The 66,927-nt window shown below is 51.2% G+C and overlaps 6 protein-coding genes and 1 pseudogene across 15 annotated transcripts in view; 2 read left to right on the top strand and 5 right to left on the bottom strand.

Moving 5' to 3' along the window:
- The window catches only part of Fut2 (fucosyltransferase 2), a 9,368-nt gene extending 217 nt beyond the window's left edge, over window positions 1-9,151 (top strand). The window contains exons 1-3 of one of the 4 annotated variants that reach the window (XM_059276849.1): window positions 601-920; window positions 3,693-3,793; window positions 7,499-9,151. In XM_059276849.1, the coding sequence (XP_059132832.1) occupies window positions 7,501-8,523 (1,023 nt within the window). In that variant the 5' untranslated portion in view covers window positions 601-920; window positions 3,693-3,793; window positions 7,499-7,500 and the 3' untranslated portion in view covers window positions 8,524-9,151. Of the gene's footprint in view, window positions 1-599; window positions 921-3,692; window positions 3,794-7,498 lie in introns of those variants that run through there. The other 3 variants (XM_059276842.1, XM_059276824.1, XM_059276833.1) reach the window with 3 other exon arrangements.
- Window positions 2,032-2,518, bottom strand: LOC131922156 (heme-binding protein 2-like; annotated as a pseudogene).
- Window positions 9,152-21,431: 12,280 nt separating the features above from the next.
- Window positions 21,432-27,130, bottom strand: Mamstr (MEF2 activating motif and SAP domain containing transcriptional regulator). Of its 2 annotated transcripts, XM_059276812.1 has the most exons (11): window positions 27,022-27,130; window positions 26,671-26,764; window positions 26,169-26,247; window positions 25,185-25,223; window positions 24,531-24,664; window positions 24,078-24,262; window positions 23,672-23,759; window positions 23,320-23,514; window positions 22,470-22,811; window positions 22,324-22,378; window positions 21,432-22,198 (listed from the first exon to the last, which is right to left on the bottom strand). In XM_059276812.1, the coding sequence occupies exons 2-11, from the start codon at window positions 26,689-26,691 to the stop codon at window positions 21,915-21,917; spliced, it is 1,422 nt and encodes a 473-aa protein (XP_059132795.1). In that variant the 5' UTR covers window positions 26,692-26,764; window positions 27,022-27,130; the 3' UTR covers window positions 21,432-21,914. The 2 variants fall into 2 exon arrangements, with proteins under 2 accessions (XP_059132795.1, XP_059132788.1); XM_059276805.1 differs by having other exon boundaries at window positions 26,671-27,130.
- An 828-nt stretch (window positions 27,131-27,958) lies between these two features.
- On the bottom strand, window positions 27,959-40,393 carry Rasip1 (Ras interacting protein 1). Of its 3 annotated transcripts, none has more exons than XM_059276762.1 (12): window positions 40,066-40,393; window positions 39,772-39,912; window positions 38,540-39,204; window positions 36,965-37,320; window positions 33,959-34,612; window positions 32,366-32,403; window positions 32,033-32,184; window positions 31,820-31,935; window positions 30,540-30,783; window positions 30,210-30,382; window positions 28,912-29,059; window positions 27,959-28,361 (listed from the first exon to the last, which is right to left on the bottom strand). In XM_059276762.1, exons 2-12 carry the CDS (start codon window positions 39,906-39,908, stop codon window positions 28,162-28,164), a joined length of 2,883 nt encoding a protein of 960 aa, XP_059132745.1. In that variant the 5' UTR covers window positions 39,909-39,912; window positions 40,066-40,393; the 3' UTR covers window positions 27,959-28,161. The 3 variants fall into 3 exon arrangements, with proteins under 3 accessions (XP_059132745.1, XP_059132756.1, XP_059132750.1); XM_059276773.1 differs by having other exon boundaries at window positions 31,820-31,923; XM_059276767.1 differs by having other exon boundaries at window positions 39,772-40,393.
- A 4-nt stretch (window positions 40,394-40,397) lies between these two features.
- On the bottom strand, window positions 40,398-46,063 carry Izumo1 (izumo sperm-oocyte fusion 1). Of its 2 annotated transcripts, XM_059276775.1 has the most exons (10): window positions 45,764-46,063; window positions 44,808-45,114; window positions 44,259-44,333; window positions 43,186-43,272; window positions 42,703-42,723; window positions 42,358-42,438; window positions 42,147-42,247; window positions 41,659-41,812; window positions 41,144-41,351; window positions 40,398-40,622 (listed from the first exon to the last, which is right to left on the bottom strand). In XM_059276775.1, the coding sequence occupies exons 2-10, from the start codon at window positions 45,040-45,042 to the stop codon at window positions 40,421-40,423; spliced, it is 1,164 nt and encodes a 387-aa protein (XP_059132758.1). In that variant the 5' UTR covers window positions 45,043-45,114; window positions 45,764-46,063; the 3' UTR covers window positions 40,398-40,420. The 2 variants fall into 2 exon arrangements, with proteins under 2 accessions (XP_059132758.1, XP_059132759.1); XM_059276776.1 differs by lacking the exon at window positions 42,703-42,723.
- Window positions 46,064-46,101: 38 nt separating this feature from the next.
- On the top strand, window positions 46,102-53,580 carry Fgf21 (fibroblast growth factor 21). 3 transcript variants are annotated; one of them, XM_059276779.1, is made up of 5 exons: window positions 46,102-46,574; window positions 51,066-51,223; window positions 52,096-52,503; window positions 52,582-52,685; window positions 53,188-53,580. In XM_059276779.1, the coding sequence occupies exons 3-5, from the start codon at window positions 52,269-52,271 to the stop codon at window positions 53,476-53,478; spliced, it is 630 nt and encodes a 209-aa protein (XP_059132762.1). In that variant the 5' UTR covers window positions 46,102-46,574; window positions 51,066-51,223; window positions 52,096-52,268; the 3' UTR covers window positions 53,479-53,580. The 3 variants fall into 3 exon arrangements, with proteins under 3 accessions (XP_059132762.1, XP_059132769.1, XP_059132779.1); XM_059276786.1 differs by lacking the exon at window positions 46,102-46,574 and having other exon boundaries at window positions 50,419-51,223; XM_059276796.1 differs by lacking the exons at window positions 46,102-46,574; window positions 51,066-51,223 and having other exon boundaries at window positions 51,753-52,503.
- Window positions 47,139-49,341, bottom strand: Fut1 (fucosyltransferase 1 (H blood group)). Its single transcript, XM_059276778.1, has one exon. It carries the CDS (start codon window positions 49,227-49,229, stop codon window positions 48,096-48,098), a length of 1,134 nt encoding a protein of 377 aa, XP_059132761.1. The 5' UTR covers window positions 49,230-49,341; the 3' UTR covers window positions 47,139-48,095.
- Window positions 53,581-66,927: the final 13,347 nt, after the last annotated feature.

Below are 66,927 nucleotides of genomic sequence, written 5' to 3'. Positions count from 1 at the left end.
AAGTGGACAGGTTGGTCTCTGATCCACCCCAGGGCTCTGGGAGGAGATGCTATCGCTGGCAAACAGGATCCAGAACCTGGTTGCCCCAGACTCTGGGTTCCCAGCCTGAGTACTCAGCCTCAAGTCCTCAGCTAGTTCCTTCAGGCCCTGAGCCTTCCAAATCCTGAGTTCCCAGACCTTGTTTTTTTCCAATCCCTAGGTCCCCAGCCCCTAATCTCCCAGCGCCTGGTCCCCCAGCCCCTGATCCCCCAGCCCCTGGTCCTCCAGCCCCTGGTCCTCCAGCTCCTGGTCCCCCAGCCCCTGATCCCCCAGCCCCTGATCCCCCAGCCCCTGGTCCCCCAGCCCCTGGTCCTCCAGCCCCTGGTCCTCCAGCCCCTGGTCCCCCAGCCCCTGATCCCCCAGCCCCTGGTCCTCCAGCCCCTGGTCCTCCAGCTCCTGATCCCCCAGCCCCTGATCCCCCAGCCCCTGATCCCCCAGCCCCTGGTCCTCCAGCCCCTGGTCCCCCAGCTCCTGATCTCCCAGCCCCTGGTCCCCCAGCTCCTGGTCCCCCAGCTCCTGTAGCACCCCATAGTCTGACTTCCTGTACTCCCATCTGCCATCCCTCTCTGCCGGTTGGTTTCCCAGCCCCAGTTTCCCTTGTCCCCTCAGGTCCCTCCCTGCTGACTCCAGGAACAAATGTAGATGGAGGGCAGAGCCAGGCTGAATGCAACCGGATTTTCCTGTTCCCGTATCCATGGCTTCTACATCAGTCCAGGGGCCCTCAGAAACCTGGAGTTGCCCCTGCCATGGGGGGAGAGTAGATCCCGGTTCAGTCCATCACAACACTCTGTCCCTCTGTTTGAGATTTCAGTGTGACAGCTCTCTCATAAGCTGCCCTGAGATTCATAATGCCAACGTTCCTCGGCACAGGGACGGAACAGGTGAGGGCAGTGCCAGTCACGGGAATGGCACTGATGGGGTGGGGTCAGGGGTGGGGCTGGGTCCTATCTATGGGTTGGTTGATATGGAAGGGGGTTGGGGGCAGGGCACTGTGTTGTTGGAAAAGGGCAAACAGAGGAGGCTGAGCCAAAGGCTGAGAGAAAGGTGGAACGGCTCGTGCTTGTCGTACTAGTACTCAAGAAGCTGAGGCAGGGGGATTGCTGTAAATTAGGTGTCAGCCTGGACTACATCAAAAATCCCTGGCGAGGAAGGGAGTGAGGGAGAGAGGGAAGGAAGGTTTCTAGGGAAGTGGAGAAGGGTCCCTCCTTGCTAGCTGGGACCTCTTTCTGGCATACTGTACCCCTCCACCGGAAGTTCCTAGAGACCCAGGTGGAAGAAGAGGCAAACCTGAACTCAATTCTTTCCTTTAAACCCTGTGACCCCCAGAGGTGTGGAAGCAGCTGTAGAAACTGAGGCTGGGCAAGTGAACTTCCTGACCACAGAGAACAAAGGGGAAATCTAGGCTTTACCCACTGCCAGCAGCGCCTCTGGCTGGAGCCAAACTTCTGCTGCTCTTCGGTCTCCTGGGGCCTCAACAAACATGCTCCCACTTCCCTCCATGGCCCCCGGGCTTCTCCCACTCACCAAGCTCCTCTCTTGTCTGCCTATCTATCTATCTATCTATCTATCTATCTATCTATCTATCTATCTATTACTTCTACACAGGACAAATCTTGAACATTTTTATTGCTATTATATGGAAGGTAGAGCATTCAAATGTCTAAGTCCAAGCAGAAGAAGGCAACTTGATGGTGATAGCCAGGATAAGAGGGAAATGGCATGGCATTGCCTGGATTCTCACAGAAACAATGGCCATCTCACTTAGGACCCATTTATATAGATTTGTCTTGGTACCTGGACCTAAATAAAACGTCTCAAAAAGGCACACTGGAAATAAGCGTGATTCGGGATGGTGTCTAGGGTAAGACACCCTAGAACAGCAGTTCTCAAGTTGTGGGTTGTGGCCCCTGTGGGGGGGGTCACATATCAGATATCCTGCATATCAGGAATTTACATTATGAAGACACTAGGTGCTTCACTTATGGCGCTGTTGATGTCTATATTCAACAGGAGTTCTGCCCCTGGCAGTGAGCTTCATTTTCTTACTCGTTTTCTTTGGAGGGCTCATTTGTCTGAATCAGCCACACTTCGTTATTTCTATCAAGAATGGAAAAGGACTACCGTAGCTGGCAGTATAAAAGACCCTTTCGTTGAAAACTTTTCCTTCTTCCCTCACAATGTTTGGTAATGTTAAAAGTTGTTCTTGATTCCTTTGGCCACTGCAGAATCCGTCAAAAGACCTTTCTCGTTTTTTGCCTTGAATGTAGCCATTCGGTTTTGTGAAGCCAGTCTGGATGGCTGAATCCCAGTCCATAGACTCCACACAAGTGCTGACCCCCTCGGCTGGTCCGTAGTGTCAGATCTCATAGCTTCCAGGCTGGGGGTCTGTGTCCTCCGGAGCCTTCCAGCTCGGCATCTCCACCACTGGCTCCACTGCGTCCTCGGCCACCTCGAGGTCTGGCTCTGGCTCCTCCGCCATGGTCAGGGACAGTTCCCGAGGGGCACGTGCCTGGGTGGTCTGTCCTGTCTACGTGCACTAATCATAATGGTTCCTGGCGCCTCTCGGCTCCCTTTACTATAGACAGGCATGAAGTCACCTGTGATAACGTGAGTTGGTGACACCTGAGCAGCTCTGGGGGTTTACCAGTCAGTACTTCCCCAGTCAACAAACTGCTGTCGGAAGCGGCAGTCAAGGACCACACAGCTCTGGCCACAACCCACATTTTTTCCCCAAAGCCAGATGTGAGGTTTCACAGCAGGCTCCGGGCCTTCGGTCCCCCCTGCAGCCTCCACACCGTCACTTCCCTTCCTGAGGAATGGGAACCAGCACAGACGCAGCCCGAAAACCCATTCCAAATCATCCGACTTTCCTTTCTCTCACAAGCCAGACAAGCCTTATTCTGTTCCTGTTTGCAGCAGGAGAAACAGCCCTCGGCTCAAAAGCTGGAGATAATGGCTTGATTTGGAAGTGTGTTTTTCCATTATTTTTCTCCCACACAATTGGTGCCAAGATGAGTTTAGTAGGGGAGGCCTGACATGCCAGATGCTACAGAGGCAAAAGTTCAAGGCCAGGCTAGGTAACAGCATAAATTCATCCTGGGCAGCTTAGAGAGACTCTGTCTTAAGAGTATAAATTGAGGACATGACTGCTCCAAGGTATGGTTGAGGGGAAGGTTTTTATTGTACACATGAAAGAGAGAACAGTCACAGGCACCTGGAAGTGTTCTGACTGAACCAGGCTAGCAGACTAGACTGGGCCATGAGAAGAAAAGGGGGGCGGGAGGAGAGAGGGCAAACGGATGAGGAGAGGTCCAGGAGGGGAGCCAAGAGAGCACACAGCCCAAATGGCTGGTTATACAGGAATCAGAGAAGCTTCGGGGAGAGAAGGAAGCTCAGGCAGGGGCTGGAGAGGTTGAGGGTAGGGGGCGGGGTTTGCCTGCCGGCCAGATGACTTTCTGAGAGGTGTTTGCAATGCTGAGAGCCTGCTGGCCAGCATCCGCTTTGCTATGTTAAATAGGCACCTCCGTCAGCCATTTGTCCCAGGTTTCAGACCTACCACCAGGGACACCACTTACTCCAGATAACCAGACACACAACCCATGATGCCTCCTGTAAGGAGAGAACCAAGAGTGCGTTGCTTTTCACATCTTCAGGACTGCTAGAGGCCTGGCGACACCATCTTGATCTGCCCTGTGGCTGACCCTAGAACCGTGAGAGGCTGGACCCAAACTTTTGGCTAAAACACGTCACACAGGTGAGCAGCCTTGGGGACATAGGCTTAGGACTGTAGTTAGGGACTTAGAGTGTGAATTTTGTGTGATGAACCTCTGCATAATAAAGTATAATGTTTGTTGTACCTACTATGCGTACCTACCTTCTTGCTCACAAGGACCAAGAAAGCTATGGATGAAATGGTAGAATTATATGGGAATGAGGAGCTGGGCGAAGGGGAACTCACGAGCTGGAGAAGTTTAGGGTGGGAAGCTGACAGAGAAGAGCTGAGAAGAGCCCCAGGTCCTGAGTGAGCCTAGAACCAGCATGTGCTTGGGTATGCTGAAAGACACCACAGACAGCCACTTGTCCCTTCTGACGGTGATGAGGAATGGTTCCTTTGGCAGAGGGAAAAGGGGGCACCAGAATTTGGGAGAGTGGAGTTTCCTCTGGGTCTGGCAAAAAGGAAAAGGGCTGGAAATGTTGGTTCCATCCACGACCTCTAACCGCAGCGCTCAACGGTTAGTCAGGGCCAGCCTGGACAACTTAGTGAATATCGTCTGCAAGTTAAAGCAACAGCAAAACAAGGCTGGGGATGTAACTCAGGTAGAGTCCCTGCCTAGAGTCCCCCAGGGAGGCGCTGGGGGGCGTGGCTCAGTAGGAAAGGGATTGCTGGGCATGCTGGCCATCCTGAGTTCCAAATCCAGTACCAGAGAAGGAAAAAGGAAAAAGAGCAAACCGGCAAGGAGAGAGTGGGAAGGATGAAGTCATCTCTACTTGTCCCTCCACCCCTGCTCTGTCCTCTCTAGTGTGACCTGTCTCTGGTAGTCTTTTTCGTGAGTGTGTGTGTGTGTGTGTGTGTGTGTGTGTGTGTGTGTGTGTGTGTTTTGGGGAGGGGGGTTGAGACAGGGTTTCTCTGTGTAACAGCTCTGGCTGTCCTGGAATTCACTCTGTAGACCAGGTTAGCCTCAAACTCAAACGGAGATCTACTTGCCTCTGCCTCCTGAGTGCTGGGGTTAAAGGTGTGTGCCACCAAGCCTGGCTTCCTGTGTGTGTTTTACTGAAGACAAAGTCTCACGTTGTGGCCCTGGCTTGTGTGCAACTTGGATGATCCTCTTGCCTCAGCTTCCTGAGTGCTAGGATTACAGAACCGCCACCCTTGCTCCAGGCTGCCTTCTTTCCGCCTCTGTAGCTATTAGCATTTTCAGTATGCACACCTCCTGAGGTTGGGGTGGTAGCCTTCCTTTCCTGTGGCTCACACTTGAAAGTGGCTCCTAGCACTTGGGAGTCTGAAACAGGGGGATTGCTACGAGTTTAGGGCCAGTCTTGGCACCGTAGTGAGTTACAAAGCCAGTCTAGGTTACAGAGTGAGACCCAGTCTCATAAAGCAAATATGAGGAAATAAATGAAATCTCATGAGTGTAGCTGAGCTGGGAAGTTGACACAGCCCAGCAGGTCCTTTCAGTAGTCACAGGGGACCGGAGAGGCTCCTCCCAACAAACCCACACTCTGGATTTGTGCAGTTCACACCCAGGCATTGAGTCTACAGGCATGAAATTTTTGTTTGTGGTTTATGTGTTCACGCATGCACGCATGCCGGTACACGTGCACCTGTGCCTGTGGAGGTCAGAGGTCAGCATCACTGTCTTCCATGTCAGGTGTCTTTCCCTACTGCTTTCCCACCATAGTTTTGAAGGAGTCTTTCGCTGAACCCAGAACTCAAAATTTCGGTCACACTGCTGGCTGGTGAGCTCATTTTGATCCAGACCCCAATGCTGGGATCACAGAGTCAGGCTGCTAGCCTTCACGGTGCTGGGGAGGGACTGGGGTCCTTAGGTTTGTGCTGCAGGGACTGGGCCCACCAGGCCACTTGCTCAGATCACCTTATTTCATTTTCACTTTTCCTTATGTACGTGTGCCTGTGCAGGTGCCCAGGAAGGACGGGGGGTTTCAGACTCCCTGAAACTGGAGTTAGGGTGTTTGAGCTGCCTGATGTGGGTGCTGGGTCCTCTGCAAGACAGGCCGGAACTCTGAACCACTGGGCCAGCTCTCCAGCTCCTCCACCTTATTTTTGAGACAGGGTCTCTCACTGTGTAGGTTCAGTGGTCAGTCTAGGCTGGCCAGCAGTCCCCTAATATCTTCCTGTCTCTGCACCAGCTGTTGGGGTACGGAGACATGTACCACCAAGCTGTATGTAGGTGCCGGGGACTCAAATTCGGTGTTCATGCTGGCTCAGCAGGCACATCACCCACTGAGTCTTCGCCCCAGTCCCAAATGGTTTATTTTGAAGAATTTTGCACAGCTTGGGCTAGCTTTGAACTCACAGCAATTCTGCTCCTCCGCCTCCTGAATCCTGAGATGATAGACAAGCACCATCACACCTTGCCTGAGTTTCTTCTGGTGAATTACAAATCAGAAGTGTATTTCAGTCTGCAGTCCTATGCCAACAGGTCTGAGTTGACTTTGTAACTCATCTGTGCAGAATGCAGCTTCTATGCTTTGATCGGCATAGAAGCTGCTTGATATAATGCCAATATCCTCTTGACTCAGTCACTGGGCCTAAGCCTATGATCAGGATTGCAGGCCGTGGACCAAGACAGCCGGAAACCTTTGTCTCTTACCTGGAGTGGCACAAAGCCTCCTTTGGAGGCTGATAACAGAGCATGCTCTGTGTTCCGGAGCACGTGTCCTCTGAAATGAGGGGGTAAGACTCCTGACGAACTTGGGGAGCCTTGAAGCCCTTGAGCTCTCTCCAAAATTCCTGTCATGCAGGTCTGGGTCTTTTTTCAGTGACTGGTCACTTGGACTTAGTCTAACTGACATTAGCGTAAATGTTGGTCACACCCTGGCCGCAGATGGCAAAGTTCACCATCCTCTAGACCAGCAGTTCTCAACCTGTTTGAGCAGTGGCAACCCGTGTGGGACTTGAAAGACCCTTTCACAGGAATTGCCTAAGACCATCAAAAACACAGAGATTTACACATTTAGGATACATAACAGTAACAAAGTTAGTTTCAAAGTAGCAACAAAAATAATTTTATGTTTGGGGCTCACCATAACATGAGGAGCTGTATGAAATGGCGGCCTGCCTGAGTGCTGATTGAAGGTGTGGCTTGCTGTGTTTTGTTTTGTTTTGTTTGTTGTTGTCATCGTCCCTCCTCCCCCTCAGACAAGGTTTCTCTGTGTAACAGTTCTGGCTGTCCTGGATCTCACTCTGTAGACCAGGCTGGACTCGAACTCACAAAGAGTGGCTCTGCCACCCCAGTGCTGGGATTAAAGGCGTATGCCACCACCTGCCTGGCTGATTTAATTTTCTTTGATTACATTTCTTTATTTGTGATTGTGAGGGAGGTGTGGGTATGTGGAGGTCAGAGAACAGCTTGTATTCCGTTCCTTCCTCCTACCACAGAGTCCCCTTCCCATGATGTCCCTGATTTTGTTGTTTTTTTTTACATGCCTCATTTCAACATTTGAAGCCCACTTTCCTTCCAAAGAGGACATCAAATGGGGCATATTGGCTCACTCTGTAATCCCAACACTGAAGCAGGAAGATTGGGCTCACAGTTCTTGGCTAGCCTGAGCTATAGAGTGAAATTATGTCTCAAACAAACCAAAAAGAAAACAAAAAACACATGCTGAGACACAATCCAGGTGATTAGCCAAAAGGGTGCCCAGTATTTATGCACACGTGCCTGCAGGCGAACACCTAGCCGCTCCCCACCTAACTACCTGCTTTCTTTCCTGGCAGCCATGGCCAACGCTCAGGTTCCTTTCTCCTTTCCTCTGGCCCACTTCCTCATCTTCGTCTTTGTGACTTCCACCATCATCCACCTCCAGCACAGAATAGTGAAGATTCCACCTCTGTCAGAGATGCCCACAGGAGACACAGCAGTCACAGAGATGCCACGGGGTGGCCAGCTGCAGGGCATGTTCACCATCAATTCCATTGGCCGCCTGGGGAACCAGATGGGCGAGTACGCCACGCTGTTCGCCCTGGCCAGGATGAACGGAAAGCCCGCGTTCATCCCCGCATCCATGCACAGCACCCTGGCGCCCATCTTCAGGATCAGCCTCCCGGTGCTGCACAGCGACACTGACAGGAAGACCCCGTGGCAGAACTACCACCTCAACGACTGGATGGAGGAGCGGTACCGCCACATCCCAGGACGCTATGTGCGCCTCACTGGGTACCCGTGCTCCTGGACCTTCTACCACCACCTGCGCCCCGAGATCCTGCAGGAGTTCACCCTGCATGACCACGTGCGTGAGGAGGCCCAGGCTTTCCTGCGTGGCCTGCGGGTGAATGGGAGCCAGCCGAGTACGTTTGTGGGTGTCCATGTGCGCCGGGGGGACTATGTGCATGTCATGCCCAATGTGTGGAAGGGCGTGGTGGCTGACCGGGGTTACTTGGAACAGGCCCTGGACAGGTTCCGGGCACGTTACCCATCTCCAGTCTTCGTGGTCACCAGCAATGGTATGGCCTGGTGCAAGGAGAACATCGATGCCTCCCGAGGGGATGTGGTGTTCGCTGGCAATGGTATCGAGGGTTCGCCAGCCAAGGACTTCGCACTCCTCACCCAGTGCAACCACACCATCATGACTATTGGAACCTTCGGGATTTGGGCTGCCTACCTGGCAGGTGGGGACACCATCTACCTAGCCAACTACACCCTTCCAGATTCTCCCTTCCTCAAAATCTTTAAGCCAGAGGCAGCCTTCCTACCCGAGTGGGTGGGCATCCCCGCAGACCTGTCCCCACTCCTTAAGCACTAACACAAGCCAGTCCTTGGTTCCCCTTCCACCTCTAGGCAGGAGGAGCTATGTGTTAGACTCACAGGAAGAGCCTTCTCTCTGGAAGAAGTGTGCCCAGGGCTGCAAACAGGAGAACAACTGATGTGTTCCGCAAACACGTTTACAGGTTAGGCATCACCAGCATTCATTAACTGACTAGCTCAGACACATGCTCGGTGCCCAGGGCCCGCTAACCACCACAGTGCCGTCACCATGTTTTAGCACAGCTTTCTCATCGTGCCGGAAAGGCTGCCGCCTGAAGACGGCCACTTCCGGAGGCATCAAGAGAAGGTTCACTGCCTCACTTGGGTCCTTTGCAGGGTGAGACAAACACACGTCTGTCCACTTTTTGTCACTAATACTGAAATGCCTGCAGCTGGCTTATTATAAAGTCCAGTGAGTACCCCATGGTGACGGCATTCCCGGGACGGGCCAGTCAACAGTGTATGGGAAGCGTGAGCAAGGAGAGGAACTGGACTTGCGCTTTTTATAGCAACCACCTTTCAAGAACTGACTAGAAGCTACTGAGAACTGTTCACCCCTTTGAAGGTGGTTCCTTCAATGTCCTAAGAACTTCTTGAGATCTGTTAAAATTTTATTTTTATCTTAATTACGGGTATATGTGTGGGTGTGTGCACGTGAGTGCAGTAGTATCTTCAGAGGCCAGAACTGGGTGTTATAGGCAGCTGGATGCAGATGCTGGGAATTGCTCTCTGAACCTCTCTCCAGTCCCCTTGGCTCTGCCTCTCAAAGGTCCGGCCATCGCCATGAGGACCATAGTCAAGTCCAATGAAAACCACACCTCTGTAAGCACCCCAGCAGCTAACTCCTGGAACCCTTGACAAGAATGGTGTCACTACATGCCCACGTGGCTCATTATGATTCAAGGAGAAAGAGAACGTGGGATTGGTCTAGCCTGGGATCCGAAGTAGCAGGCTGACTGCACAAAGTCAGCTGGTCATAAAGAAGGTGAAGGCCATTGGTAGCCCACAGTGCCCCCACCACATTGCTTGTTCTCGGGACTCCATCTACCAAGGGCTCTTTGTCTTACTCAGTCTGTCTGAGAACTCTGTGGGTGGAACTCAGTGCAGATACATCAATCACACGTCCACCTCTGCAGCCCTGGCTTCCCGGAGACCAGTGTGGCATCCCTAGGCCTAGGGGAGTCCTCCAGATATTTCAGTGTGTGATACCATCTTGTTACACTTCAGGTGTGAGCACATACCATGATATCCCTCTCACAATTGAGGAATGCAACCTATATAGACACCATTATGATAACAGCCAGGGTGATGTAGGGGGGAAACCCTTGAAGTATTATCTGGGACAGCATGAACCCTAAAGTGTCTCTCTAGACCCCCTGCTACATTGGTGGTGCTGGCATAGTGCATGGGTGGCCTGGAGTGGGTGGCGGTGGTACCTCCCCTTCTCCTAGCGCTGGGAAGACTAAAGCAGGAGGATCTGACATTTGGAGGCCAGCCTGTGCTACATTCTGAGACCCAGTCTCAAAAAAGAAAATCTTCAAACTGGGTGTGGCGGTGGACACCTGTGATCCCAGCATTAAGGAAATGAGTGCAGTGTCGCGGACTGGATCTCAGTAGGGCCATCAGACCAAGGGAGAATGGGATGAAGGTGTTTAGGATAATTGGGATTTGGCGATGACAGATAGACATAGACATCAGAGTATGTTGTGAAACTGTTGTAATTTTATTGAACATTAGGCTGAGATTTTCTATAATCTTAACAAGGAATTAAGCCCAGGGGCAAAAGGAAAGTAATAGACGTAATCTTTTGTGGTTATATAATGTGGTTTTTAGAATGATTAATCTTTTTAGACAGAGACATGTTGTGGCCTGAACCCTAAGAGTCAGAATATATATTTACTAATTGGTAATCTATTTTTAGTAATTTATTAAACACAGTTATAAAGTCTTTGTCAAGAGCCTTAGCCCATCTTTTTAGTATAGGTGTTATATTTTTTAATATAGTTGACCTTGTTTGTTTATCATATGTATATTATATTTTTTTGTTTTTAACCAGCCTTTTTATAAAAGGCAATTGATTTTATAACTTTTTTTATGATTTTTTTTTATAGTCATAAGCCCCTGTAAAAGGGGGTGGATCTAAGTAATTTTTATTTTTGGGATTTTAACGAGGGGGTGTCCACCATTTCCCATTAACACGGTATTGAATGTACTTTCCAACCATTCTTGTGGGGGTTGCCAGTTTCCTAAGTTCTCTTTCTTGTGAGTTTGCATGAGCTGAGTGAGGGTTACCTAACAATCTTTTTACTTTTACATTTTCTTCCTTAGAATCTGTGGGAACCTGAACCATTAGCTCTTTCTGTTCTAATCCATCCATGAGTGCCCCCACCGAAGTAGGGGTTTTTTGTGCTATCTGCCCAAGGGCTTGAATCACTGGGGGCAGTGCCAGTGTAACAGTTGAGGAGTTACCAGGTACGTCAAGCGAGCGACTGCGGGAGTCCAGGCACAGGGAGGTTGTTATTGTCAGGAAAGAAAAAAGAAGCAGGAGTCCTGCCAACCATCCACGGAAGGCTGGTCTTTAGGGAACAATGTATCCAGGAACCATTGCTCGGGCTGATTGTCAGGGGACCGGCGGGGGCCTAGCCTCGAGAGACATGTGCCCCCCTTCCTTGTGAGACCACCAGATCGGCATTTGTCACACGGGCGACACCGTTGTGGGTGTGACAGTGCAGGAAGATCAGGAGCTACATCAGCTACACAGGGAGTCCAGGCCAGTCTCAGAGACAAAGAAAATCACAAAATCCAGGCTGGGCTGGAGTGGCATACACTTTTAATTCCAACACTCAGGAGGCAGAGGCAGGTGGATCTCTTAGTTTGACGCCAGAGTGGGCTACACAGAGAAACCCTGTCTCAAAAAAACAAAAAAGAAAAAAAAAAAAAAAGCAAAATCTAAAAGAAACGAAAGTATGCCTCTCCACAATCACATGGGGTTTTTTTGTTTTTGTTTTTTGTTGTTGTTATTGTTGTTGTTGGGGGGGTTGTTTTTTGTTGTTTTGTTTTGTTTTGTTCTTTTGGTCTTTCAAGACAGGGTCTCTACATAGCCCTGGCTGTCCTGGAACTCATAATGTGGATCAGGCTAGCCTTGAGATCTGCCTGCCTCTGCCTCCAGAGTGATAGGGTCAAAGGCATGGCCAATCATTCTCAGCCCAATTTCACATTCTTGAAAGTGATAAAATGGGTTTGAGCCATTCCTCCATCTGGAGAGGGAGGATGAGGGTGGTGCACACCTTTAATTCCAGCACTCAGGAGACAGAGAAGCGGGCATGTGGATCTCTGTGAGTCCAGGCCAGCCAGGCTATGTAGAGACCCTGCCTCAAAATCAAAAGACAAAACAAAACAATAGGACAGAAAATGAATGAAAACTGATCATAGTGGGAGATGAACTGAGTATAGGGAAAGCAATAAACTTTACCTATCAATGGGTGGATCATTTGGAATGTGAATTCTATCTCCAAATGCCATCAAGACAGACCAGCTCTGTGTCCACTTATCTTTGACAGTCATACAGCTATATAACCAAATCACGTTTAAGATAAAGGGTTATGTGTAGTCCACCTAATTTGAGCACTCTAGAAGCTGAAGCCTGATGATGTCCAGTTTGAACACAGCCTGGGCTACACAGGGAGATCTTGTCTTGTGGAAGGAAGGTGAAAGAGAGGAGAAGGAGGAAGAAGGAACTGGAAGGAAAAAAGATGTCCTCCCCTCTCTGAAGACCAGGGTGGCAGGTGGGTGAAAGAACAGGTTTGGGGCTCCCAGGGACACTGAGGCCAGGGGAGGGGCTGAAGTATGTGAAGTCAGGGTAACAGTGGTGAGGAGTGCTGGTCTCAGCTTCGCCTGCTCTGTGCTCAAGCCAGCACCCACACCAAACCTGCCCTAGCCTTCCAAATCTCCATCCCAACCCTACCTCTCCTGGGGCTGTGAAGGGCTCTGCAGTGCTCTCCACCCAAGGCTCACTGGCTGAGGGGAGATGGTAACAGTGGGCAGGAGGAGGGAGGGAGCCTCAGTTGGAAACTGGTGTCCCGGAGCTCAAGGCTCCCGGGATGAGGGATGGGTTACACAGCTGAGTGACGGCAGCTGTGACTGGGCAAGGATGGGGAGAAGGATGCTTCCTTCACCAGAGGATGAACCAGAGATGGCAAGGAGACTAAATGGAGGCAGAGGACATGGGCCGGGAAAGGACCTGAGTAGCCTCAGGGAGGGAAGGGCGTGGGAATGAGGTCAATCAGATGCTGTCTCCAAAATGGAGGACTGAGGCTCTGGAGAGACAGCTTGCTGCTCTTGCAGGTGCTGTGACAGTTCCTGGCACTCATGTCAGGCAGCTCGCCACTCCAGCTTCAGGGGAGGTATGTGGTGTGTGTATACACACACATATAAAAATGTAAACATACAAGAAACTGCGGCGCGCCCCGACCAGCGGGGAAGCAAGACACGACTCCAAGATTCTTCCTCTATCACGGTTTTATTGAACGCTGCTCGGTTATGGCTTCTCGGGAGAGCTGGTACGGGAGGAGGGCCCCGGGCGCCGGGGCAAGCTGGCTTATATGCAGGTTCTGGGGGCGGAGCTTGGGCGGTAAGCTGATTGGTCAGTACTATCGGGCGGGAGAGCGACACGTTAGCATTCGGGATAAACAGGAAACCAGCGCCATCTTGTAATGGCGTTTGAGCCAGCGGACTGCTGCAGTTCCCCCTTTTTGTTTTTGGCAACCCAGAGCTAGGAGTCTCCTCATGATGAGCTTCCTGCTCGATGGGCGAGTGCTGAGTAGGAGGAACAATGATACTCTCAAAACGGGTGCAATGAGCATAGCTCTCCGTGTGCAGGAGCAGTATCATAGGCTTCCTAATCGGGTGCAATGGGCAGAGCCCTCCGAGTGCAAGGACAGCCTACAGTTCCCTCAGCTGGGCCAACCAGATACTTGGGGAACCGCCAGCATCCAGGGCGGCCATAGCTTTGAGCATAAGTGTACGCTCTGTACGATTGCGCTTTATCAACCTACAGAGGATCCAACCCAGTATGACTAGACCAATCAAGCCCACTGTTCCCATCGCCCACACCCCAGCCCATTCCTTCACATAAGATGCAGCTGTGACCAAAAAATCAGTAAATTCTCCCAAGGTGGTCAAATGAGCACGCGTCTGATTTAGGGCAGCAATAGAGGCGGTGAAATTCAATTGTAACATTTCAAATTCTCAGGAAGGTCAGCATCATCTTCTCCATCTTCCTCATGTTGTTGTACCCCTCGTGTTAGTCTTGTCGGCACCCAAATCGGGTCTCTTGCATTCTGTGGGAAAACACAAAGAGATCCCCTTGACCTACGTAATACGGGGTCAGGGCCCATCCATTTATTTGTTAGCACATCCTTCCATAACACCATCTCCCGAAGGACTGGTGTTACGCCCACATGGCGATCAGCAGAGGTCTTAGATGCTTCATCCAAAGTTAAAAAATTAAGAGTGAAAAGAGCCAAGGAGAGGCGCTCGCCAGGGGTGCGCCCTATTCCCCCTTTTTGTTTTTGAAGCAGTTCTTTAATAGTACGATTTGCACGTTCCACTATGCCTTGTCCCTGTGGATTATAAGGGAGGCCAGTGGAGTGTTGAACATCCATTGTTGCACAAAAGGAATGGAATGAGGAAGAAGTGTAAGCCGGACCATTATCCGTTCTCAAGAACAAAGGCTTACCCCAGCTGGCCCATGCAGCTAGACAATGGGCAATGACATGGCGTGTCGTTTCACCAGTCATGGCAGTGGCAAAAATAATGCCAGAAAAGGTATCCACTGAAACGTGAACATATTTTTGTTTCCCAAACTCTGAGATGTGGGTAACATCCATTTGCCACGAGGCTAGGGGTTTCAGCCCTTTGGGGAGAACTCCTATATGCGGTGGATGGTGAAAGGCAACACAATGTTGGCAGTTTTTGACAATCTTACGAGCTTGTTCCCTGGAGATATTGAACTTCAGGCGCAAGGTGTTAGCAGATACATGAAAATTATCATGGAACTTTTGTGCCTGTTCACAAGGTGTACTCATAATCCAAGCAGCTATGGCTATGCGGGTGGCCTCATCTGCCAACGTATTCCCGGCTGACATTGGCCCTGGAAGCCCGCTATGTGCTCGAATATGAGTCACATAAAAAGGTTGAGAGCGAAGTAACATCAAGGCTTGAATCTGTCTTAATACCGGCGCCACCATACTAGAAGGTTGTATATAGGCAGCAATTTCCAAATTTTTAAGTAAATTGACAACATATAGGGAATCAGAGACCAAATTAAAAGAAATATTAGGATATTTCTCAAAAACCTTTTGTATAATAAGACATTCTGCTACCTGAGGGGAGGTGGTAGGAAACTGGAAACTGTAGGTCTGACCATCGATGGACATGGCACCCTTGCCGGTCTTTGAGCCATCAGTATAAATTACAGGGGCATTCATGATGGGATTTTGAGATGTGATTCGAGGAAAATAAACAGTATCCTCCGAGGCAAATGTTAACAGAGGATGTTTAGGGTAATGGTTATCAATATATCCTGCAAAACTAACCACAAGAATAGCCCACCATGAGGTCGCACCTGTTAAAATCTCAATTTGTTCTTTGGTGTAGGGCACTATCAATGTTGCTGGTGGCTCGCCGAAAAACTCAAGGCACCACTTCAGGCCATTTAACGCCTGCCTTGCCACTAAATCGGGATAATAGTGGACATTTTTAGATCCCAATCCTTGTCCATGCAGCCACCAAAGAGGTCCATTCTGCCAAACCACTCCTAGAGGGACAACCTTTGTAGGGAGGATTACTAATTGGAATGACTGAGTATAGTCTAATCTTTTTAATTGAGCTGTTTTTAACGCTTCCTGTATCTTTTGGATAGAATTTTGAGCTTCCAATGTCAATTGTCGGGGAGAGGTCAAATCAGGATTACCTTCCAATATCTTATATAGGGGCATAAGGTCTCCTTTTGGTATTTTCAAATATCCCATTAGCCAATTAACATTTCCTAAAAATTTTTGAAAATCATTCAATGTATGAAGGCATGAAGTTTGTAAGGTAATATTCTGGGGCATAATCTCATCTGGGGAAATACGGGTACCAAGAAAATCAACAAGTATGCCCTTTTGTAACTTCTCAGGGCTAATATAAAGCTCTGCATTTGCTAAAGCTTTCAAAAGGCTTTGCAAGCATTCTTCGACTTGCTTAACCTTTTCTCCAGTTATAAGAAGATCATCCATATAGTGTATAATTTTCAAATTGGGAAACTGACTTCGAATAGGGTCAATGGCGCGGCCAACATAAAGTTGGCACATAGTCGGGCTATTAGCCATGCCTTGTGGTAAAACTCGCCATTGAAAGCGTTCATCAGGAGCTTCATGATTAACGGCTGGAACTGTAAAAGCAAATCTAGGTCTATCCTCTTCATGAATGGGAATAGAAAAAAAGCAATCCTTTATGTCTATTGTTATCACAGGCCATCCTTTTGGTAATGCTGTAAGCATAGGGAGACCTCGTTGTACGGGTCCCATAATAACCATCTGTGCATTTATGGAGCGTAGATCATGTAACAATCTCCATTTTCCTGATTTCTTTTTAATAATAAAGATGGGAGAATTCCACGGTGACGTGGAAGGCTCAATATGATGTAACTGAAGCTGCTCTGCAACTAATTGTTTTGCCGCTTGGAGCTTCTCTTTTGACAAGGGCCACTGAGGTGTCCAAACGGGTGTATCAACTTGCCAGGGTATCTTTAATCGTTGCTTATCCTCAGAGGCCCCTATGAAAAACCCAACCCTTCTCTATACCTATGGGATGACGGCTGAACTGGACTACTTCTTCCCTGAAGGTTCCTTCCCAACCCCTTTCCTGGAAAATATCCCTGTTTCCTCATGATAGCTTGTGATGCAGGGGAATACTCATTGGTAAGCTGCAAATGCATCTGTTGCTGCACATCCCGTCCCCATAGATTAACGGGGAGTGATACAACGAAAGGCTGGAACTTTCCTTCTTGTTCTTCTGAGCGCCAAGTAAGCTCCTTAGCGCTCATGCTAGGTGTTTCTTGGTATCCTAAGCCTTGAAGGGACTGGGAGGCGATAGTAAGTGGCCACTTTGAGGGCCACTCTTCCTGTCTTATGACACTCCGGTCAGCTCCTGTATCCAATAATCCAAGGAATCGCCTTCCCTCTATTATTAATTCTAACGTAGGTCTCTGATCCAAACCCATGGCAAGCATGAAGGCATTTTTCCCTGTAGATCCAAACCCATTAAGGCCTCGTTCCCTATCAGAAGCTGGAAATCTAGAATGATGAGAGGGGAGAACCAACATCTGAGCTATGCGGTCTCCTGGAGCAATTGAAAACAATCCCTTGGGAGACCAGCACATAATCTTGATTTTCCCCTGGTAATCAGGGTCAATAACACCTGGCAAAACCATCAATCCTCTAATGGAACTACCTGATCTCCCAATTATAAGGCCCACCTCATTTTTATTTAATGGATTCATAAGATCAGTATCAATGGCCTGCACCCCCATAGAAGGAGTCAGTACCATTGAGGAGGCGGCACACAAGTCCAACCCTGCGGCTGCTGACGTGGCTCTTTGCCCTGATTGGAGGGAGGCGGGGGGAATTCCCCCGATGCCTCGTTCTGAATAGCCCCGAACACTTTCGGGCCCCGGGGTCGCGGGCCCCGTGATCCGTTTTTTGAGACCGCAGGGAACATCGGCTGGAGGGGCTGCCCATTAACATCTTTCACTGATCTACATTCATTTGCCCAATGTTTTCCCTTTTTGCATCGGGGACAGGTGCCTGGCATCCTCTGTTGGTTTCCTCCTGAAGGAGACCGACACTCTTTCTTTAGATGTCCTGGCTTTCCGCAATTATAACATTTTCCTTTAGAGCCACTTCCTCGGTTGACAGCTGTCATAACTGCTGCAGCGAGGCCAGCATTGGTGAGAGGGCCCCCTATCTCCCTACATGCTTTCAACCAAGCCTCAAGCCCCTTCTGTTTCCAGGGCGTGATAGCCCGTCTGCACTCCTTTGTACATTGTTCATAAATAAGTTGCTGCGTTAAGGGGAGAGCTGTTTCCATATCCCCAAAAATTTTTCCCGCAGCATCAAGCATCCGGGCTACGAAATCAGCAAAAGGCTCATTTGGTCCTTGAATGATCTTAGTAAGGTTTCCACTCACTTCTCCTTTTCTGACCAGTTTTTTCCAGGCGGATACGTGTATCTCTTTCACTTGATTGTAAATTTCAATGGGGAAGTTTATCTGGTTATTTACCCATTGTCCTTGACCCAACAACATATCCGCCGTCCAGGCTGGCTGGCCATTTTGTGCATTACGCCGGGCCTGAATTTGGGCATGGTCTGTGACCAGAGACCTCCATTCTAGATAAGTACCAGGGGGTAAAGCTGCCCTTCCAACTTCCTGATAGTCTGCCGGAGTCAAAACATCCTTAGCTATTCTGTCTAAAATAGACAGAGGATAATGGGCAGTTGGGCCATAGGTCTGAACTGCTTGTACTAGATCTTTTAACATCTTGTAAGATACAGGCTCATGAGACCTGACCTGTGTGTTTGGGTCTTCGAACACCGGGAAAGCATTTGCTAGTTTAGTCCAGGTTTTGGGAGGAATGCGATGACTTCCTGCGCAGCTTCCTGTACTCACTTGTGAGTTAGGAGCGAAGGGCGGTGGTCGTGATAGCTCGGCTCCGGGCCCTGGGCCATAGCTTTCACGCTCATACCCCGCAGCCTCCCTTTCTAGGTCTATCTCATCCTCAGTATCTAACTCTGAGTCAGAATCAGACAAATTAATAGCGGCCAGCTCCGACCATAGGTACGCTGGTGCTGAAGGTTCCCTTTCTGTATGTTGTAATTTTTGTTTCTTCTTTTCTCTTTTATTTTCTTTACGTTTAGAATTTTCTTTGCTAGCTTCTGTTTCCTTACCGGTTTCGGACTGACTATCCTGCCATTCTGCCATAGCCTTTCTCCCCTTTGCTACTGCTTCCTGTGCCTTTTCCTCATCCAGACAAGATTTCACCAATCTCCAAAAAGGCAAGGTGGCTTTTCCTAGATCTTGTTTGTGTTTTTCTAAATCTTTTCCTAGCTTTTCCCAGGAACTCATCGTGAGATCACCGGATACCGCGAACCATGGCGCATGTTGATCTATCTCTTTAAGCGCCCTTTTTATAGAACCGGAGGAAACATTAATATCCCTTGCACCCAGTAATTCCTTCACAGGTTTGACAAAAAACTCAATATGTGAGTCAAAGTTCCCCATCTTTGAAACTGATTTCTCTACACCAGGTTTACTCAAAGAAAACAACGAGCTAACGAAAGACTGTCCCCACTAAGGAGCTTTACTTTCGTTTCGCTCGCAGCAACACAAACTTTACTTTCGTTTCGCTCACAGCAACACAAACAAGTTTCCTCCGCGCGGTGGCAGCGCAGCCAAAAGCAGCACCCAATCACCAAGATAACCCACACAAAAATTATCAACGGGAAAAAGTCCAACAAAAAGGCAAGATTGGTGTCATAGGCGTCAGTCATACCTTATGAGTACTCACCGTTCCCGTGTGAGGTTCTGAATCTTCGGCCCTCCTCCGAGTCGTTCGCAAGGTCCGAAGTTTCCCGGGTTTCGGCACCAGTTGCGGCGCGCCCCGACCAGCGGGGAAGCAAGACACGACTCCAAGATTCTTCCTCTATCACGGTTTTATTGAACGCTGCTCGGTTATGGCTTCTCGGGAGAGCTGGTACGGGAGGAGGGCCCCGGGCGCCGGGGCAAGCTGGCTTATATGCAGGTTCTGGGGGCGGAGCTTGGGCGGTAAGCTGATTGGTCAGTACTATCGGGCGGGAGAGCGACACGTTAGCATTCGGGATAAACAGGAAACCAGCGCCATCTTGTAATGGCGTTTGAGCCAGCGGACTGCTGCAAGAAACAAGAAGGAAAGTGTCTAAAGCCTGAAGAAGAAGCCCACTACATCCTCTTGACCCTCCAGGGCTGGGAACTCCTCTGTCAGCTCATCACGGGCCCTTTAGGACCAGCTCAGCAGCTCAGTCTGTCTCCAGCCTGGGCTGGCCACAGCCTTCCTGCTGTCTTATTCAGAGCACTCAACCTTACCAGCTTTCCCGGGAGCCAGCTCCCTCCACACCTTGATGTCTTCTTCACATCCCTCTTCCAGGACGCCATCTTCCAGGAAGTTCTCTACCAGTGCCCCCTAACCCTTGGAAGCTCAGCTATTTTTCTGACCCCTGTTCCACTCCCCAGGGTTTCTGTCCTTGATCAGTCATAACTCCCATGATCCCACATACCACAGCCACCGAAATGTCAGTCTGCACTGGGAGTATGATTACTGTGCTTTACTGAAGTAAAAACTCAGGCTCTTGGTTTTCTCAACTCTGATACATCTGATTGACATCCTACCCCCCAGTCCCTTTAACACTAGTTCCATCTTTCCCGATAACCTTCTGATCAAAAGGAGACAAAATGAGACAAAATTTATTGCCAGGCCCAAAGACATCGGCAATCATCCATGTCTGCTGTCTGGTGGTCTCAAGTGTTCAGCTCCCTCTCTCTCTCTCTCTCTCTCTCTCTCTCTCTCTCTCTCTCTCTCGTTCTCTCTCTCTGACACAGGGTCTCATGTAGCCCAGGCTGGTCTTGAACTCTCTAACTCTCTATAGTTGAAGTTGATCTTGGACTTCTGATCCTCCTGCCTCAGCTCTTCACGTCTATTGCCCTGAGTGCTAGGATTAAAGTCGTGTGCTACCACTCCAAGCTGAACATTCATTCTTCGAAGCCCTGGGCTACCACATAAAAAGTCCAGGTTTCTAGTAGAGAGAACACGTGGAGAAGAGAGCTGAGGCTTCGTAGAGAACAAGGGCCTAGACATCCAATGACTCAGCTGGGCTCAGCCTTCTCCCCATCTCCTCCACGGTACCTAGCATATCTGAGTGAGCCACACTGGGTATCCTCACCCATCTGGGCTTAGGGATGACTACATCCTTCTCCAACACCTTGTGGAGCTGAATAACTCCCCTGCAGAGCCCAGTAAACCACAGCCAATTATTGTTATGCTTCGCATATGCATTGTCCTGCCCTGGCTCACACGTACATGGTGATGCTATTTGGAGAGGCCTGGAAACTGGTAGGTAGGTCTCAGGGGTATCTCATCCTAGCTCTTTCCTGTTTCTCTCTCTCCCTGCTTCCTGTCCACCACGAAGTGAAGAATCTCCTCCATACATCTGGCCATCATGGTGTCCTACCCAAGCAAGTGGGGCTGAGGAACCACAACTGAACCTTCTAAGATTCAAATTAAGTTCCTCCTCCCTGAGCTTCTTCCCCTGAGTATGTTGGTTACGGCTATGCAAAAGTATCTAAAGCAATTCTGTTTTGTGGGTTTGTTAATAAGCCCAAACACAGATGCAAAGGCCCAGTCTCATGAGCCATAAGTACAGGAAACCCACAGTTTAATTCACCAGGCAGCCATGCTCACAGCACGGGGTGGAGGCTCACCTGAGGTCACATTCCAGCTCCTCTTCCTTTTGCCATCCATCTCCCCACCTAGCTCCCGGAAGCCCTTCAACAAACCATGAGAGCTGGGTATGGTGACTCACATCTCTAAGCTCAGCACTCAGAAGGTTGAAGCAGGAGGATTGTCACAAGTTAGAGGCCAGCTTCGGCTACATACCAAGACTTGCTCTCAAAACAAAACAAGAAAGCAGCCAAGCGGTGATGGTGCCTTTAATCCCAGCACTCAGGAGGCAGAGCCAGGAGGATAGTTCGAGGCCAGCCTGGGCTACAGAGCCAGACCCAGGACAGGCACCAGAACTAGAAACCCTATCTCGAAAAACAAACAAACAAACAAACAAACAAACAAACAAAAAAAGCAAGAAAGCTAGGTGTAATCACAACACTCATAGGTTCAAGATGATAGGGAGTTTAGAGTCACCACCCACTAGGTGGTGGTGACTCACTGATCCCCTCACCTCTAACTAGAGCAGGGGTCTGCCTTCCTTCTACTCTCCCTGTCCTTTCCTGAACCCAAACATCACAAACTTCCGATTCCCAGATGACAGGCAGCCATCCAGTGTCGGGAGGAAGTGGTGCACACACCCTGCAGGTCTCTGAAGGAGTCAGCAAGCTTGTTTGCACTGGCCAGTAGCAAATGAACCCCCACCCGCAACTACACGGATGGGAGGGAGGGGTCACACAGAGACCAAGTAGGCAGGTCCAGCATTTGTGTGTCAGCAGCAGGGGGTCCGGAGGGGATGAGGGCATCTTGAGCCCTCTGTAGTTAGAGGGTGTTTGTGGGTGCAGATGACCGCTCCTCGGAAACCCCAGGGTCCTTCACCATGGATCTGGCAGCAGTTCCCAAAGCCGAGTACCACTGGAGTCAGATAAGTCCGCTGAGAAGATGCTGGGGCCTGGAGGCCCAGAGCCCAGCGGTGGACCCCCACTCAAGGCCTCCAGCCAGTCCAAGGAATCTGTGAGGGCCCTTGGAGAAGGGGACAGGGAGCTACAAGGGGATGGGAGTGAAGAAGAGAAGACGGAAGAGAAGCCTTCCGAGTCCGGGGAGGGAGACAGCACGTCAAATGAGCCAGGGAAGTCCAAGGGGATGGGAGGCAGCAGGTCTGCAGGAGGAGTGTGAGCTTTAGGGGGCAGGTCCTGCTCACTGCTGTTCCCAGCCCACTCCTCCCTCGGACCCAGGAGTTCCCAAGTCCAGTTCCTCCCCTAAATGTGGGAGTTCTGCTCCTACCATCTGGCTCCACTTGGTCTTCAAGGATGTCATCGATGTCCTGGTTCGGAAGCAGCTGTGGATGAGCACACGACATGTGACCCTGGGTCGGGCTTAGGTCCAGAGCCCAGTCCCTGAGCACACCCCAGCCATGCATGCCCTTCCACCTGCGCCCTATGGATCGCTTCCTGCAGCTCCTCCTCCAGAGTCAGGCTGGCTGGAGAAGATGATGGAAAGGGCGTTGGAGCTGGAAGTAGAGCTGAAGCTGGAACTGGAGCTGGAGCTGGAGCTGGAGCTGGGGCTGGAGCGAGAGCTAAAGCTGGAGCTGAAGCTGGAACTGGAGCGGGAGCTGGAGCCGGAGCTGGAGCAGGAGCCGGAGCCAGAGCTGAAGCTGGAACTGGAGCCGGAGCTGGAGCGGAAGCCGGAGCGGGAGCTGGAGCCAGAGCTTCCCTCAGGGGATCCGCAGCTCCAGAAAACCTCAGCCTACGAGTCGCCGCATTTGCCTTTACCTAGAACCAGGAAAGATGGAGTTCCATAATGCCGGCCCATCAGGCGTGGCTCTGCCCCCTGGCCCTGACACAGCCCTTCCTTGGCTTCACCCCAATGCTTTTTATTTTTTAACATTTTTTTTTCACTTTGTGTGTGTGTGTGTGTGTGTGCATATATGTGTACATCAGAGGACAACTTTCAGGGTTGGTTCACGGCTCCCACTTTATGGGTCTCAGGGATAGAACTCAAGTAGTCAAGCTTGGCAGCAAACGCTCATTCTCCCTAAATAAGCTTACAGGCCCCGCTCCTATCCTTTCATTGGCTTCTCTCCCTTAAACCACGCCTACCGGTTCTGACTACAGCGGGCTGTCAATGGTTGGCCACGCCCCCAGGCTTTAGTGGCCTCTCTTAAGACCCGCAAGTCCCACCTCCTTGCCAACATTTCATTGGCTATTCTTTCCCAAGGTCTCGCCCTGTTCCTCTTTCTCTTCTCTTGATTGGTCCATGCGTGCACAGCCCCGCCCTCACCGTGCCCGACCGCCGGGCTGGTCCCAGCGTCTTAGGCTTGAGGCGCGGCCAGGGAGCCGCGGCCTCTTTGTCCTCGCGCCGGGCTTTCTGCCGTTCTCTGGGCGGGGCGCCACCGCGCATGCGCTCCAGGAGCGTCGCCTTGGTCCCGGAGACGGGGAGTCCCCGCAGGCGCAGCTGCTGCCGGAGCTCTGAGACCTGAGGGGCGGGGGCGGGGGCGGAGGTGCTGAGCGAGCTTTTGGGAGCGATGACTAGGAAACCAGGCGGAGCCGGAATCCAGACCGCCTGCCCCAGAGCAGCGGCCACGGGTTTGCAGGTCTGGGGCCAGCCCTGGGACACTGCAACTCGAACTCACCGTCAGCTCTTCCAATTTAAGGGTCTGAAGTTCCAGCTTGTGTGAAGGGGGTGAGGGACTGGAGTCTCCTGATGAGGAGGGCTTCATCCTAGCGACCGGCGTGAGGGGGTGAGGAAAGGTTAGGACAGGGGGAGAAAGGCAGTTAGGGACCTTAAAAACAGGAGCTTCGGAGGATGCGGGAAAATGAGGAATTCTGGACCTCCTGTGGGGCAAACGTAGGCCTGGGTTTGTGGGTGTGGGAGATGTGCAACCGTGGTGTCTCCGGCCGAGGGCTGGCAGCATGCACAGCCAGGCTTCTGGGGGAGGGGGTTCCGGGGCAGGCTCCTCTCCCTTGCACTCTGGGTTTGAGGGACGAGGGTGGGGCCTGAGTTTCTGGGTCCCTGGAGAATAAAAATGAGAGTCCTACCGAGGGTGTGGCCTCTGTGAGTTTTTCTCTTTCCACAGAGGTGGCCCCGGGGGACCCAGGGTTGACCCCTCCTCTTGGAGATCTGCCCTAGGCCCTTGGTTCCGTTCCGGAGGCATGTACAGGTGATATGTCAAGTTCCCTCTGACCTTGGGCTCCTTCCAGTGTTGAGAGTTCCTGGAAGATTCCTGAAAGAGCAAGTAAGGCCAAGCTTGGTGGTTTGGTGGCCCACCACAACTGTCACCCCAGCACCAGGGAGGCCGGGGCAGGATGGAGAGTTCAAGACCAGTCTAGGCATGCAGTTAGCTTGTCTCAAAAACAAAGAGAAAAAACAGGGACGATGCTTCAGCTTGGTCCCCACCTTCCTGGCCTATGGAAGGTGTAGTGTCAGCAGTGGCTAGGACCAAGGCTAGACTGACTGACTGTCCTGGGCACTTGCCCTCTGTCAAAGCTCACCTTCTTTGGAGACCTCCAAGGACAATAGGCTGGCTCAGGGGGCACGATGCCAGGGCTGACAAGGAAGGAAGCAGGAACAGGGGGCAGAGCTGGAGCCAGAGCTGGGCCTGAGGCTGAGATCCATGGATCTGAAGCTGAAAAGACAGCGGAGGACCCTGAACAGACCAGCAGACAGCAGGCTGGAGAGGATGGAGCGGGACTACAGGAAAGGAGGGCCAGCCTGGAGCAAGGAGCATGGCCCAAGGTGTCCAGCTGGGTTCCTGGACTCCTGAGTCCCCAGATTTTCACACTTTTGAGAAAGGAAGAGAGTTTTGTCCTCAGTCAGCAAGGGGTCTGTTTGCTTCAGATCACAGCTATCCGGTGTATTCCTGGGACAGAACCAGGGGATGCCTGTACCCCTGATTCCAGGGAAATGGACAGGCCAAAAAAACTATATTTGGATAACCGAGTGTGGGAGAGGCTGTGATACCTGACGCCACCAAGGAAAGATTGGGGTGTCTGGGGTGAGAAAACTGGGGAGAGCTCAATGGGTGGGGTGGCCCAACTGACTCCTGAGTCCTCTGGAAGTGACAGCTGAGATTTCACTGTTTTGAGGCAGGCATGGTCCTTGGGGACTGAGGCCACCATCCCTTCCCTTTGGGGGCCCACACTTACTGCAGTCTTGATTCCGTCTGTGGATCCGAAGCTGCAGGACTGTGTGGAAGGAAAAGGGAGGTGGGACAAGGAAGTGGGGGAGGGAGTGTCCGAAGCCTGGTTGATGGGTGGGAGCTACGGTTGTTGGCGGGACACACGTGCCCAGTCCCTTCACACACCCGGGGCGGGTGGGCGGGCAGCCTATTCCCTCTCCCTTCTCAGGGCCTCTTGCCTGCTCCTGCCAGCAAAGCATCTTGGGCCAGAGCCACTCCTGAGGCGGAAAGCCAGCCAGCCTGCAACCAGGAGGCAGCCATGCTCCTGGCTCCACCTGCCACTTCAGGAGTCTGCACCCACCCTGGCACAGTCGCCATCTTGCCATCAACACCTCACTTCCTTTTATCCCTGCACCCCTCTCTGTGTTACCCCTGGCGTTCCCCGCAGCCAGCACCCTGCAAACCTACCCCTGAGGCTCCAGCCCCTCTGGACTCTGGTTTGCACATATGCTGCTTTTCTGCTTTCAGAGCTAGCCTTTACATGATTTTCCACCCTGGCTTACTCTTCGCTGGCATGCATCCACATGAATGCTACTCACATACTCAAGACTTGACCCTCTGTTTGGGAGCAAAGATTTTCCAGTGCACATTTCTGCTCCTCTCTTGAGTGTTCAGAACTCTTTGAATTGGCAACAGATCTCGACTAATAACACTTTCAAGGCTTGATAGCTCTTGGTCCCCAGCCATATACCCACGCCACTCAGGTCCCACTCTGCTCTTCTGCTTTGCCTAGAGATCAGTTTAAGTCCTCTGCAACATATGCAGTCTTGGGTGTCCCCGCTTACAGCTTAGCAAGCCATGTGCACACTCATCCACCACTTTACTCCACAACATGAATGACCTTGTGCGTGAGCTTCATGGGTCCCTCCGCCCACCCAGGAGGAGTCACTGGGACCCTGGGCCCTGGATCCAGGACCCCTCCCCACATGCTATTAGACAAGCAACCTCTCACCAGAGCGGAACTTGGAACGGATGATTTGGGAGCGCTGAGAGGAGGCTGCCAGGGTCATTGCCAAGGCTGGGGTGGAGACCTGGACAAAGAGGAAGGCAGGGCCGCCGGAGAGCAGGGTCAAAGTGGATGACAGGTGGTTGTCATTTGGGGGAAATTCGGGAGAGGCGGTAACTGATTAGAGAGAGACAGAAGTACTGGGCCAGATCTTCTGGGTGGGTGGGTGGGTCTTACATATCCAGGTCTAAGGGAGGGCAGCTGGGCCCTAAACCCCTGGGTCTGAGAAAGGAGGGCTGGGACCAGGACCCACAGTGTGAGATACCAGGGGTAGGGCTTGGACACTTAGGACTGAAGTAGAGGGCTGAGGCCTAGAGTTCTGGGCTTCAGGAAAGTAGTTCTTGCTCATGGACTGCTGGGTCTGAAGAAGGGTTGGGGCCTGGAGTTCTGAGTCTGAAGCTAGAGGGCTGGAGTTTCAACTCCTGGACCTTGGTGGTATAGGAAGGACCTGAGTCATGGACTCCTGCATCCTAAGGAGAGCATTGGAATCTGGACCTCTGGGTCTTTGAAAGTGCAGGAAGCGGTCGTCTGGACTCTGAATCCTGAAGGAAAAGGAGGTTAAGGACTAGAACTCCACGCTCTTAGGGACTAGAATCCAAGATTCTGGGTCAGCAGGGAATCAGGGAGGCTGACGGGTGTCTGGGAAACGCAGGGGTTCCTGCAACAGACACCTGAAACAATGGGTTGAATGTCATGCACCAGGCTCTATGGGAAAGGTATTTGGACCAGGAGGGGAAACCAAAACGGCGAATGAAGGGTAATAAGGAGGGTCCCTGTCTCCACCCCAGGGGCTTCTCACCAGGTGGGCTCCGCTCAGCTACTCAGCTGTGCCTTGAAGCGGGTGGAGTCTGGAGGACTAGGCTGGAGACCTCAGGCTCCGCCCCACCAGCCTAGGGCCGCCCTCGACTCCCCTTTCTGGGACGAGCGGGAGCCCTGGTCGCGGGCCATGGATCAGAAACCCTGTCGGGACCCAGAGAAGGGGCGGGGCACACACGCGGAGAGGATGGGGCGGGCTCACTTCGAGGGTCCCCCTACTGTCTCCTCCCTCGCGTCCCGGCCTGTTGGGTTGGGTGGGGCGGCCACAGGCGACAGACGGGAGCAGGTGCAGGGACTGGGACCAGGGTGAGCAACAGCGGCAGGTGGTCGTGTTCGGACCCTGCCGGCAGGTGCCACCTGTTCTTTTTTCCTGACACAGCAGTAGGAGTCAAATTCCGAGGAGGGGAAAGTTCAGACATGAGGCCCAGACCCCTGGTTCTAAGAAAGGAAGGGGCAGGAGTCAGGACTCTTGATCTGGGAGAGGAGGGCTGGGGCTTGGGCCGCTGAGTAAGGAGAAGAGCTGAGGTCTGCATTCTTGCATCTGATGGAAGAGGACTAGGACCCAAGGTTCTCTGAGGGTAAAAGGTGCTGGATGTGGGAATTCAGCAGTGTCACAGTAGGTAGACAGCAGCGGAAGAACCGGGGGAGAAGGCTGGTTTGGATTTTGTGGGTAGGAGGGAGCTGGCCCGTTCTTGCTGGCAGTACACAGGGTCTGATACTCAGCAGAGCACGGTCTGGGCTGTGTTCCGAGTTGTGTGGCCAGAGTTCAGTGCTCCAGGGTCACATTTCGTGCTAGAGGGCAAGCTGAGGCCATTGCTAGAAATATCTCCCCAAACTCGGCAGACACCCAGTTTTTCAAGCAGAGGTCCTGCTACCTTAAAAACCATCTTCTCTAAGGCTCCCAAGTCTTGACAAGCAAGGTCAATACCACAGATACTTTTATTACTTCTTGGCATTCACACCCCAAGCCCATCTTCCCACAGTCCCATCGTCTACTAGACAACTCAACCTCCCAGCGGTCTACGCGGGAAAAACTACAACTCCCAGAATGCTCTGCGCCCGGGCGGGCTCGCAGAACAACAGATGCAGTTTCAAGCTTCGCGCGTTCTTTTGTCATTGGTTTTCAAGGCGTCGCAGCCACCGGGGGTCCGTGGCGGTGATTGGCTGGCAGCTCCTGCTGCTCAAGATCCCAAAGGAGGCGACGGAGCCTGCGTAGTTCCCGGTGCAATGCGTCATCTGTCACTAGGCCAGTGAGGCGCAGGCGCGAGCTGCCCAGGGGCAGGATGAGAGGAGGGTGCGAGGAAAAACTTTCAAAGATATCTCCTGTGAGGGTGAGGAAGACTGAGTTAGAGACTCAGCATGGGTGTGAGGTGGCCTAGCGCCTGAAGGAAGAAAAAACTGCAAATCCCAGCATCTCATGTGGTTCTCTGGGTCCCAAAGCATGACGCGAGTTGTAGTTAAGACTAGGAAAAAAAGGACCATTACTAAGCTATGTAGTTGGGTCCCTGGAACCTTGAGGATGGGCTGGGAAATCTTGAAAGATTTCTGAGGACAGAGGAGCCCAATTCCTATGTAAGTTGGGTTAGGTTTAGGTGTGTGGAGGGAAGAGGTTAGGGACTTAAGTCTAAGTAAAAAATAATTGAACACGTGAACTCTTCTTAGTGTACTGGGAAGGGATCCCAGAGTAAGTTAAGCCCTACTACTGTGTTAAAATCTCAGCCCCTAGTCTTTATGTCTTGCTGCATCTGGATCCAGCAATGTTAGGTTCTGGGAAAAGAAAGGGCCCAGATTCTCATCCAGAATCCTGGGTAAGAAAGAAGCTGGGAACACAGAAAGAAGACACCTCAATGCCTGTTAGCCTATTTTTGCATACCTGTGTCCACAGCATCTCTTTCTGCAGGTGGTGGGTCCCAGGATGGAGGTGGTCCACGGCCAGGCCCCAGCTGGTAGTGGCTGAGGAGGTGGTGGAGCTGAGCAGGAGTCAGGGTGGGGTAGTCAGTCCGTAGGCTGCTCCATGAAGCCTGGGGGAAATCCAAGTTAGAAGTCTATGGTCACAGCTGAGCCCGGTGCAGAAGGCCTGGCATCCCAGCTTCTTCTGCTTCTTCTTCTTCTTTTGTTTCGTTTTGTTTTGTTTTTAGAGACAGAGTTTCTCTGTGTTGTTTTGGTGCCTGCCCTGGGTCTGGCTCTGTAGACCAGGCTGGCCTCGAACTCATAGAGGTCTGCCTGGCTCTGCCTCCCAGCTTCTTAGGAGCCTGAGGCAAGAAGATTCAAAGTCCAAGGCCAGTTTGGGCAACATAGTGAAACTCTATCTCTAATTTAAAAAGTAAAAAGAGGCCTGAAGATGTAGGTCAATGGTAGAGTATTTGCCTAGCATGTGCAAGGCCCTGGGTTCAATCCCTAGTACTGTAATAAGACATAAATAAGTGAAATTAAGGCGCTGGAATGAAGGCTCAGCAGTTAAGAACACTTGCTGCTCTTACAGAGGACCCGGGTTCAGTGCCCAGCACGCACATGGTGTGTAACTCCAGTTCCAGTGGATCTGTCTCCCTCTTCTGGCATTCATGAACATGGTGCACATATATCCATGTAGGCAAACACTCATACAAATAAAGATAAATCTTTTTTTTTTTTTAAAGTGAAGGTCCAGTGTTATAATGAACACCTTTAATCCCAGCACTCAGGAGGCAGAGGCAGGTGGATCTCTGTGAGCTCAAGGCCAGCCTGGTCTACAGAGTGATTTCCAGGTCAACCAGAGCGACATAATAAGATCTTAAAAATAAAACATAAGATTATGTGATCTACCTGGTTCAGTTTTCTCTGAAAAACTGCCAGTCGATACCCTTACTTTGAATGGGATGTCTGTTGCTGTTAACCACAGTTCCTAGCATGCAGTTCATACTCAATGCTTAACCATCGTTTTCCTCAGCCTCAAACCAGACTTTGACTCAACATGTCTAAGAGAAGGACATGGGGAACTATTTCTAGCAAGTCCCACTAGCATTCAGACAGTTTTGTTCAGTCATTCTTGATACTGACTTCTGTAGCCACCAGTGGTCCATGGCATCTAATCTAGGGTTAGAGATGACTTGGGGTCCCAGAGAGGCTGAATACAGAGGATGACTGAGCTGGGCTGAAGAATTGAAGGTTAAAGTTAGAGCCATTGGGAGTCACCTTGAGCAGGGAGGTGCGGGGCACACACAGCAGGTTCACAGCAATGGAGAGTTTCCGGAAGAATTCAGTGGCAATGTCACCCAGCCCAGCCCCCTGCAGCCAATCCAAAACGAGATCCAAGTTGGTTCTAATTTGGACAGCTCGAGACCACTGATAGAAAGGTCGGCCTTGACCTGTGTAGGAAGGAATGAGAGGCAATGAATGGACCTACTTCACAGACAAGGTCTGACTGGAAACCAAGCTGCCCAAAGCTGAAGCTACCCAAAGCTATCCAATGTTGGCCTGGATTGGGCCTGGGTGGTTCCTGGCTGCTCCCAGCCCAACCCTCACCTCGTTCCATCAGTGAGTTGAGAAGGGATGCATTGGAGAAGAAGAACAAGTAGCCAAAAGTCTGGGACACGAGGTCGGGGTGCAGCTCACACTGGCTGGTCAGTTCTAGAGCTGCCTGGAACACACCCAGTGTAGGCCTGAGTCCAGGCGGCATGGCCTCCAGCTCTGCACCAGGCCCTGGCAGCTCTGCCCCAGCGGTGAAAGGGTTACTATCCAGGAGAGCTGGAAGTGTTGAATAAAGAGTCTGGGGAGACACAGAGGCAAAAAAACTTCAGGGTGACAGCCAATGAAGACAATGGGGAATTCAATAAAGGGCTTCTGGGAGTTGTAGTCCATTTTCCCTTCACCATTCCCATGGGGCTCCATGATCAAATCCCTACTTTGTAGATGGGTTTCTAGCAGGTAGTAGGTCTCCTGGAACAACTTGTCCTGAGAAATGCTTTCAGGAAGTAGCTTAGCTATTTTAAGAGCATCTCTCATGCATTATGGGGTTTGTAGTTCTCACAGAAATAGTTCAGGCAGGACAGGACACAGGACAAAAAAGTGCCTTCTTCAATCAAAGAAGCATTTGACCAGAATTTCCAAAAGAGAGTAAAAGAATGGAGAGTCCAGAAGTAGGAGTTGGGTGGCAGCCAGCCAATGGAAAGTGTGATCACACCAAGGACAGGAAATGAGGTCAGTGACAAAGAAGACCTAAGACCTATGCCAAAAACATACAGGAAGTACAGCCTCCGAGGTAAGGGCTTCGCCATCAAGGCCACTCCAGGAGGCTATAGAGCGTGTATTTTGGGAGATAGGGAATCAGGCATACCACAGCCGAAGCCCTGATTAGTCCAATCAGCAATATTAAGGTCAAAGGTGGTAGAGGAGAAATCAAGCCCCACCATAATCCTTCAGTGAAAAAAACAAAACCAAAACCCTAGGCTCAGAAAAGGGAATGAAGCCAGAGATGCAGGAAGGGATATCAGCAAATACATATAAATACAAAACTTAACAGTAAACTTCAAAAGTGTAAGCTTGAAAAAAATAGTGATTGATAGAGGAAATGAACACCACTCACCTGGACAAGACTTGAGGATAGCAAAGACAGGAAATGAACCAAAAAGGAAGTGACGTCAGCTACAGGAAGTAGCGTGACAAGAGCAAAGAACTAGGGAGAGACGGGAAGTGACTCCAAGGACAGAACTCTTGGGTCACGAAGGAAGTGATATCAGAGCAACACAATGTCAGTTAAAGAGAAAGTGAGAGTGTATCAAAAGGGGAGCAAGAGCAAGGCCCACCTTGGTGAGGTAGTAGACAGACTGCTGGAAAGTACACATGATGACCTCATCCAGGAGGGCCAGGGCCTCATCACACAATTCCAAGTCATTGCAGAGCTGTGGGTCTGAGGACAGGCCTGGGGGTGAGAGGGGGACAGAGGCTGGCTGCTAGAGCCTGGGTGTCCAGGTTCAGGGTCTGACGGGAAGGCAAAGTGGTCCTGGGCCTGAGCTCACCCTCCTGGTCAGCCTCTTTCTCCATCTCTAGAACTTTCTCCTGAACGAAGCTCAGCAACTCTGTGGTGTTGGCCATCCACAGTATGAGGGGTCGCAGCTCCACAGACACAGCCTCGGGAGTCAGAGGCACCTCAGGCACTCCCTCTGGGTGGCTGAGGAAAGAGGAGGGATCCCTATGACTTTTGCTCAATCCTCAGTATAAAGACCAAACTCCAGGGCCTGAGTCTCCCCGCTCGCAGAGGCCACAGAACTTGCACTAAGGCGCCAAGGAGCGCCGAGCTCTCGTCCCAACCCCGGGAGCCTCCAGACCTGTGCGCCCCAGCTTTCTCTTACTTCTCTGGCTGGCGGTCTCCAATTTCTTTAATTTTTTCCTGTAGAAGAGTAAGACAAGAATCGATGTAAGGAGGCTGGATTGAGGGGATCAGGACTCTATAACTTGGTTTGCCTAAAAGCACCTTTCTTGTGTGTTGCATGGCTATTTCAGTGTTTACATATGTGTGGGTGCACATGTATGTGTAGAGGCCTGAGGTTATGTTGGGCGTCTTCCTTTCTCACTCTCCACCGCGCTGAGGCAGGGGCTCTCCCTGAATCTGGAACCTGCTAATTCCAGGTAGTCTAGCTAGCCATCAGGTCCAGGGAATGCTGTCTCTGCCCTCTGGTTGCTGGGGTTACAGGTGGCCACCATGTCTGCCCAGCTTTTACATGGGTTCTGGGGATCTGAACTCTGGACCTCAGGCTTAGGAGGCAAGCACTTGATCCACTGAGTCATCTTCCCAGTGTCACAGACATACACCTTTTTTTTTTTAAAAGACAGGGTCTCTCTGTGTAGCACTGACTGACCCCCAACAGTGCAATCCTCCTGCCTTTGCCTCTCCCAAGCACTGGAATTACAAGGGTATGCCACCACATCCAGCTTCAGGCCTTTTAACTTTATTTTGAGATAATGTCTCACTGTTGCCCAGGTCTTAAACTCTCTCTGTTACTCAGGCAGGCCTTGAACGTGCAATCCTCCTGCCTCAGACTCTTGTGTAGATGGAATGGCAGGCAGGTCTGTGTCACCTGGCATGGTTCTCCCATTCTAACTCTACGGTGACAAGTAATCTGTTTACCTCATTTCCCTCCCTTCCCGTGGAGTTTCTTCTTACCCCACGGAAAATCTCTGACCCCTCTAGTCCCTCATGCAGTGAGACTTTCCCCCTCATTCTGGATTATTCCTTCCTGTTACTTCTCCAGTGTTGGTCCCACCGATGGATCTTCCTAGTTTGTTGTTGGTGTTACTAAGTTCCAGGCCCAAAGGGCTGACCCATGCAGTTCCCATGCTTCTCATCCAATGGCATGTCCCCCACATCTCAGAATGCTTTCCTCCATGATTCCACAGCTCCAAAGGGGAGACTGACGCAGAACGATCTTAAGTTCGTTAGCCTGGGCAACTTAGTGAAACGTTTTCTCAAAATAAAAACTAAAAAGAGGGCTGGGGTGTGGCCCAGAGTGCAGTCTTGTCTAGAATCCCTCCCTCAGTGAGGGGTTGAGGATGAGGCTAACATTCGAGCACCTGCCCAGAATCCATCTGAGGGACTGGGCAGATGTCTCAGCCGTAGAGCACCCGCCTGGCAGGCTATAGGACCAGGGATCTAACCCAGTACTACTAAACAAATCTGAAACCAAAGGGAGTTAGTTCTTGAAGCACAGTGGATGAATCCTATGAGTGCCATTAGCTCAGCTCATCTCAAAGCATCATGGAAAAAGTAGTTTTACTTGCTCAAGGCTTGAACGGAGAGCTAGCTGGTTGAAGTAGGAGAGATAAGTATGGAAAACTTATGGGGGAAAGCAGGAATATGGCAGAAATGACCTGTGGAGCAGGTGGGTGGCTGCTGATGGGAAAGAGTGGGGGCAACAGAAAGACTTGTGGGACAGGGGGCCGCTCACCCAAACGGCCTCTTTAATGAGCCGGGCCAGGCGGCCCAGCAGGCGCGGCAGATGGCCCAGCTCCAGCTCCCTCGCCGAATGCTGCACACACAGCGCCAGCAGAGTGGCAGGCCCGAGCGGGGGCAGGTCCCCTGCGCCTGAGGCTGCAGAGCGCACGATCTCGCCCAGCAGCGCCTCTTCCTCTCGTGGTCTGAACCGCAGCACCGGCTCGCGGCCGTCCAGGTAGGCGGCCAGCGCCTCTCCGCGTTCCTGCAGGCCACGGCCACACAGGCGACAGGAAAAGGCCCAGCCCGGGCCGGGTGGCGCGGCCCCGGGACGCGCGGGCAGCCAAGGTGGCCGAGCGGGCCCAGAGCCCCCAGCGCGGGGGTCCTTGTACATAAACAGGAAATGCTCTCCCAGGCCCAGCAGGTCTCCGGGGTGCAGCTCCGCCTCGCGTAGCAGAAGACAACCATTGTGCGTCACCGGGGCGCCCCGAGATGGGCGCACCATGGCCGGGGGCTCGGGGCCGGCACGCACCGTGCAGTGTCGCGGCAGGATGTCTGGAGCGTTGAGGAAGGTGTCCACATATGGGGCTGGGGACCCGCCGCGGGACGATGAGGGCCCACCTCGGCCGAACACGTGCTGCTCTCGGGTCATCACATACACCACGAAGTCCTAGAGGAAAGCAGAAGGAGGCGATGTCCAAACAGCATCCTTACCCACACTAGACTCTTCCACTCCACCACACCTCCTCTAAGTGATGAAAACCTCAAGGGAGGTTTCCTGGGTTCTCAAAGGGCTCTCTTGAGCATCCCTTGCCCATGAATAACCTCTTCCAAGATATTTTGTGGCTTCATCCTTTTTCGGGGAAAAAAAAGTTGGGGTGGGGGGCAGTGCCACAGTGTTCCTGTAGCGGTCAAAGGATAACTTGGGAATCGGTGTTCTCCCTCCACTGTGTGGGTTCCGGAGATATAACTTGGATCTTTAGTCTCAGGAGTGGGTGCTTTTACCTGAAGAGCTATCTCTAGCTCTGGCTCTACCCTTTAAAAAAGACCCTTCACGAGCTGAAGAAGTGGCTCAGCCATTAAGAGCACTGGCTACTCTTCCAGAGGACCCAGGTTCAACTCCCAGCACCCACATGACAGCTCACAACTGTCTATAATCCCAGTTCCAGGGGATCTGACGCCCTCACACCAAATGCACATGAAATAACTCTACTGGCTGGAAGAGGTTTCCAAACAGATTGTTCTCCAATAAATTGTCTTCTCAACTCTCCTGAACGAACTGTGCCGTTCCTGCAGTACCTTCGTGCCATACAGCCCCACGGACAGGGGCTTCCATAGCCATCCTGAGCAGACCTTTCCAAGGAACTTGGCAACTCCCATCCATAGCCCTACTTGTCAATTCTTCAGTGTATTTTCCTTTCTGATAACAGTTTCTATCAAAATCGTCCCAGGCAAGCAATGGATGTCTTCATAGAAACAACCCATGAACCACGCAAGAGGATTCCATTACCTCCATCCAATGAAGGCGCACTTTCAAAAAGACCCCTCTCTACAACGGGCTTTCGTTTATTTCCATCCAGTGATGGACTCACTCCCAAGGAAACATGTCAACGATGGACTCATCCATGACTCTTTTCTCAGGTTGGAGTTCAAAGATTCTCCCTGTCCATTAATGGAAGCTCTTGATCTTCCCCTCCCAAAGTAGGCATCTCCAAAGACCTCCACAGAGACAGTGGCCCTTTTTAGAAATGCTTAGAGATGCTTCAAAGAGTCCCCTTCTTACAGCATGCCCTATTTCATCCACTGAACGGAGAGATAAACTGCAGAAGACCCAGGTTTAAAAGTGGACTCTCACCTCCATCTTTAAAACTGGATGCACCATTTGACCCCCTTCCTAAAACAAACCTACTGCTCATGAAATATGTGATACATAGACACATGGCCTGGATGGCGCGGTTTGTCATGCCAACTACTCAGGAGGCTGAAGCAGGAGGATCATAAATTCAAGACCAGCCTGGGCAACCGATGGAGCTCCTATCTCTTAAGTTAAAAGGCTGCAAGAATAGCCAGGCAGTGATGGCGCACACCTTTAATCCCAGCCCTCGGGAGGCAGAGGCAGGCGGATCTCTGTGAGTTCAAGGCCAGCCTGGTCTCCAAAGCGAGTTCCAGGAAAGGCACAAAGCTACACAGAGAAACACTGTCTCGAAAAACCAAAAAAAAAAAAAAAAAAAAAAAGGCTGCAAGAATAGTTCAGCAGTACAGCACCTGCCTGGAACCCACCAGTGAAGGCTTGGGGGCCTTGCTCAGAGATACAGCACCTTGCTAGCAGGTGCAGAGCCTGGGTTCAACCTACAATACTGCAAAAATAAAAATGCAAACAGGTTTCAGGGCCTCCTGCCTCCATCAACAAGGGGTCAGATGGTTCCCATGTGAACCTTTATAAATGTATTAGTCTATTTCTCCTCTCAAGAAAGCTGCCTTTTCCAGAACAAGGGTCTAGATACCTAAGATGTCCCTGACCTAGCACACAGACTTTCCTTCAAGGAACGGATGTTTGTGAGAGATGTCTTTTTGACAACAGACTGGCCTCTGACCAAGACTATATTTTCTTTTCTTTCTTTTTTTCTTTTCTTTTCTTTTTTTGATTTTTCGAGACAGGGTTTCTCTGTGTAGCTTTGCGCCTTTCCTGGGACTCACTTGGTAGCCCAGGCTGGCCTCGAACTCACAGAGATCTGCCTGGTTCTGCCTCCCGAGTGCTGGGATTAAAGGCGTGTGCCACCACCGCCCAGCTAAGACAATATTTTCTTTCACCTCTGAATGAAAGGAAACATTCACTATACCTCTCAAATGGGATCTTTGTATGTGACCTACACCTCAGCTCCTACTATGTTTTTCCTATTTGGGAACCTTGTGGGAACTGTCATTATACTGGAGAGGGCCTCAACCCAAGGCATTCTTGGTGTGTGGTTTTGTCGGCCTACTATGTCTGGTGTGGCTCTGTGAGTAGGGACATAGTGCTAACCTGAGCATCCTGGTAGCCCTGGAGCAGAAGGAAGTAGGGACGGTTGCTGGGTGCCTGAATGAGGCACTGAGTCAACTGATCGAAGTCTCCAGGGTCTGTTGGTACCATCTGGGTGTCAGCTGCCCCTGGGGCCATGCTAAGTGCCTGCTGCCTGCGTTCTTGCTGCCGTCGCCTCCGCCCCTGCAGACTCAGCTCAGACACACTGCGACGCAGGGACAAATTTTCAGACCGCTCCTTGCCCCCAGACCCAGTAGGGGTCCCCGATCCTGATGCTGGACCTGGACTGGCCAGAGCCGCCCCACCAGATGCTGCCCGAGACCGATTCTTCTGTGTCCGCCAAGATGGGGCGTTGGTGCCTATGGGAAATTGGAAAACACAGAGGCTATTCCCTGGCTCTGGAACTCAGTTTTGCCCGACTCGAACTTGGAGTTGTCAGCTTAGAAATCCATTCTTTTAACAAGCATTCAGGGAGCAGCTCCTGTGTGTCAGGGACCGGTCTAGGCATCCACAATGAAAACTGTCCTCAGGATGCTGGAAATACCCACCTTCCCAACAGTTCTTAGCCCCAGCACACAGTACGCTCCCCATGGAAGGAGCTTAATGAATAAACATGTTTTCCACTAAGCTTGTAAGATCTGAGAAATTGGAAACTTTGCTTTTCCTTGGACACCAGAGACCAAAAACATGTATGGCTCACTCTTTGTGCTCAGTAAAGGTTTTTTTGTTTTGGTCTGTGGTCAGAGAAGGGATGGCATTATTTCCATTCTTTGGAGTGGTTACTTTTTTTTTGGTTTTTCGAGACAGGGTTTCTGTGCGTATTTTTGTGCCTTTCCTGGAACTCACTTTGTAGACCAGGCTGACCTCGAACTCACAGAGATCCGCCTGCCTCTGCCTCCCGAGTGCTGGGATTAAAGGTGTGCGCCACCACCGCCCGGCTTGAGTGGTTACTTTTATTTCCCTAATCTTTATTAAGCATATGCCAAGCCCTTTATATACGTTCTTGCATAGAATCTTCACCTAGAATTTTGTTGAGATTAAAAATTAAAGAATGGCCGGGCTAGGCGTGGTGGTGTACTGTAATTACAGCACTTGGGGCTGGGAGAGCAAGCGTTCAAGGACATCCTGGGCTACATGGCGGAATCCTACTTTGGTTAAAATAAGCTATACCTCTGTATTTCCCAAAGGGAGAAGGAGAAAAGATATCTTATATAGGGAACGCCCCTTGACCACCCTTACAGACCCTACCTCTAAGTCCCGCCCCAGAATAGCACCAGCAGTTGTCCAACGGGCCCCGCCTCCTTCCCTGTACACCCCATTCCAGCACGTCTAGTCCAGAGTTCCCCTCTCTTTAGGCCCCGCTTCAAGCACCTCCCAGAGGACGCCCCCCAGCACGCTTTTATTCTACAGGCCCCGCCTCCTTTCCCTATAAGCCACGCCCCCGCACCCCCTGCCCAGGGGCAAGCCTGTCATTCTACTAGCCCCGCCTCTAGCTCATGCCCCGCCCCAATATCTCCAGGGCCACGCCTCCTCCCGTGTAGGCCCCGCCCCACGAGCCTGTGCCCTTCCCCCGCTAACCGTCTGGGTCCGCAGCCCCGAAGGCCTCTTGCTCCAGCCGGCGTGCCTCCTCGCGGCCGCGCAACTCGAAGCGCCGCGCCCAGCCGGGCCGCGCGCGCCACAGGTCCTGCACCAGCAGGGGGCGCTCGGCGTCGGCCAGCACGCGCAGGTGCTCGGCGCGCCACTCGCCGCCGCCCACGCCCGCCGCGGGCCGGCCCAGCGCGTCGCACAGCGCGTAGGCGTCCACGCAGCCGCCGTCACCCGCTGCGCGGCCGCCCGCCAGCCCGTAGCGCTCCAGCGCCTCTGCCACCAGCTCGCGCGCGGTGGAACGCTCCGTGGCCAGCACGCTCTTGTAGTTGGCGCCCGACGCCAGCCCGGCGGCGAAGATCTTGAGCACGCCCGGGGGCACAGCGGCGCGCGTGGGCAGCGGGGGCTCCGGGGCTACCCCCGCCGCCAGTTCAGGCAGCTTCTTCTCGCTGGCCCAGCGCTGCGCACCCCCGGGCGTGCCGGGGCCCCCGGCGCCGCCGGCCCCCGAGCCCCGAAACAGCTGCGAGATGCGCTTGGCGCGGCTGCCCGACGCGCCCCCCGCCGCCTTCACCGCGCCCACGCGCCGCAGCTCCACGTGCGGCGGCGGCGGCGGCGGCAGCGGCTCGCTGCTGCGGCTCCCCGTGTCGGAGGACGACGACCTGAGGAGGAACAAGTGGGCGGAGGACACGGACAAAAGAACGAGAGAGGACGGACAGACAGATGCAGAGAGACAGGCAGAGACAAACCCAGAGCAAGTGACCCCGAGAGAGGGGCCGAAGACACAGAGAAACCAAGAGAGGGGGAGAGACAGAAACTCAGAGACAAAGACCCGGAGAGAGAGGGACACGGACAGTAGTGGGTGGGGGCAGAAAACCAAGATGGTGGGGTGGGAAGAATGGAGGTAAAAGAGATACGTAATATGATTAATAAAGATATGGCCTTTGGTAGGAAACTCCACGGTGAACAGAGGGGAACAAGGAAAGTGAATCCAATCCCTGGGCCTGCCTAGTGTTTCATCCCAGTGCCCATCCGGCCTGCCCCATGTCTTGGCCCAGCTCTTCCCTCCCTGCATCTAGATGTCACTGTCCTCCACTGCCACCCCCAACCCCCTCCAGCTCGCTCGTCTGTTTAGGACAGGAACCACTGCCCGCCTTTTAGGGTCCCTGGCATGACTCAGGGATAAACAAGGACAGATGGCAGGCATGCCACAGAGGTTGATCACTTACTTGACAGAGGCAGCGCTGGGCCAGCGCCGCCCCAGTTTGGCCAGCTGCTTTCTTGGGGAATTGATCCACAGGCCCACTGGGAGATGAAGTTTCCCAAAGCGGGGGCTTCCGCCCTCCTTTCGTTCACCAGATAGCATGGCCCTAAGGGAAGAGGGTAAGGCCCCAAGTCCTAAGGCCACGGAGGGGGGTGGGAACGGATGAGAGAATGAATTCTAGCTCCGGGATCCCAGGGAGGTAGAGGGGTAGAACAGTGAACTCCGAGGTCCCTGGATAGGTCATTGCTGTGGCTCTTACCCTGCTTCGGGTCCTGTAGCACCCGGAGGCCCCGGTGCCGTTGGCCTCCGTTAAGTCCCAATCCCTCTGAAAAGTGTTTTCCTCTGCCCGGGCTCCCAGCACTGGGTGGGGGACAGGAAAAGGCAAGAGGAAGCCCGGCAGGAAGAGCGGGGAGGGGGCGTCCTGTGAGGAGACCAGGCCTGGGGGAGGAGATGGGGCAGAGCTGACCCTGGCCTATGCCTTGATTCTGGGCCCACCATTCATGGGCCCCCTGCAGAGGGAGGTCCCATGTTCCCGCTGCTCCTCTCTTGGAGCCAGAAGTCAGGACCAGTCCCCAAGAGTAAGTCAGAAACTGAGACAACAGGTCAAATCTTTATTAGCTTTCTGATTCCTCGGCCTTGTCCTCTGTGTCCTCGGCAGCACTGTCCCCCTGAGAGGGCTTCGATTCTACCGGTGGGGATGACTCCGGCTGGACAGAGGACCTTTCCTGATCTGACGACTTGAATTCTGCCCTTGAGGATTTCACGTCCAAACTTGAGGTCTTGGATTTACCTCTAGCTTTCCTAAAGTGAAGTACCCTGTGGCAGGCCAGGAGTGTGTAGAACCACATTAGATCATGGGTTGAGTGAAGTACACTCTACCTAGACCCCAACAAACCTAACCTAACAGTTTACACAAGCCTTATCCTCCTAAATGAGCCCCAAAGGAAGGTGCTCAGTAGCTTCCGGTCCTCCGCCAGCACTGGATTGTAGGAAGCCCCGCCCTCCACCCAAGCCCAGCCCCCTCCAAATCTTCTCCATAAGGCCCTGTCCTTTCATTGAAGCCTCGTCCGTCCGTCCGTCCGTCCGTCCGTCCGTGCGTCCATCCATCCAAGCCCTTGTCCACACCCTTCTATCCAATCTCCTCTCCTTACCCAAGACTACGTCTCCATTCAAATCCTGCCTCTCCCTTCAAGCCCCACTCCTACGCAGGCCCCCCACTCCTCTGTCCAAGCCATGCCCCCTCCCAAAGCCCATCTCTGGTCCAAGCCTCTCCCCTTCATACAAGTCCACTTCATTTAAGCCCCACCCTTCCTCCAGTTTCCCAGTGGACAGCTCACGTGACAATGATGCCGGCCACCAGAATTATGAAGCCAAGGATCAACAGGATTAAGAGGCGGTGGTGTTTCGCAGCTCTCGGTGGTTTCGGCTGATTGGCGATTGTAATTACGGGCTCCAGGGTCTCTGCAGTCACCTGTCCGGGGGCCTCCTCCTCCTGGGTTATGATGTTTGGTGCCGGTTTTTCTTCTGCTGTCCTTTGGGGCAGTACTGACAGAGAGCCAAAGGGCAGTCCTGGCAGCAGCTGGTAAAGGCATGCCTACCCCACAACTCTAGCCCCCTCTAGAGGGTGGGTGCACCCCAGGAAGTCCAATTGAGAGCCTAAGGCAGCCTTTCAGGCAGGAAGGCACACCTCCATGACCAGAAAACACACCTCCAGCACAGACCCTGGTTATAGCCAAAACCACACACCCAAAGCAACTAGGCCATTCCCATAGTAAATCGAGTCCCATGGGTGAGGCCACACCTCCAGAGATTCTCCCATCCCGAATGCCGTTTTTCAACACCCCAGACTGACCTACGACACGAAAATGAATAATGGTGGCAGGACCAGAGTTGATGGTCCCCAGCTCGCAGCGGTAGTTCCCGGCATCCTCTGGACCCACCATCGTCTTGGTCAGGTAGGGTTCTTTCCCCTTGGACAGCAAGGTCTCAGAACTGTTCCCCCAAACCTAGACCCAAGCTCAAGGGGTCACAGAGGCCTGGGGAACTTGGGGACTGGGGGAGTAGAGGGGTGAGAAGGTCACAGGGTCTCGGTGCAGGGAAGGAAGGAATCAGGACTACTGGTCTCCCTAATCATGACAGGACACATCATAGACTCCCCTACCTTCCGTGGTGTCGTGGCTAGGATGGGAAAGTCCCCGGTCAGGGCGTGGGATCTCTCTGGGGATCAGTAGAGGGCACCTCTAACTGGTCATGAGGGTCAGGTTCAGGGCAGGGGACCCGGGGGCTCACACAAGTCTAACAGACTTAGGGTCAAGGGTCACAGGAGTTGGATGTCCCCACCCTGTAAAAACTGTAATCCGTAAGTCCCTCAGAAGCATGATGCCAACCGAGCTGGCAGTCCAGGACCATGTCTTCCAATCGAGGCACCTCTATCCGGCGCTCTGTGCAAAAGGAGGGGCCGCAGCTACTTCTGGGGGAACCCTGAGGCGGCTGCCTCTCTCCTAGTCCCCACCCCCTCACACTAGGCCCTTGAGCTGGGTCGTGTGCTCACCCCCACAATCCATGGATTTGCGACAGGAGTGGACCTGCTTCTCGCACCTATTACACCAGATCAGAGTCTGCAACATCGTGCCTGAAGGGCGAAGGTTAAAGTTGTATTCTCCCACTAAGAGGTGGGGCTAAAAGGAGAATTTGGCAAGGTCAAGGGCTGGGGCAGCTGTTCACATCAAGTGTTAGCGCCCCCACCGAAGCTAAGGAAGGAGCACAACTGGACCACCACCCACTGCCTAAGAAATCCAAGCTGGAGAGCAGGGGTAGCTCAAATGAAGGAGAGTAAAAATCGCCCATGGGGGAGGCTCATGGGGCAAGAGGAACAGATTATGCACACTGCACTCACCACATTGGTTGGGACAATAAACTGCCTCCGGAGGGGGAAAGGAGGGAGGGAAGAGAAAGAAAAGCAGGTTTGTTTCTGTTTTCAGAAAGGAGTCTTGTATAGCCCAGGCTGGTCTCAAACTTTCTGTCAATGAGGATGGATGACCTTGGACATTTTATCTCTTGCCTCCACCCACCACCAAGTCCCATGATCACAGGCTCTTTTTATCTTTCAGCATCTCAGCCAGTAGACCAAGGTTGCCTCAAATTTGGCAATCCACCTGCCTCAGCCTCCCAAGCACTGGGATTACAGGCTTTGCTACCAAGCTCTGGAGAATCATATTTCTTTCTAAATTAATGGGAGTGGGTGCTGAGCAGAGGTCTGAGGTTTAGGAGCTTTTAGGCACAAAAGGGAAGGGCCTAGGGGAGGTGTTCTTGAGGGCATGGGTGGAGGAGAGGGTTAAGGAAGCCGATGGCCGGGGTTCTGGACTCCCATCTCCCTCACCTTCTTTTTGGAAACGCATAGCAAGGGTGGCAAAAATGTCCTTTTGCAGACGGAGCATCCAGAATAATTCCTTTACAAAGAGCTCTCCTAGGAGGAAGCAGAGCCAGAAAAGGTGCTCCCCCAGTCAGGTGAGGTGCAGTAAAGCAATCCATATGCTACAGGTACTACAAGTGGCCTGACTCACTGTGTAGCTGAGAGTGACCTTGAACACCTGGTCCTTCCGTCACTACCTTCAAGCATGCCCCAGCATACCCCACCTCTCATTTATCTCTCCTCTCTGAATCTCATGTGTAGTCGTGGCTGTCCTAGAACTTGCTGTGTAGACCAGGCTGGCCTCAAACTCAAGCATCCGCCTGCCTCTGCCTCCCCAGTGCTGGGATTAAAGGCGTGCGCCACCACCCACAGCTCCACCTCTCTTTCTTATTGGCTTGAGAGGATGTCACTATGTTGCCCAAGCTGCTCTGCAATCATGGGCTTAAGCAATCCTCCTGCTTCAGCCCCCTGAGTAGCTTTGAGTACAGGGATGCCCCACCTGTCTTCGCTGGCATTCCACACTCCAGCCCTCCAGGGAAGAGCTATATGGACAAGCACTGAACACAGGGCTGGGCCACCGGGTTATGAAATGCACACCTGTTAATTGTCTTTTTTCTCTCTTTTTTTTTTTTTTTTTTTTTTTTTTTGGAGCTGAGGACCGAACCCAGGGCCTTGAGCTTGCTATGCAAGTGCTCTACCACTGAGCTAAATCCCCAACCCCTAATTATCTTTTTTTTTTTTTTTTTTTTTTTTTTTTGGTTTTTTGAGACAGGGTTTCTCTGTGTACTTTTGGTGCCTGTCCTGGATCTCGCGCTCTGTAGACCAGGCTGGCCTTGTACTCACAGAGATCCGCCTAGCTCTGCCTCCCCATGCTGAGATCAAAGGCCACCCCCACCCGGGAAGTAGCCCAGCCCCAGATTCAAGGCCCCAGGACTAAGACGTGGCAGAGTCAGAAGGGCACTCAAGTGAAGGCTTGAAGCTTTGATCATTATCGGCCTCAATTTCTCGGACGTTCTGGCCTCATCCTCTGGTACGTTTACCTTTTACATCACTATCTGTGATACGTTTCAGATCCTTCAGAAAACTCCAGGATGCCTGTTCCAGTGTGTCCTCATCTGTGTGGGGAGGGCAGATATAGAACACCAGAGTCCAGCTTTTCTGTCTCATTGGCTTGCCACTACATAGAAACTATAATTCCCATGAGGCCGCTGAGCAAAGAGAGGCCTGGTTAAAGAGGTAACAGCTCGTTGCCGTCTGGGAATTGTTTTTAATCACAAAAACTTGGTAGAACCACTATTGTAAGCTATGGGGAGGGACTCTATGATTCTGTATCCCAAAGACTTTTTCACTTTTTCTTTTTCTTCTTTCTTTCTTCTTTTTTGAGACAAGGTCCCACTAGGTAGCTCTGGCTGTCCTTGAACTCACAGAGATCCACCTGCCTCTGCCTCCCAAGTGCTGGGGTAAAGACGTGGACCACTACGCCCAGCGACTTTTCCATTCTTAAACTCAGGAAAGCCTATATGAGGACTTCTGGCCCCAGCCCTTCCTCTCCCAGGATCCCGCGGTCGGCATCGGCCTGCGCTCCTTACCCACGGCCCCCACATAGGTATCCTGATTCAAAGGCAGATCCTTGAAGTCCTTCACTGCCTGCTCCACCCTCTTCATTACGTTTTCATGATGCTCGGGTGCCAGGTGGCCAGGCAGGTAACTCTGCTCCAAAGTCTTTAGCGCAGCCACTACAAACGGGTCACATATGATGCAGGGCCTCGCCGGACACAGGCAGTCAGCCAGAGCCGCCAGCAAGAGTGTAAAACGCGGCCCCATGGAGGCCAGAGCGCCCAGCTCGCCAGCACCGCTGGAGGATCTTCTCACCCCAAAACGAGGGCGGGGTGGACGCTAAACAGAAGCCAGAAACAGTCTTAAGAGGATTCCAAAGCTCGATATGAGGGTCTTTGGGAAATTCCCAAGTACAGAGACCCAAAGTGTGAACTCAGACCGTCCCCCAGCCCAGGAAACCTCAAAACTTAGGGTCTTCATTGCATTCCTGCAAACTATTAAACCAGATCTCCAACCTTGCCCCGTTCAAACTTCAAACCCATGGGCTAACTCCAAAACTCCCCCACACTCATATAACTCTGAGCCTGTACTGGATCAACATTCAACTCTCAAGCCCTGAAAACCCCGTGACACCGTAGACTAGACATTCAGCAGTCAAAACCAGATAAACCATCAAAAGCCGGCGTCGACACTTAGGAAGCGGAGGCAGGAGGAAGTCAAGACCATCGTGGCCTACTTGAGATTGTCTCCAAATTAATTAATTAAAGATATAAGTAAATAATTTGTCTAGTAAATAACCAACCTGGAAACTAACAAACTAAAAAGGTCTTCAGAATAAAAAAATATCCTAAATCCTTGAACCTGAAGGTCCTACAAAAACTTCAGCATGCCTCCAAAGCCATCGTCCAGTTTCTGGGGTACCTGTCAACTCTCCCTCAAGACTGAGACCCCTAACTTTCATGACACACTCTTCTCAAGCCCCCAGTACCTTAAATAACACTCTTTAACAGCGGCTCTTCAACTTTGTGCCCTCAAGTGCTAATGCTTCGCCCAGATACTTTATCACGACTAAGATTAAGGTTTTTCTTGGAAGACTGGGGAGAAGAATTTAGGGTTTTTCTGCTGGCTCCGAGAGTTATCGGTCGCCCCCTCTTCACAAAACACTCGGGCCACATCCCACGTGGGGGACCCCAATTCCCTTAGAAATATTTCTTAGGACTCTCTTTGGCCCCACCCAGAAGTCCAGCTCTAAGTTTGATTGGACTGCAACAAAGCAGGCCCCGCCCGTCCCTCCATGACGTCACAGGGTGGCAGCCCTTCCGTAGAACTTTCCCAGCACCCGTATACGGAATGGAAGACGCTGACCTCTTCTGGCCTCCTTTCTGGTCTTCATTGCCCCCAAGTTTACGGCAGGACGCCCTCTGGCTGGCTAGAAACCTTGGCATCCAGATAATCAGACATGGGAAGTAGCTAGTCTTCTAAACTGGGACTACAACTCCCAGAAGGCACGGGAGCGTCTCTCTTTCTCTATGACCAGTCCCACAGCATGGGAAACGTAGTTCAATAGACATACTCTTGTCTTTTCACCTCAAACCCCGATAAGGGGAGATCTGGGTCCAAGCTTGGTGACCCACACGTGTAGTCCTAGCACTTGGGAGGCTGAAGCAGGAAGATTGCCACGAATTCCCGGCCAGCCTGGTCTACATACTACGTTCTAGACCAGCCTGGGCTACAGAGACCGTCTCAAGACAAATGCACAAGACAGGTCTGGTGGCCAATACCGAAGTTTCCAGAGAAAGGTACTAAGGGAAAACGGACCACAAACTTAGCAGCAAAGGTTGCCAGATCTGAGTACGTACAGTATCCATGAGTCATGAATGTCCCCCAGTACACACACACACACGCATTGTGTTACACATTCACGCATGCAGTACACCAAAAACTTCAGATACATGGATTGCTGATGTGGCTCTTTAATTCACAGCGCCCTCTCTCTCGCCTCTACAGGCCGAGTTGGGGAAAGGTACCCAGAAACTCCCTGAGATTAGATCAAACGCTATCTGAGGAAACTTCACTCTTGAAAAAGCATCGAGGATACCGGACAGCTCAGTCAAACATCCGTCCTTCTTGCTCCGAGCCTGTGCTCCTGCTGGGCCTTAAGCTGGCTTCAGGGGTCTGGAACACCTTCAGACCCTTCACCCTGGGCCTTCTCAAAGCCGGATTTAGTGGCTTTGTGAGCCCAGGGGCACACCCTTGTTTTTTAATTTTTATTTATTTATTTATTTAATGCTGAATGTCATTTATTGAAGGAGGGAGGAGGTCTTAAATACAGGCTTACAGCACAATGGGAGAACCTGGAGGGCAGAAGTTGCTAAAATGTTTTACAGTCTTGCATCTAAGCTGTTAAGGCCCATTATGCAGGATACACAGATAAGGAACTTCCCTTAAGCATTCAGGAGGGTGGAACCCAGGAGGGAATTAGCACAGGGAGGATATCAAACATCCTTGTTTTCTATAAGCCTGGTCACTTCCAGAAAACAGACCCCAGGGGACCTGTAGCATCAGAGAAGAAATCTCCTTGATCCTAAATTCAGGGCTAATCTATTTCTTTAAATTTTCCGCTCTTTTTAAAAAAGTCCCTGGATTTTTAGGAGACCCTGCTCCGGCAAGTGCAGCCCCTCAGCAGTCCCTTCCTCTCCTCTCTTCCATAGTTTAGCCCACTTACTCTCCCCACCCTAAATAAGTCTGTGAGGTTTCTCTGGGGCCGAGGAGTTGGGCAGAATTCAGGCCTGCTCAAGTCCTCATCTTCCTGACATGATGCTAGCTCTTTAAAGGATCTCTCGCATCACTCCATGTTTGCAGCAGGGGAGTGGCACAGTGTTTGCATGCACCTTCATTACACTTTCCACTTTCTACAGTGCTGGCAGGACCCACCCTGCACTGTGCTGCGCACGCACGTATGCACGCACGTATGCTCGCACGCATGCACGCACAGGACCGGGCTCTCAGAAACAGCCACCAAGCCCCCTAGAATGGCTCCAGGAACCCAGGAGGCCAGCTCCTGAGTCAGGAGTTTCTTCTCTCCCATAATCCAGAAGTTCTACGAAGGTGAGCTGGGTGGCTGAGGAGAGGACTGTGCCTCACAGGGCTAACTGGGACTTCTCTGGCCATTAGACAGTGATGTTCTGTTGTACTATCTCTAGAACATTCCTGCATTTCCAGAAAGTCTGGAAATGAGCGCCCACCAGCTCCTGCACTACCACAGACACATCCCAAAAGCCACGGGTCTCTAGAGATACAAATGGATGACTCTAGATGGTTCAAACCAATCTTGAAAGACTGTCTAGCTCCCAAGGGTCAACCGGAGCCTGAAGTGGGGACAGGTCTGCGTTAATGCCCACCCACTCGGGAAGGAAGGCAGCCTTAGGCCTGAAGATCTTCAGAAATTCCGAGTCTGGCAGGGTGAAGTTGGCAAGGTAGACAGTGTCTCCACCAGCTAAGTAGGCGGCCCAGAAGCCAAAGGTACCAATCGTCATGATGGTGTGGTTACATTGTGTAAGCAGTGCAAAATCTTTCCCCGGCGTACTCTCTTGTCCATTGCCAGCAAAGACCACATCCCCGCGGGATGTGTCAATATTCTCCAAACACCATTTCATGCCATTGCTGGTGACCACAAAGATGGGGTCTTTGTGTCGGGCCCGGAACCAGTCCATGGCTTGCTGGAGGTAAGCTTGGTCACCCACCACACCTTTCCAACGATTGGGCATCACTTCCAGATAGTCCCCACGACGCACATGGACACCCACAAAGGTGTGAGGGCGGATGCCCGAGGGGCCTAGACGGAGCCCACTCAGCAGGTGCTGGGCACCTTCCCGAAGGTGGTCATGCAGGGTGAACTCCCTGCGGATCTGTTCCCGGAGGTGGTGGAAAAAGGTCCAAGAGCAAGGGAAACCAGACAGCTTGAGAAAGGGGTCCTCCAGGTGGGAGTACTCCTCTGACATCCAGTCATGTAAGACTAAATGCTGCCAAGGCGTGAGGCTGTCCACTTCAGGGTCCAGCACAGGCAGGGAGATGCGGAACACAGGGGCCAGGGTGGCATGCATCTCGGGATGGATGAAAGCTTGGCGGCCATTGAGCTGTGCCAGGGCCAGCAGTGTGGCATACTGCCCCATCTGGTTACCGAACCTGCCTCCTGGGGAGATGGTCCAAGTCCCAGAGAGAGAGGAGAACTGTCCGGGACAGGAAGGGGAGGCATTGATTGTCTGCAATGGGTGGGGCAGGCATACCATGGCCACCTGGGACTTCAGCAGCTGGTAGTCTGGACACAGGAGAGAGAGAGTTAGCTCATTTCGAAAGACGTTTCCTCCATGCAGGTGGAAAAAGAAGGAGCCGATGGAGAGCACACAGACCAGCAAGAAGGCCAGGTAGAGCTGCCTCCGGCTGGGGGTCCACATGGCTGTAAGAAGGAAAGGTGGATTAGAAGGCACACAGTGGGAGCCGCAGAGTCGGGGACTCCACCGGCTCTGGGAGCTAAAGTGAGCAACTCCGGGGTCAGAAGTTGAGAGCCTAAATCCAGGGTGGTAAAGCTTTACATCTCTAGGGATGGGGTCAGGAGACACGTGAATGTTGCCTGCTGGGAACATCGCATCTCAACTACTTTCTCGGGTGCACCAATGTGGAAGGGGCACATTCGACCTCCACAGGCCGGGGAAGCCCAGGTAAGGAGGAGGATTTTAAAATTGCAAAAGCAAGTCCCTGGATGTCGTATAACTTTCCCTGTGAGATAGGAATAGATAAATTTATCCCACATAAAGACCGGTTACATACTAGAGAAACGATTCAACCCAAGTCTGTCGGGCTTGGTAAACACAAAAGCTCGGGTGAATCCAAGGCAGCCGAAAAGCCCGGCAAGCAGCCCGGTAGGAGCCTTTGAACCCTGGAACTATGAACTGGTTTAGTTTCCTGAGTCGAGAGCCTTGCTGTGGCAGGAGGAAGAGATTCTTAGGGGAAGGTAGGGATTGGAATCCAGGTTTTGAGGAAGACTGGGATAGGGTTAGAGTGGCCTAGACACCCTCCTCATCCCCAGGGGTCTGGCATGCCCAGTGCGGACTAACCTGAGCTTCTTGCTGGTGGTACGAACGGATTCTTTTAGTCTGAGCTTCCAGTCCCAAAATAGAGCCTTCATCGGCCGCGCTTGGAGGTCAGGAGCCCCGGCTCCGTAGCCCTCCCCTCTAGGCTTCCTTCCTGCAACTGACTGAGAAGGCTGAGGGCTTGGAGACCCGTTGGGAGACGGAGAAAGAGAGAGAGAGACAGAGAGAGAGAGAGAGGCACGGTTCTAAGGTGCGCAGCCTCCGCCCTTCGGCCGGCAGGTATCAGGAGGCGGAGCCCCGTTCTCCCGGGCGCCTCACCGATCGCTCAGGTGCGGGAGGCACAACGCCCTGTCCTCCGCCCAGGTGGATGGGCGCCGCGCCCCTTGCCCCTTCCTCTCGGATCACTGACACCACGAAGGGCAGCCCAATTGGTCCCCAGAAGTTGCCACACCCTCGGCATGGACCCGGGGAGTAGCGCCGGGCTGCAAGGCTGAACCCGGGAGCTCCAGCCCCACGCGCGTTTCCTTCTCCGGTGCCGAGACTTAGCGTCTGCTCCCCTTACCTGGGTACCCTGCGAGTAGGCACGTCCCAGTGGAGCAAGGTCTGGACACCCGCCACCTCCTCCAACCACTCCAGCTGCACCCTCCCAGGAGGATGGAGAACCTGTTTGCCAGCTGCCACAACCCAAGCACGAGCCTCCCTCCCTGTAGTCGAGTACACATCACCCAGTCTTCGCCCCAAATCCCCTCTTTGGAGCGATCCTAAAGTCTGGAGTCCAAGCTGTTACTTTCTAGACTGGCAAATGGAGCACGTAACTTTTTCTGACTAGGAAGAGGTGGAATGGGTTGTCTAACTTTCTGGGCAAGCAGGTGGTGTGGCTGGGGACAAAGGCCTTAGCTCTCCTGGTGTCCTGAGCCTTTAATTATGCAGAGTCGGCCCTACAGCCTCGCCCTTACCTGAGCATTGACACCTTACAAAGACTCAGGAATTCCACTTGGCTGGTCCAAGATTAGATCATTTCTCCGGGCTATCGAAGCTCAGGCCGGCCTCAGAACTGAAGGTCCATTGCCCAGCCTCCTTCCTCCCTTAGACGCTCCCTCAGTCCCAAGGGCCCATGCTCAGGCTTCTTCCTTCAAACCCAGGGATTTGCCCCAGCATGCCTTTGGCTGCAAGAAATCATCCAGCTCTTCGCCCTCACAGATCCTGGCTCGGTGGGAAAGAGACTGACCCCACCCATCCCCCAGGGCATCTGGGGAGCACCAGTGCTGGACCGTCTCTGGTGAAAGAAGGTTTAGGATTGCATCAGGGAGGCCGGCAGTTGAGCACAGCATCTGAGTGCTGAGCAGGGGGTGCTGAGGGTGAGTGGCCTGGGGCCAGCTGGGAGACTTCCACCTGCGGGACTCCTCTGTCACACAGCTGATTTCCCGGTGATTAAAGAAAGACTCAGACCCCCCCCCCTACACCCCTTGAACCTTGAAATTCAAATAGGGTGGACTACACAATTCAATTCTTACACAGAATGTCTGAGGCCCAGGGCTCCTTCTTTGTACCCAGGAGCCAGATGCCCCCAGCCTCCTCCCTGAGACCCAGGAACACAGACCCCAGCCTCCTCCCTCAGACCCAGGAACACAGACCCCAGCCTCCTCCCTCAGACCCAGGAACACAGACCCCAGCCTCCTCCCTCAGACCCAGGAACACAGACCCCAGCCTCTTCCCTCAGACCCAGGAACACAGACCCCAGCCTCCTCCCTCAGACCCAGGAGTCAGACCCCAGCCTCTTCCCTCAGACCCAGGAGTCAGACCCCAGCCTCCTCCCTCAGACCCAGGAGTCAGACCCCAGCCTCCTCCCTCAGACCCAGGAGTCAGACCCCAGCCTCCTCCCTCAGACCCAGGAGTCAGACCCCAGCCTCCTCCCTCAGACCCAGGAGTCAGACCTCAGCCTCTTCCCTCAGACCCAGGAACACAGACCCCAGCCTCCTCCCTCAGACCCAGGAGTCAGACCCTAGCCTCTTCCTTGAGACTCAGGGGTCCATGCCCAGTGCTCTTCCTTCAGACCCCTGTTGGAAAGACCACCCCCCCCCTCCATTGCATCATCCGTCCAGGCTGCCCTGGCCACGGTGGAATTCAGGTTTCTGCCAAGTGTGTCAAATATCACGCGTCAGGAGTGGGGAGGGCACGTGGGCGGGCCTGTCTGGGTATAAATTCTGGGACTTCTGCGTTCACCACACAGCCTTAGTATCTTGTCAGCTGGGGATTCCACGGGAGACATAACTTTCGCTTTGCCTGAGCCCCAGTCTGAACCTGCATCTGCTTTGCTGGGGCGTCTAAGTCAGAAGCCGGCGCCAGACAACCGCTCACGGACGCTTGCTTGCCGGGGGCTCTTCATAGAGAAGTGCGTCATTGATGGAGTGGATGAAACCTCCAGTTGGGGTCCTGGGACTGCGGGTCCCTCTGCTGGCTGTCTTCCTCCTGGGGGTCTGCCAGGCACACCCCATCCCCGACTCCAGCCCCCTCCTCCAGTTTGGGGGTCAAGTCCGGCAGAGGCACCTCTACACAGATGATGACCAGGACACTGAAGCCCACCTGGAGATCAGGGAGGACGGCACAGTGGTCGGCGCCACACACCGCAGCCCAGAAAGTGAGTCTGGTGAGAGGACTGGGGTCCTGGGTCCTCCCAGGTGTAGACAGACCCTGAATGTCTTTGTTTTGCCCACAGGTCTCCTGGAGCTCAAAGCCTTGAAGCCAGGGGTGATTCAAATACTGGGTATCAAGGCTTCTAGGTTTCTTTGCCAACAGCCCGATGGAACCCTCTACGGATCGGTGAGTCCCATTCTGTGGTCCTCTCTCAGAGCTGTGTTCTCCCTTGGCCACGGTCCTGTTGTCTGTGTTTGCAAAGGGAGAAAACTAGGCCCAGGCAGGTCACCACTGGTTCGAGTCCTGGTGTAAAATGAAGGGCAGACTGGCCCTCGGAGAGGCCAGGTGTCAGGACTGTAACCCTGTACGTGACCACGTGAACTCTCACAGGTTCTGCTCCTGCTGACAGTGGGACTGTCTGGTACCCACGACCAATAAGTGATATATGATGGAAGGTGTTGGGCAGACTGCCAACCTAGATACAGAAAAACTGAGGGAGGAGCCTGGGCCTGAGCCTGCTAGTCTGCAGATAGAGAGGGCTGGGGCCGGAACCCCAGGTGTGAGGGGAGTTGGTCCAGGTCTGGACCCTGGGTCTGAGAGAAGAGTCTGGGGCTGGACCCTTGCTTGGGTCAGGGCTTGGCAAATGGAAATGTACTGTGGGTCACGGACTCTTTCCTTTGTCCTCCAGCCTCTCTTTGATCCGGAGGCCTGCAGCTTCAGGGAGCTGCTCCTTGAGGATGGATACAATGTGTACCAGTCCGAAGCCCATGGCCTGCCCCTGCGCCTGCCCCAGAGGGACTCTTCAAACCAGGACCCAGCATCCTGGGGACCTGTGCGCTTCCTGCCTGTACCAGGCCTGTTTCACCAGCCCCAGGAGCTTCCAGGGTTCCTGGCGCCAGAGCCCCCAGATGTGGGCTCCTCTGATCCACTGAGCATGGTGGGGCCTTTGCAGGGCCGAAGCCCCAGCTATGCTTCCTGAATCTTCCTGATTCTGGGGATGTATCATTTTGGGTTTCTTCTTATTTATTATGGGTATTTATCTTATTTATTTATTTTAAATTTTTTCTTACTTGGGATAATAAACAAAAAGTCTGAAAGAAAACTGTGTGTTTAAGAAGAACTGAAATGAGTTTCTTTGACTGTGAGACCCTTGAGGGACCACCCCACATTGGGAACCGTCTTCCATTCTGATAAAGCGTTCCTGGCACCATGGCCTGTGTTAGCAGTCCAGAACTGTTCATCAAAACTACCTCAGCATGGGGGACTCGGAGGTTTTTGTTGTTGATTTTGTAGGACACTGCCACCCCACAGTCTCGTGAGAGAGGTAGATTTTGATAATACTCTATGTTTTTACACTATTGTCATTTGTTGGGGGGGGGGCATGTGCCACAGCATGTGTGTTATAGGTCAGAAGACAACTTTTTTTTTCTTTTCTTTCTTTCTTTGTTTCTTTGTTTCTTTGTATGTTTCTTTCTTTCTTTCTTTCTTTCTTTCTTTCTTTCTTTCTTTCTTTTTTCTTTTTTGGTTTTTCGAGACAGGGTTTCTCTGTGTAGCTTTGCGCCTTTCCTGGAACTCACTTTATAGACCAGGCTGGCCTTGAACTCACAGAGATCTGCCTGCCTCTGCCTCCTGAGTGCTGAGATTAAAGGCGTGCGCCACCACCGCCCGGCCAGAGGACAACTTTCAAGAGTCCTCACCAGCTGCCGGGCGGTGGTGGTATACTTTAATCCCAGCACTTGGGAGGCAGAGGCAGGCAGATCTGTGTCCAAGGTCAGCCTGGGCTACAGATCGAGTTCTAAGAAGGCCAGGCTACACAGACAAACCCTGTCCCCAAACAAAAACAAAGAGTCAGTTCTCATCTCCCACCATGGAGGTTCTGGTGGTTCTCACTCAGCACCAAGCTTGGCACCAAGTGCCTTTACCAGCCAAGCCAGCTCAGTGGCCCCAAAGTACTTAAAAACTCCTCCTCCTCATAATCTTAGGGCCTATGATGGCTTTTTTTTTTCTTTTTTCTTTCTTTTTTTTGAGTCAGGGTCTTACTGTGTATTCCTGGCTACTCTGTAACTCACAATGTAGACAGTACTGACTTCAAAATCACACTGATCTACCTGCCTCTGCTTCCCTAGTGCTGGAATTAATAATGGGCACAATCATGTCCGACTCCTCCTTCTAGATAAAGTCACATCCACAGTAGCTGAGGTTAGGAAATTAATGTATCTTTTTTAAGGATCATATCCATTTTTTGTTTCCAGTACTGAAGATGGAATCATAGGCCTTGTTCCTGCCAGGCAAGGACTCGATTATAGTACCACACCCTCAGCCCCTCACTGGGGAATTCTAGGCAGGAGCTCTACTGTTCTGTCGCACCTAGGCTGTCCATTAAGTTTGTATTTTGAGATGGAATCTCACTAAGCTGCCCATGCTAGCTAGCCTTGCGCGTGTGAACCTCCTGCCTCAGACTCTTGAGTGAGAGAACAGACTTGGGCCATCAGTCTTGGCTCTATAACAGTATTGACTGAGCTCATACAACAGTGTCATAAAATACAGTAGTGATCATCCAGCCATGAGACACATAATGGCGGGTGGCCTAAGGAGCAAGAGACAGCCTCATCCTCGCCCCTCTACCCAGTTCTTTATGTCATAGAACTATTAAATTCTATCCTGGCAAAATACACATCGTCTACCTGGGCATGGTGATGCACGACTAAAATCCCAGCACTCAAGAGGTAGGGACAGTTGTATCTCTGTGAGTTTGAGACCAATCTGGTCTACATGGTGAAATTCCAGGTCAGCCAGGGCTACATAGTGAGATCTGTATAAAAAAAAAAAACAGAGAAAGGAAGGAAGGAAGGAAGGAAGGAAGGAAGGAAGGAAGGAAGGGAAGAAGGAAAAAAGGAAGGGAGAGAGAGAGAGAGAGAGAGAGAGAGAGAGAGAGAAAGGCTGGGTGGTGGTGCTTGCCTTTAATCCTAGCACTCGGGAGGCAGAGCCAGGCGGATCTTTGTGACTTCGAGGCCAGCCTGGTCTACAGAGTGAGATCCAGGAAAGGCACGAAGCTACACAGAAAAACCCTGTCTCGAAAAACCAAAAAAGAAAAAAAAAAAAGAAAAAAAAAGAAGAAAGAAAAAAAAGTCAAAACAGCAACAACAAAACCCCCTAAAAACCCCAAACACTTAAGCATAAAATTTACCATGTTAACCCTAAGCGTACAGTTAGAAGTAGTGAGTAAATTCATATTGTTGTTTAATCTAACTCTTTATCTGTCTTTGAGGCAGGTTCTCAATGTGTGGTTCAGGCTGCCAGGAACTCACAGCCCTCCTACCTCAGCCTCTGAGTGCTGAGGTTATAGTTGTGAGAGCCTCCAAACATGGCGTACATCCCACCTTCAGAACTTTTCTTCTTCTTGCTTTTGTTGTTAGAGTCTTATCAAAATAACAGAAGCTGGCCTTGAACTCCCAGCAATCCTCCTGCCCAGCCCCTAGCACTTTAGAGTGCTAAGATTACAGACATGTGCTACCACTGAAGGCAAGCGTTAGCAATGTCTGCGGAGTACTGACTCCTCATTCCTTTCCTGAAAATTCTGGGCCAGTTTTCCCAGCACCATTTGTTGGAAAGATTGTAGGGAAACTTTTTCACGTCTGACTAGAGTTTTGTGTGTAGACAAGAAAGAGCCGTGCCTGTTTGGGTTTTGTTAATGATCAATTAACTTTTAAAGAATTAACTTTCCTGTCAACAGCCCACCGCCAAGCTTCCACAACTAAAAATAGCGAGCCAAGAATTTCACAATTTTTATTTTCTTCAAATATTTGAACATTGTAAGTATAATCAAGGGACTTCTGGGCTGGAAATGTGGCTCAGTCCGTAGAGTGCTAATGTAGCATGCACTGAGTATCCTCAGCACTACTTAAACTGGGGGTGGTGATTCCTGGTAGGTGAAGGCAAGGCAAGAGGACCCAGAGTTCTAGGTCACTCTCAGCTGAGTAAGTTCAGGGCCAGCCTGGGGAAGGGAGCGGCATGTTACTTCACAGTGTGCATTTAAAGGTCAGAGGACAAGAGTCAGTTCTCTCCTTCTACTATGAGTCCTGATGATCAAATTCAGGTTGTCAGGTTTGGCAGCAAGCACCTTTCCCCACTGAGCCCTATCGCTAGCCCTGTGTGTCTTTTAACTTCTTTGAAAGGTTTGTTTTATTTTTATTTATGGTTATGTGCACATTGTACAGGTGCCTCTGAGGCTGGAAAGGGTATCAAAGGGAACTCCCCTGAAGATGGAGTTCCAGGTGACTGTGAGCCACTGGACACTGGTGTGGAGAACTAAACCACATTCCTTGGCAAGAGTAGCAATGCTGTTCCCCGAACCAGCCCTCTAGCCCCACCATTTTGTTTTTGTTTTTGTTTTTGTTTGGAGACAGGGACTCTTGCAGCCCAGGTTAGCCTTGAGCTTGCTAAAGGCCTTACATTCCAGAGCCTCCTGTGCCCAGCTTGCACATGCTGGGATTAGTTACAGGTGTGCATCACACCTCGCCTGGTTTCTATAGGGCTGCAGAAGGAACTGAGGGCTTCAGGCACGACAGATGAGCACTGTGCGGAGCTCCTTGACCCCTCCTACCATGGGAGGACAGGGGTTACTGCTGTGAGCTAAGCCACGCTCAAGACTTGGAATCTACTACACTTCCATCTTCCTTTGGCTGATCCATTAACATATCAGAGTCTGAGTCTGGAGCCTGAGGCAGAAAGATCAGGAGTTGGAGGTCAGCCTGGCCAGCACACCGAGACCAAGCAAGCAAGGGAGAAGGAACCAAGCAGCCAGGGCAAGGCACGCACTGTGGGTATTGGTTTCCTCCTCCTGCTGTGTCCTGGAGCTGTCCTCAGTATTGATTACACAAATCGTTCTTGGATGTACCTGCTTCCTTTTGATTCCCACCTGGCCTCTTTCCATCTCTTCTCCCACAAAATGCTACAATGAATAAACTTGAAAATATTTACTGGGGCTGGGTAATGGTGGCACACGCCTTTAATCCCAGCACTTGGGAAGCAGGCAGATCTCTGAGTTCCAGGCCAGCCTGGTCTACAGATGAGTTCCAGGACAGCCGGGGCTCCATAGAAAAAACATGTTTCAAAAAAAAAAAAAAAAAGAAGAAGAAGAAGAAGAAGAAGAAGAAGTAAGTCTCCCACAAGGGATGGACAAAGGCTAAACTAATTTTCAGCATGATGTCAAACTGGCCTCTAAAATCTTGTTAGCTTTAGAGTCTTACCTGCAACCCAGGCATTCATTTCCACACAAGGCACGTAACCAGACTCTGGGAACTTTGTCTAGCTGATAAGATGATGGTGACGGGAAGCGTGGTCTTAGTATGCATTTCTGTTTATAAATCAGAGAGCATATTTACTCACAGATTTATAAGACACCTGGGGTTGGGGGTGTGGCACAGAAGTAGAGCCCCTGCCCAGAATACCCACCCCAAGTGAGGGGCTGGGGTATTGCTCAGTAATAGGGGGTTTGCCTAGAATGATTAAGGTCTTGATTTCCAATTCCAGCAAACACAAAAACAAAACAAAAAACAACCTGTATAATTGTTGTGATAGACTGGGGGTGGGGGTGGGGGTGGCACATGCCTTTAATCCCAGCACTTGGGAGGCAGGGGCAGTCGGGACTCTGTGAGTTCAAGGTCAACATGGTCTACAGAGCAAATTCCGGGACAGCCAGGGCTACACAGAGAAATTGCCTTGTGAAAGCAAACAGAACGAAGCTGTGATGGATTCAATGAGAAAGGGTCCCCACAGGATGTGTGTTTGAACACCTGGTCCCCAGCTGGCAGAGCTGCTGCTGTTTAGGGAGGCTCTGTAGGAAGTAGAACACTTCTGTGTGTCCCTGCGAGACAGCTTTGAGGGTTTATACATCCACCCTGCTTCCTGCTTGCTCTCTCTGCTACCTGTGTGTGGATGAAATGTGACCAGCCAGCTCCCTGCTCCTACTACCATGATGGGCTCCATCCTCTGGAAGGGTAAGCCGAGAGAAATCCTTTCTTCCTTAGTTTTTTGGTTTTGGTTTTTGTTTTTTTTGTAAAGGTACTTTATCATAGAAATAGAAAACTAATGCAGATGTGTATGCATATCTAATAATATATCACACATGTGTTGTAGCAGGCTTTCTTTTGGGCCACCAACCAGCTCCCAACTCATGACACTGAGACTTATTAGTTATGAATGTTCAACCTTATCTTTTGCCTGCCCTGCTAGCTCTTATAACTTATTTTAACCTTTTTCCTTGGGACTTTTTACCTTTCTTTCATTCTGTATGTCCTACTCTGTGTCTGTCTGTCTGGTGGCTGCCTGGCTGACTGGCCCCGGGTGTCTTCCTGTCTTTCTCCCTCATTCTCTCAAGCCCAGTTCCTCCTCCTACTTAGTGTCTCTGCCTGCCAGCCCTGCCTATCTGTCCTCTGCCTAGCTATTGGCCGTTCAGATTTTTATTAGACCAATCAGGTGATAAGGCAGACAAGGTGAGACAGCAACACTGGATCTTTACATAGTTAGAGTAATATTCTGCAGCAATGTGTAAATTCTCTTCCCTGGTGCCTTCACATATTCATGTAATGTCCAGACACAGCACTCCGAGCTTCCTCACTCTGGTGTGAATGGCACAGGTGAGTATACATAAACCCAAAACTAACGCCAGAGCTTTCACATGCTTTGTGATGTATAGGTTCAAATATCTGGTCCTCAATTTTCTTTTTTTCTTTTTGATTTTTCCAGACAGGATCTCTCTGTGTAGCCCTGACTGTCCTGGAACTCGCTCTGTAGACCAGGCTGGCCTCGAACTCACAGAGATCCTCCTGCCTCTGCCTCTGGAGTACTGGGATTAAAGGCATGCACCACCACCGCCCGGCTAAAATTTCTATTCTTTACAGAGGGGAACAGAGTAACTTGGCAGAAGAAAACATGGGCGGCTGCCACCAAACCTTGTGACAAAATCAGATTTGACAGAGGAGTGAACACAGGAGTTTGCTGAGTCACAGGATAAACAAAATGTCATGTTGGTGATTCTGTTGCCAAAGGATCTGGTTATGAGGGAACATCAAGATCGCACACACCTGGGGGATAGTAACAGGCCTTTGACCTTCGTGTGTCAAGGTCCAGGGAGAAAACACAATGGCTGCCATGGAAGGACAGATTTGTCCTCTTTTGTCCTGACTTCGTTATGTAGCCCAGGTGAGTCCAATCATGCCTGGCCTCAGGTTTTATATACAAAACAGGCCAGTAGATACTGCTAATGAAATGTTTTATGTTACGTTTTAATGTTTTCAAAACTATGAAACTAGTGGGGGTGGGGTAGCGAGATGGCTCAGCAATAGTAAAGGTCCGCGGTGGCGCACGCCTTTAATCCCAGCACTCGGAAGGCACAAGCAGGCAGATCTCTGTGAGTTCGAGGCCAGCCTGGGCTACAGAGTGAGTTCCAGGACAGGCTCCAAAGCCACACAGAGAAACCCTGTCCAAAACCAAAAAACCAAAAAGAAAAGAAAAGAACTGTTGTAGGTTGTTCTCTGACTTCCATATGTGTGCTGTGGCTTCTCATGGCCAACACACACACACACACACACACACACACACACACACACACACACATTTAAAAAAAAAGCTGGAGGGGCTGGAGAGATGGCTCAGAGGTTAAGAGCACTGGCTGCTCTTCCAGAGGTCCTGAGTTCAATTCCCAGCAACCACATGGTGGCTCACAACCATCTATAATAAGATCTGGCCGGGCGGTGGTGGCGCACGCCTTTAATCCCAGCACTCGGGAGGCAGAGGCAGGCGGATCTCTGTGAGTTTGAGGCCAGCCTGGTCTCCAAAGCGAGTTCCAGGAAAGGCACAAAGCTACACAGAGAAACCCTGTCTCGAAAAACAAACAAACAAACAAACAAACAAAAAAAAAATCTGGTGCCCTCTTTGGAATGTGTATACATAAGAAGTAAATAAATCTTTAAAAAAAATAAGCTAGAGAGATTGCTCAATATTTAAGAATTCCATCTACAGGCCATCTAACGCCATCTTCTGGCTTCTATAGACATTATACTCACATGTGTGCTTACCACACATACACACACACTAAAAATAAAAAGGAACTGGGCATGGTGGTATATAATATTCTTAATCCTAGCAATCAGACTACTGAGACAGGAGGACAGCTAATTTGAATCCAACATGGGATTCCTAGCAAGACTATGTATCAAAATACAAAAAACCAGTGAAGTGGCGGTAAGTAAAAGCACTTGTGGAAATCTACCAACGTGGAGCTCAGCAGGAAGACGGGAGCTAACACCATACAGATGCCTCTGACCACATTCCTGCCAGGGTGCATACATGCATTCAGACTTTTTTTTGTTTTTGTTTTTTGAGACAGAGTCTCACTTTGTAGCACTTGGTAGTCTGGAATTTACTATGTAGACCAAATGGCCTTAAATTCACAGCGATCCACTGCTTCTCCCTCTTTGAGCTGAGACTCATGCCCAGCCCTTATATCCATTTTTATTCCACTCTGGAGGGCTAGTGACACCTCCTACAATGTACATGCTGTGCAAATAGTTCTTGAACTCTTGTTTAGGGAAACAGTCTATATGTTGAGTGCACAGACAATTTGATTCCAACTTGTTTTAGAAATCAAAGGAAAGTTTATGAGTACATTGTAAAGAGAACAGTGTCTAAGGCAGTAATAGATATATACAATACATACATACATATATCCAAATATCTAATGTTGTGGACTATTACTTTAAAGATGTAAAGATGTGTTACATTTATTTATGTTGCGGAATGTTACTTTAACAATGTAAAGATGTGTTACATTTGTTTATGCTTCATTTGTTTAAGGATGTAAAGATGTGCTGCTTTGCCTGCCTAAGGCACCTGCTTGGTCTAATAAAAAGCTAAACAGCCAGTAGCTAGGCAGTAGAGGGGTAGGCAGGGCTAGTGGGCAGAGAGACTAAGTAGAAGGAGGAATCTAGGCTTGGAAGAGAAGAGAGAACGAAGGAGAAAGAAAGGCAGCCACCAACCAGAGAGACCCGGAGGAAGCAGGAAAGTAGAACATATAGATGAAAGATTAAAAGTCTCAAGGCAAAGCGTAGATGAAGAGAAACTGGTTAAATTAAGTTATAAGAGCTAATGGGACAAGCATAAGATAAGGCTGAGCATTCATAAATAAAAATAATAAGTCTCTGTGCAATGATTTGGGAGCTGATTGGTGGCCCAGAAGAAAGCCTGCTCCATCCACAATATAAGGGTCTGGGGGTGTGGCTCACTGGGGTGTGTGGCACTCCAGCTCAGAATCCTCCAGTGGGGGGGGCCTAGGGGAAGCAATCATTACTACTTATACAAGTCTGGGGAAGAAATAGGTAGTGAATCTGGTCAGCTTCAAGTACTTCCTGAGGCTTTTGAGTTGTTTTCTTTCTGAATCTTGAGAAGCCTCCCATTGAAGTTCCTGAGTCTTACTGTTTTTCCTCTCAAGATGGAATTTTTGTTTTGTTTTTCTTCTCTCTCTCTCTCTCTCTCTCTCTCTCTCTCTCTCTCTCTCTCTCTCTCTCTCTCTCTGAGACAGGGTTTCTCTGTGTAGTCTTGGCTGTCCTGGAACTAGAGTTGTAGACCAGGCAGGGCTCAAACTCAGAGATTTGCCTGCATCTGCCTCCTAAGTGTTGGGATTAAAAGTGTGCCCCACCACACCTGGCTTAAGTGTTTTGACTCAGAACATTGCTGCACACTTGTGATGATTCTTTAGCATCTGCCTATGAGGGTCATACGTTGATTAGGTTAGCTGAAGTGGGAAGACTCACACTGGAAGTGAGCACACCATTCCCTGCCCCTGGCTCCTGAACCAGGTAAAAAGGAGAAAGCTGGCTGAGGACAAGCGTTCACTGCTCTTCGCCTCTGACTGTGGATGTGGTGTGACCAGCTGCTTCTGTGACCTCTCTAAAGTGGTACCCTTGAACTCTGAATGGAAATAAATCCTTCCAGTTGCTTTTATCACAGCAACAGAAAAAATACCTAATACACAGCCTGGCCTGGGGCTCACCCTAGAGCTGAGAATGACCTTGAACTTTTAACCTTTGCCCCACACCCCATTGCTGGGATTACAGGCATATTCTTTTTTTTTTTTCACATTCATAGATAGCTTTATTCGGCTTTTAGAAAAATATATACAATAAGAACCATGGTTCTCTTAAATATTTTTAAATTAAAGTATGCAAGTAAGAGGAAGATTCTTTCCGCAGTGAGAACATCAATACTGTGTAAGGAAGTAGACAGGGACGTCAGCAAGTCTAAGAATGGGAAGAACTGAGCAGGAGCAGCTTGTGGCTGCCAAGTGGTCAGCACAGAAACCCCTAAGAGCTTTCTCCTTTCTCCTTTAGTTTCTATTTGAAAACAGAATTAATACTACATGCCTAGCTGTGAGTAAAACAGCTGAATGCTGGCATATACCAGCAGGCATTGATCAAACCAAAACTTGCCATTTCAATTGGTAGTCACTGAATTTGGAAATAGGACTGCCTGTCAGTCATCATTCAACTGGTAGCAGATGCAGCAAACTTCAGGGGTTTAAGGAGCTGGTTAGTGTCATCTGAAAAGGTTCCTGCTTCTTCAACATTCTTTGGAAGGAGTGTGAAAAGTATTTTAGTTAAGCAGATCTTGGAGTTCCAGTAGTTTGAGAAGCCAAGTTTGGAAGCAACAGGAACAGCCTTAGTTTTGTTCCAATTCTGTCCTTTGCCTCACACTGTAGGTCCTTTAGCGTACTCCAAGTACATGGATCCCCCTCCACCGGTTCTAGGGCTTTTCCTGGAAATGAGCCTCATCAATGCACCGACCAGAGGCCAGTCTACCGTGAGATTTCCTAGGGATCCTAGAGTCAACACTGTCAGCCACCTCTCCTGCTGCTTTTGCCAAGTAACAAAGCAATGAGGCAAATATCTTTAGCAACATCAAGCTTTGGAGACTGCGCTGTGTCTGAATGGGAGGGGGTGTACAGGCATATTCTATCACATCAAATTTTAGTGGTGCTGGAGATGGAACCCGCACTCCATGCATGCTAGACAAGCACTGTATAAACTGAGCCACATTTCCAGACCCAAAACACTGCCTTTACTAGATTACCAGTACCAGCTAGGCAGAGAAGTTCTCGAAAGATACCTACAGGCAATGTGCAGCTGGCATCTCGAAGCTTACAGGGCCACCAATTGGGAGACACATTCTTGAGGGCTTTTTGTAGGGGTAAAACATTCTGAATGCTTCCCAGCCTATGGATCCCGGTGTGGTGTCTCCACCGCGTCTGGACTGGCCGCTGCCGCCTTGCTGTGGGGTGGTCTGTATGTGCTCTGATTGGTAGATAAATAAAACACTGATTGGCCAGTGGCCAGGCAGGAAATATAGGCGGGACTAACAGAGAGGAGAATTCAGAGAACAGGAAGGCGGAGGGAGACACTGCCAACCGCCGCCATGATGAGAAACAGCATGTGAAGATGCCGATAAGCCACGAGCCACGTGGCAAGGTACAGATTTATAGAAATGGATTAATTTAAGATATAAGAACAGTTAGTAAGAAGCCTGCCGCGGCCATACAGTTTGTAACCAATATAAGTCTCTGTGTTTACTTGGTCGGGTCTGAGCGGCTGTGGGACTGGCAGGTGACAGAGATTTGTCCTGACTGTGGGCCAGGCAGGAAAACCCTAGTTACACCGTCTGTCCTTCTGGCTATGTGCAGTAGCAGAGGCACTACCTTGATGTCAACTTGAGTCCTGACAAGAAAAAGTGGAAGGAATCTTTGGAGCATGGAGGTGTCTGTGTTTCCTTCACACAATTTAAAACAATTTTTTTTTTGCTTAGGGGGAGGCTGCACAGATGTCTCAGTGGCTAAGAACACTGGCTACTCTTCTAGAGGACCTGGGTTTGATTCCCAGCACCTATATGGCAGCTCACAACTGTCTGTAACTCCAGTTCCAGGGGCTCTGGCACACTCACATGGACATACATGCAGGTAAAACACCAACATACATAAAATAAACAAATCTTTAAAAATTTTTATTTTTCAATAAGTGTGTGGGGGTGGGGGGGAATTTGCACATGAGTGCAGGAGCCACCGAAGCCAGGGTACTAATGTGGAACTGCCTAGTGTGGGTGCTGAGAACTGACCTCAGGTCCTCTATAAATGCAACACGTGCTCTCAGCCACTCAGCTGTCTCTCCAGCTTCTTTCACTCATTAGAGGGGGACAAAGAGGTCAGAGGTCAGATGTCAGCCACTGAAAAGCAGACCTGAGATGCATCCTTTTGTGGGTAACCCCACAGTGATTTGTAGCTCCTTCTTTAAATTTTATTTTGTTATCCTGGCAGCAGTGGTGCACGCCTTTAATCCCAGCACTCAGGAAGCAGAGACAAGTAGATTTCTGAATTCAAGGCCAGCGTGGTCTACAGAGTGAGTTCCAGGACGGCCAGGACTACACAGAGAAACCCAGTCTCGAAAAAACAAAAACAGGAAAAGGCAACCCCATAAAGCCACCATATTTCTCATCAGGTCCCATCAGGGGCAAGCACACAAGCATCCTGACACACAGCCTGTCCACGTTCCTCCTGTTGGGAACGTACCCCGTGTGCAGTGCACCACAGCTAAGGCTCTCTTCTTGCGTCCGAAGACCTGCATGGACTGCAGTGGGCACTTGGACAGCAGAGAGTCGGAACACGAACTCCTCACCTGCTGGCGTTGCCCGGGGAAGCTCAGGGCCATATTTGTCATATATTTTGCTATGACATACAGAATCTGAGGAATCCTCATTGACATTGTTAAGAACAACCTGTGTGCAGCCACAACACTTATTTTTGAGTGACCCATTGTGTGACCTAGGCTGACCTCAAATTTACAATCCTCCTGCCTCAGCCTCCTCCTTAACACTGAGATGATGGGCATGCACCCCTACACTGGGCCCTGTGGTCACGGTTTATTACAGTTTAATGAACGGATGAGCACCTGCCAACGGCCGACATTAGGCCCACCTCTCAGCTCCTCAAAGCCCAGTTCAGCAATGTCTGCCTTCCTTAGAATCCGCCAATGCTTCCTCCCTTGCTTCCACAGAGATCCTTCCTGTAGCACCCAGGCTGCCTTGGAAGAGATGTCAGAGGTCACATGAAGGTGTGATGGTCTTGTTTACCTGGACTGGCCTGAGGCTCAGAGAAATGCAGGCACTCAGCTATTTATCACTCTCAGTTACTGCCTGAACACTCTTCCATCAGAACCACACCCCACACCTCACAGGGTGGGGAAGGGGCCCTGTCGTTGCGATGTCTGTAGAGGCTCCTGGCTGAAGGCTTGGCCCTCAGCTAATGGTGCTTGGATCCGAGGGATAAGTTGGCCGTGAGTAGGGTCTCAGAAGGGCTGCCAGGAGGTGGGGCCTCAAAGAAAGTGTCCTGCAGGGCGGGTTCTTCTGTGTCTTCTCCCCTGCTTTTTCCTCCTCTATCACACTAAGACGTAGGCGCTCCCAGGAGGCTCTGCTGGGTCCAGGTCCAGAAACACTGTACGAGGCAGCCGTGGACTGAGACCTCTGCAGTCATTCACCCAAACACGCCCTTCTTCCCTAAAGTGTCCTGGGAAATCTCTCACCGAGCGAAGCTGCTGATCACAGGCCTGCCCACTGAGCTTACCCTTCACTGTGAACCATCGTCTCTAACATAATATTCTATTTTTTGGTAACCATTAACGACAATGTCTGTAAGAATCTTAAAACAAAATTCTCCAGTTTCATTTCTCTTGTTGTTATAAGGTGCCCTTGATGGATTCACAACACGCCCCCACAGCTGAGCATGTTTGCGCATGCCCGGTGGACCTAGGCACTTCTGCCTAGCTAGTTCCAGGTCAAAATAGCCATTTCCGGGACCCTGTGGCTTTGCATGGTTGCGTAAGAGCGTGCAACACAACCATGTGATCTACGCGCATGCGTGGAGTAGCTACGTCAACCTGTGTACACGTGTGTGGAGAAAAAGAAAGAAAGAGGAAGCCAGGAATATGGCGCCGGCTTATAAAGGCTGGGTGGCACACGTGTACACAGGTCGACAAAAGGTAACACGGAAGAGAAAGGTTGTTCGGCTAACAACGCCAGGTCACATTTGATCTTTGTGGGGAAGTCAAGACAGGAACATGGACAGCTGGACACATGGTATTCAGTCAAGAGCAGCGTGTGAAAGAAGTACATCCGTGCTTCTTTGCTTGTGCTCAGCTTGACTCACACAGTTCAGGACCCTGTGCCTAGAGGATGGGGCTGCCCGTGGTGGGCTGGGTCTTCCCACAGCAACTGATCAAGACAGTGCCCCACAGACCAACCTAATGCACAGAGTCCCTCACCGAGATTCTGCCCAAGACGTTCTAGGTTGTATGGGGCTGTTGAAGTCGGTCCTCGGATAATCCCGATT

This window comes from Peromyscus eremicus, chromosome 1, assembly GCF_949786415.1.
Source record: "Peromyscus eremicus chromosome 1, PerEre_H2_v1, whole genome shotgun sequence".
Classification (NCBI taxonomy): domain Eukaryota; kingdom Metazoa; phylum Chordata; class Mammalia; order Rodentia; family Cricetidae; genus Peromyscus; species Peromyscus eremicus.
This window is presented reverse-complemented; position numbering and strand designations above follow the sequence as displayed.

Excerpts from the sequence above, each read along its gene's own strand:
- Mamstr (XM_059276805.1), bottom strand. The coding sequence starts at position 26,691 with ATGCAGGAGTCCATGACTCAG. Across the intron at positions 22,379-22,469 it reads AAGCGATCCATAGGGCGCAG|CTGCTTCCGAACCAGGACAT; the intron begins GTGGAAGGGCAT and ends GCTCATCCACAG. Across the intron at positions 22,199-22,323 it reads AGACCAAGTGGAGCCAGATG|ACCTGCTGCCTCCCATCCCC; the intron begins GTAGGAGCAGAA and ends CTCCTCCTGCAG.
- Rasip1 (XM_059276767.1), bottom strand. The coding sequence starts at position 39,908 with ATGCTATCTGGTGAACGAAAGGAGGGCGGAAGCCCCCGCTTTGGGAAA. Across the intron at positions 39,205-39,771 it reads CCCAGCGCTGCCTCTGTCAA|GTCGTCGTCCTCCGACACGG; the intron begins GTAAGTGATCAA and ends GTTCCTCCTCAG. Across the intron at positions 32,185-32,365 it reads GGAGACCGCCAGCCAGAGAA|CCACCCAGAGGGAGTGCCTG; the intron begins GTAAGAGAAAGC and ends CTCTTTCCTCAG.
- Izumo1 (XM_059276775.1), bottom strand. The coding sequence starts at position 45,042 with ATGGGGCCGCGTTTTACACTCTTGCTGGCGGCTCTGGCTGACTGCCTG. Across the intron at positions 42,439-42,702 it reads TTATTGTCCCAACCAATGTG|GCACGATGTTGCAGACTCTG; the intron begins GTGAGTGCAGTG and ends TTCGCCCTTCAG. Across the intron at positions 40,623-41,143 it reads GTGGCCGGCATCATTGTCAC|GGTACTTCACTTTAGGAAAG; the intron begins GTGAGCTGTCCA and ends GGCCTGCCACAG.
- Fut1 (XM_059276778.1), bottom strand. The coding sequence starts at position 49,229 with ATGTGGACCCCCAGCCGGAGGCAGCTCTACCTGGCCTTCTTGCTGGTC.
- Fgf21 (XM_059276779.1), top strand. The coding sequence starts at position 52,269 with ATGGAGTGGATGAAACCTCCAGTTGGGGTCCTGGGACTGCGGGTCCCT. Across the intron at positions 52,504-52,581 it reads CACACACCGCAGCCCAGAAA|GTCTCCTGGAGCTCAAAGCC; the intron begins GTGAGTCTGGTG and ends TTTTGCCCACAG. Across the intron at positions 52,686-53,187 it reads ATGGAACCCTCTACGGATCG|CCTCTCTTTGATCCGGAGGC; the intron begins GTGAGTCCCATT and ends TTTGTCCTCCAG.